Source organism: Lampris incognitus, chromosome 5 (genome assembly GCF_029633865.1).
Source record: "Lampris incognitus isolate fLamInc1 chromosome 5, fLamInc1.hap2, whole genome shotgun sequence".
Classification (NCBI taxonomy): domain Eukaryota; kingdom Metazoa; phylum Chordata; class Actinopteri; order Lampriformes; family Lampridae; genus Lampris; species Lampris incognitus.
In genome coordinates, this window is record NC_079215.1 from 49,600,165 (window position 1) to 49,671,342 (window position 71,178).

General features: G+C 44.6%; 4 protein-coding genes across 6 annotated transcripts in view; 3 read left to right on the forward strand and 1 right to left on the reverse strand.

Annotated features, from left to right (window-relative positions):
• The first annotated feature begins 26,929 nt into the window (after positions 1–26,929).
• Positions 26,930–28,159, forward strand: s1pr5b (sphingosine-1-phosphate receptor 5b). Its single transcript, XM_056280864.1, has one exon. It carries the CDS (start codon positions 26,930–26,932, stop codon positions 28,157–28,159), a length of 1,230 nt encoding a protein of 409 aa, XP_056136839.1.
• A 4,576-nt stretch (positions 28,160–32,735) lies between these two features.
• Positions 32,736–48,154, forward strand: keap1b (kelch-like ECH-associated protein 1b). 2 transcript variants are annotated; one of them, XM_056279702.1, is made up of 7 exons: positions 32,736–32,818; positions 35,626–37,241; positions 38,235–38,480; positions 40,601–41,277; positions 42,136–42,341; positions 44,526–44,702; positions 46,386–48,154. In XM_056279702.1, exons 2-7 carry the CDS (start codon positions 36,936–36,938, stop codon positions 46,649–46,651), a joined length of 1,878 nt encoding a protein of 625 aa, XP_056135677.1. In that variant the 5' UTR covers positions 32,736–32,818; positions 35,626–36,935; the 3' UTR covers positions 46,652–48,154. The 2 variants fall into 2 exon arrangements, with proteins under 2 accessions (XP_056135677.1, XP_056135676.1); XM_056279701.1 differs by lacking the exon at positions 32,736–32,818 and adding an exon at positions 32,854–32,907.
• Positions 48,155–48,655: 501 nt separating this feature from the next.
• si:zfos-323e3.4 (volume-regulated anion channel subunit LRRC8E) lies at positions 48,656–60,572 on the forward strand. Of its 2 annotated transcripts, XM_056280164.1 has the most exons (3): positions 48,656–49,002; positions 49,785–49,934; positions 57,918–60,572. In XM_056280164.1, the coding sequence occupies exons 2-3, from the start codon at positions 49,794–49,796 to the stop codon at positions 60,231–60,233; spliced, it is 2,457 nt and encodes an 818-aa protein (XP_056136139.1). In that variant the 5' UTR covers positions 48,656–49,002; positions 49,785–49,793; the 3' UTR covers positions 60,234–60,572. The 2 variants fall into 2 exon arrangements, with proteins under 2 accessions (XP_056136139.1, XP_056136140.1); XM_056280165.1 differs by lacking the exon at positions 49,785–49,934 and having other exon boundaries at positions 48,848–49,002.
• Positions 60,573–69,177: 8,605 nt separating this feature from the next.
• Positions 69,178–71,178, reverse strand: part of cdkn2d (cyclin-dependent kinase inhibitor 2D (p19, inhibits CDK4)) — a 2,052-nt gene continuing 51 nt past the window's right edge. Inside the window, exons 1-3 of the mRNA XM_056280867.1 lie at positions 71,089–71,178; positions 70,527–70,676; positions 69,178–70,155 (exon numbers count right to left, since the gene is read on the reverse strand). The exon at positions 71,089–71,178 is cut by the window's right edge and continues 51 nt beyond it. Coding sequence (XP_056136842.1) covers positions 69,802–70,155; positions 70,527–70,667 — 495 coding nt within the window. The 5' untranslated portion in view covers positions 70,668–70,676; positions 71,089–71,178 and the 3' untranslated portion in view covers positions 69,178–69,801. The remainder of the gene's footprint in view (positions 70,156–70,526; positions 70,677–71,088) is intronic.

A 71,178-nucleotide genomic window follows, 5' to 3' on the forward strand; every position in this document is an offset into this window, starting at 1 on the left:
AGCAGGCAGCTGCTATTCTATCGGTAATGGAGTGGCCAGCGCAGTCACCAGATCTGAACCCCATTGAGCTGTTGTGGGAGCAGCTTGACCGTATGGTACGCAAGAAGTGCCCATCCAACCAATCCAACTTGTGGGAGCTGCTTCTGGAAGCGTGGGGTGCAATTTCTCCAGATTACCTCAACAAATTAACAGCTAGAATGCCAAAGGTCTGCAATGCTGTAATTGCTGCAAATGGAGGATTCTTTGACGAAAGCAAAGTTTGATGTAAAAAAAATCTTATTTCAAATACAAATCATTATTTCTAACCTTGTCAATGTCTTGACTCTATTTTCTATTCATTTCACAACATATGGTGGTGAATAAGTGTGACTTTTCATGGAAAACACAAAATTGTTTGGGTGATCCCAAACTTTTGAACGGTAGTGTATGTATGTATGTATGTGTGTAGTATGTGTAGCAGCTGTCAGATGGTTGCTCACAGACTGAAGAACACCAGGCACATTTATTGTAAAGAACGTAGCATGGGGCCCAGTCAGTTCACACACAGTGGCAGGCTGTCTCTCATTCCCCATTTACAAGAGCTGCTCAACTTTTTTTTTTTTAAATATAGTATATATATGACAAAATACAACTATAAATAAAATATGTGCACACTAAAACAATGTTTGCCCTTACAGTGGTTACACATGTATTTGAAATCAGTAAAGTAAAAGCAAAAACGAAAATAATTAATAAGTAAAACTATGTCAGGCTACTCATTCAATACAGTCCTTTCGTAAAAGCACACAAGAATATAACAAATAACAATTTAACACCATAACGCGGCTAAAGAAAGTAGCATGGGGCACAGTCAATTCACTCAGTGGCAGGCTGTCTCTCATTCCCCTGCAGCGAGGCAGGAAATATGCAAATGGCTAAACTCTCCCTACAGATTTAACAGGATGCAATGGCCGTTTTTACCCACCAAACCCAATGGCAAAACTCAGAACATGTTAGCAATGATCTGTTGTCACATTTCCATACAGTTTAAGCCAGGAACATTTTACTTTTAAACACGCTAGCTTAAAGTATTACAACACGTCTTACCATTTACAAGACCTGCTCAACTTTTGCCGCAAATTCGCAGCCACGTCACTCCTGCGTCTCTTGTGTGTCACTAATTGAAGTCCCCCTTGCTACAACAGGTAAACCGGAAATACGTGTTCATTCGTTAAACATAAGGTTGGTGATATACAGACTATAACAGAAAATATTACACACAGGTTTTGAGAATGTTCACGAAGAGAAAAAAAATAAAATAAAGATAACATGAACAACATACTGACTCACCTACATATGTATGTATGTATGTATGTATGTATGTATGTATGTATGTATGTATGTATAGTTGAGGTCAAAATCATTAGCCCCCATGGAACTATGGAACATTTCCCTAAAATTCTGCCCAATGTTTGCATCATTCGTAAACCTTTACTTGGTAAAACAGTCATCAATGTTAAGGCCCCTGTTTAGTACATTTTGGAATGTAATATAAATCTTCAGGTTTGCTTTATACCAAATGTAGTGAAAATTGAGGTGGTCAAAATTATTAGCCCCCCATGTGATTTTTTGCTTTCAAAACACACCTGAGCAATCAATCAGCTTTCAAACTACACCTGGGATATCAATCAGCATTGAACTTTACTTAAGGGACTCCAATGAAAAGGGCTAGTGGCACTTGAACACTTGATTGAGAGGGACTACTCTTAAATTCTTGGTAAGAAGTAATTTCATCATGCCAAAAAGTAAAGAAATCAGTCTGGAACTCAGAAAAAAGATGGTGGATGCTCATCTTAAGGGAGAAGGCTATACTACCATTTCCAAGCATTTCACAGTGTCTAGAACAGCTGTGTGTTGCATCATTGCAAAGCACAAGGAGACAAATTCTGTTAGAAACAAACCTGGGTGTGGTCAAAAGTGCAAGATTTCAAAAACTTTGGAGAGGAAAATAGTCAGAGATGTCAACAATCCCCGGATCTCTGTCAAGATGATTGTTGCTGAACTGGCCTCTTCTGGACTTGATGTTTCAAGGAAGACTGTTGTGAGGGCTCTTCATCGTGGTGGGCTTCGAGGTCATCGTCCAAGAAAAACTCCACTGCTCACACAGCGGCACATCAGAGCCAGCCTGAAGTTTGCCGTGAACATTTGAAACATGGGCATGAGTTTTGGAAGTCTGTCCTTTGGTCTGATGAGACTAAACCTGAGCTGTTTGGGCACACGGATGTTGCTTTTGTTTGGCGAAGGAAGGGAGAGGCATTCAACCCTAAAAACACAGTTGCCACAGTTAAACATGGTGGTGGGAGCGTGATGCTGTGGGGCTGTTTTGCTGCTTCAGGCACAGGGAACCTTGTTCGGGTGCATGGGATCATGAAGAAAGAAGAGTATGTTGACATTTTGAAGGATAATGTAAAGAAATCTGCTGCCAGTCTAGCTTTAGGTCACTGCTGGGTCTTCCAGCAAGACAATGACCCGAAGCGTACATCCAAGTTGGTCCAAAACTTTTTGAAGGACACCAAAATCAAGGTCCTGAAGTGGCCCTCTCAGAGCCCAGATCTCAATCCTATTGAGAATCTGTGACGGGAGCACAAGGTTCATGTCCATGCTCAAAAACCATGCAATTCGGGTGAGCTGGAACAATTTGCCATGGAAGAATGGGCTAAGATCCCTCAAGAGACATGTGCCAACCTAGTTAGGAACCACCATAAGAGGTTGTTGTCAGTTGTGAGTCAGAAAGGTTACACTATTGACTATTAATTGTCAGGGGGCTAATAATTTTGGCCTTGTCATTTTTGTTTTTTCCTGTTTCAATTCAGCACATCAGTAAAATATCTTAAGCTTAGTGGAGATTTTGTCTTTGTTCTTTTGGAAGCAGTTAAACTATAAACACTTTTGGTTATGGTCATTTCATGGAAAAGTTAAGGGTTTTGTTTGATTTCATAAAGGGGGCTAATAATTTTGACCTTAACTGTATGTATGTATGTATGTATGTATGTATGTATGTATGTATGTATGTATGTATGTATGTATGTATGTATGTATGTATGTATGTAACTGGTCATGGATGGCTTAATTTTCACAGATATATTAATAACAAAAGTGGAAAATTGTTAAAAGTTGGACTCCAAATCTACCTGTACAATATGCTAATCTAGCCATGTGACCCGGCCAGGTAAACCGTATGTGTGGGGAACCACTGCATACTCATTCATGATAGCGTATGTAATGAGTCTTGAGGCACTTTGGCACATACATTCCGGAAAGGTAACGAAATAAATTGCAGGCAGTTTTCACAGAGAGGCACATGAAGTTTCTGCTGTTCACATAAGCAAGGCCTGAGCTTTATTTCAATGCGTTGTGACTATTCACACACCGCCACTAATACAGCTTAAAGTCCCCTGTTTCTGCTTGCTGTTGTGACAGAGATACTGGGGTGTTGGAAAATGGTGGGTGAAGAAATTTAGCTCAGTGCTACCGACTAATCTCAGAGTCTGTCCGATTTTCCTTTTTACCAAACACTAATGTACTGCTTGTAATGAAATATTCATTTTTCAAATAGCGCATTGTATGGGTGAACACAAGACTCTCCCACGCTGCACATTTTAAATGCTTTAGGTGGTGCAGAATAATCTCATCACCCCCTGAGAATTTTGTGATTGGTCCATACATGTCGACAAAAGAGTGCTGTAAATCAGAGCATCCTGACGCTGTGTGTGTGTGTGTGTGTGTGTGTGTGTGTGTGTGTGTGTGTGTGTGTGTGTGTGTGTGCGCGCTCAGAGCGGTAACATAACACCATTGCTCACACATTCACTGGTATGGAAACTCGAGAAGTAATGTTACTAGGTCTTGAGTTGCCAAATGGCCGTAACTGATTTACTGTCATGTTGGTACCAGCCCCCTACCCACACATGACCCCTTGACAGCCAAATTAAGTTAAATGAATGTTAAAGGCTGCATGCGTGGAAATGCCTTTGCACTAATGCAGGGAAGGAAACTAGAGAGACTATACAGTATATCTGTAAATACACACACACACACACACACACGTGCACATTCATGCACACAGGAGTATATCTTCATCAGTTCTGTGCTTGAAACAAATCCAGCTGGATAATAGCTGCTATCGGTAACATGGTATTAAGTTATCAAATAAAGACAGGATTTTCATTTTTCCACTAAAAATGTGACCATATCACTCCCACAGAATCCTGCTTCGCTTCTCAGAACCAAACAATAATGACAGGCTCATTGAGGCGCTATCATTTGGAGCCCTCATCGAACCTCATTACTCTTGGGGATTCAACCAAGTAAAGCAGTTTGATTAAACGGAGCCCGAAAAAGGGCTCAGATGTGGTGTAAATAAAGCTCCTTTTATGGCAATCGACGTCACCGGAGAATATCCTCGTACTTCTCTTGTGACAAATAACACAGCGGTTCTTCTCCCCAATTGCAGCCCGTGGGGCGGTGTGGTGCCACAGTTAACATCTGGAGCCAGTCACTCCATAGCAGGCCCTTGAACACCGCTCCTAATGGAGCATGTGAATGTGTTATAGGATCTGGCTTGCACAGCTGCTATTAGTTCAATTACATATTTGGCAGTGGAGTTCCAACGTGCTAACGTTTCACGCATTCTAGTTTAATCGTGTAAATTGACATTAATGTGGTCCTTAAGAGCCAAGGGAGTGGGTCACATAGGAAAACAAGTGCTCACATGTAAAAACAACAGCTCATACGAGGATGGTACCCGAGACCGAGATGAAGGGTTTAGCAGAAGGGGGGGTAGGAGGTCAGCGAGCGGGTGAGAAACACGCAAGAACAAGCACAAACTCTGGAGAATTAGGGCTGAGAGCCCCAGGTCAGAGGTAACCTACACCGCTGCCGAGCTGTTTTCCGTGTGGCTTCCCTGAGAATATTTTCATGGTTTAGTTGCTGTGTGAGTCTACGACGCTACCTGTCTCTGACCTGAGGCGGTGTTAAACACACTTGAACATAAATACACATACGCACAAACATACATAAGCAAATATTTGGGGCAAAGGCATAAGGAGAAACGCCCCCCCCCCCCGTTAACCCTGGAGCTATTTCCTGTGGAAACTTGTAGGGTCACCACCACTTTAGCCCGTACCTTTTTAAACCTGTTAGGGGTCATTAAAAAAAAAGAAAAGGAAAACACACATCTGCAATTAAGGGACGGATACAGAATTGCCAAATAAACATGGGGTCTCGGTAGAGAAAATATACAGACAGGATGGGGAGATTTAATCTGTCAGATTCACTCAAACACTGCTGCTGATGCACAATGGTGCTGAGAGATAGCCGTCAAATGAGGTCTAAATTGGCATGGCTAATTTCCTGGATCATTCCTAAACGTGATGATTCGCGTAATTGAACTGATGTAATGGATGCACAATGCTAGAGCCTGATCTAACGAGAAAACTACGGCATAAACACCGCACCACCACATATACATCATTTTAAAATATGCCGTATTTTGACGTTTAAAACTAAAAACTGAGGAAAAAGCTGAAAACCAATGTTACCTGGATAACAATTTCTCTCTTTTTTGTTGATTCTTGCACTTCAAATACTTTTTTTTTTTATTTTCTCCCCCAATTGAATTTGGCCAGTTACCCCACTCTTCCGAGCGGTCCCGGTCTCTGCTCCACCCCCTCTGCTGATCAGGGGAGGGCTGCAGACTACCACATGCCTCCTCCGATACATGTGGAGTCGCCAGCCGCTTCTTTTCACCTGACAGTGAGGAGTTTCGCCAGGGAGACGTAGAGCGTGGGAGGATCACGCTATTCCCCCCAGTCCCCCCCCCACCAGAGGAGGCGCTAGTGCAGTGACCAGAACACATACCCACATCCGGTTTCCCACCCGCCGACACGGCCAATTGTGTCTGTGGGGACGCCCGACCAAGCTGGAGGTAGCACGGGGATTCGAACCGGCGATCCCCGTGTTGGTAGGCAACGGAATAGACCGCTACACTACCCGGATGCCCCGCACACCAAAATACATTTTGCCTCAGCTGTGACAGTGGCCATTTGATTTCTGAACTTGTTGAATCGTTTCCATGCACATCCTTTTTATGGCAGCATGTCTTAATGTAAAGGTAGCACCTGAGCAGCGGTTTATGTATTTACATCTTCGTTTTGCACACAATATTCAAAACTAGTGAAAAAAGAAAAGAAAAAGGAAAACGACACACATCAGAAAACGGCGTAGATGGTCTGGAGCACATGGTTAACACTATATCTTAATGGGTGCAAACGATAAGCTGTACAGAGTGCTCACCTAGTTGTCCTTACATGATCTTGTTGAGGAGATACCTGCTGACTGATGGCTCACTGGCACACCCGTTAGGTTATAAATGAGAGGCGTTCAACATCCAAGGCACATGTAATGGAAAGTGGAGCGGTTAAGAATGACGCGTGAATCAAAACGTGAGAACGAACTTAAGAGAAAGAGGAATTTTCCTTCATGAAGCCTGTTGACTAATGAGCAGGAAAGGCATCTGGGGATCGGGGGGAAGGAAGAGGGGTTAAGTCCAGTGTGGAGTTTTATGGTATGTGAGAACTTCCAACAGTTGGTTGTGGGTGCGACAGGCTGAGTGAAAGGCAGAATTTAACAAAAGAAAAAAAAGTGAATTAAGGGTTTGGATGTGGGCACAAACACCCCATGCTGGTTGCTAGGATCTGAAAATTAGCAGGGAGACAAAAAAGAGAGCAAAGTATTTGAGAAAGGAGAGTTGCAGAGAAAGGAAGAAGGAATAGGAGATGTGGTAGTTGAGTGGGGGAGTGTGCAAAATCAGAAATGGAGAAAGCTTGAAAGAGGGTGGGTGAGAACGGATGTGCAGAGTGGTGCAAAATAAATAAACAGAAACCCGCCCCTCCAAAAAAACCTGACAGGGTAAGAGCACCCCAGCATATATGGGTGAACTTAGACACATACCACACACGCACACGCACGCACACACACACACACACACACACACACACACACACACACACACACACACAACCAAACTGAACATAACCAGATCTAAATCTAGTTCCTTACGTGTATGCAAGCCATCACACTCGTCCTCTGGCCAGCTGCCCCTTCCTCCCTCTGAATAATAAATGATGACACCCTCTTTCCAGAACACTTTATCTCTCTCTCTCTCTCTCTCTCTCTCTCTCTCTCTCTCTCTCTCTCTCTCTCTCTCTCTCTCTCTCTCTCTCTCTCTCTCTCTCTCTCTCTCTCTCTCTCTCTCTCTCTCTCTCTCTCTCTCTCTCTCTCTCTCTCTCTCTCTCTCTCTTTCTCTCGCTGAGCTGGCAAACATACAGAATATATGCATCCTGGACCTAGCAGTTGGACATCTATGAACACAGTAGATCATATTGATATAGTCAAATACAAGGCCCGGAGGAATCTATGTTGTACTAGTTGCCTTTTGCTAAAAGACACATCCAAGCTTGTACAGAGCACTGTTTTTCATCCAAGATCAGAGAGAAGTCGGTGTCCTTAATCTTGCAGGGAATCAAGATTCAGTATCGTCCATTCTGCGCATAAAGGGGAAACTCTGGTATTTCTATAACCTGAGTCATATTTTCCTGTCGTTAAGAGTCAAACTGAGCAACGGGTAGCAAATCTTTTAAACTGATTTGGAATTAAACAAGCCAGTGTCAACTGACTACTGCTCACCAAATGCATTTCCACAGGCGTGGAAATTTAGCTTGCCCGTTTGCCCGAGGCGAGCGGTTTGGAGGACAGGCGAGTACGCAAAGGCGAGCATTAGCCCGCTTGGTGAGCAATAATCAATAAGTGCATAACAGATTATGGATGAACGCCTCATAAGGGCGGCACAGTGAAAAGAGCGACACGGTATCCCAGTGGTTAGCACTGTTGCTTCACAGCAAGAAGGTCCTGGGTTCGAACCCCAGGCCATCCCAGGTCCTTTCTGTGTGGAGTCTGCACGTTCTCCCTGTTTCTGCATGGGTGTGCTCCGGTTTCCTCCCACCACCAAAAAGACATACATTTTAGGGTTAACACTCCTTGTCTGTGCCCCTGAGCAAGGCAATGGAAAGAAGAACTGGAGTTGGTCCCTGGGCGCTGCAGCTGCCCACTGCTCCTATACAATAGGATGGGGTAAATGCAGATAACAAATTTATTGTTACTACAGTTTTGTTTTAACCTACAATGACAAAATAAAGGGGCTTTCCTTCTTTCTATTTTCCTCTTGCAGTGTTTTTCCATTTGATACGATTTACATCAGAAACGGTGATAAGCACCCGTCCTGCATGTCCTCCACGCCCCCAGCCATGTCCCCCAGGACAGGAACAGCATGGGAAAGACGTTGCTTACTTTGATCACGTTGGAGGTTTGAACTGGTAATAACACATTCATGCAAAGTTTTTGCTTTTCAGCATGGGGGTTTTGGTATTCCTGTGTTTCATGCTATACACAGTGGAAACCACTGATAGTGATCAAAAGGCTCCAGATGGAGTCATTTCTATACTCGTGTTGTTTGTGAAATTACGCAGTTATTGTGATCAAAAAGTCCACTTAAAGTGATAATTTTGGGTCTTTCATATGTCGGAAATGAAGAAATGCTTATATCAACATATACATTTTTAGATTTGTGGAAAATGACATGCAAGTCACTATTTTCTGAATTTTACATCAGAATTTATATGTAGATAGTCAAATTTATCCTGTTTAAACTTGAAAAGTGCATTAAATGTTGTGGGCTAGTGAAACGTTTGTCTGGGCTAGTAAAAAATTCTGTTTCTCCAGCCCGGCAAGCGCTGTATAGGATGACATTGCAGTTTGGCGTGCAGCAGTTGTTTGATGCAGGTTTGCTCAGAACCGAATCAGTTTAAACGATTCTGTTGCTCCGTTTGACTCCTAATGGTAGGAAACAGGGCTTCGGTTTAAAAATACCGGCGTTTCCCTTTACGTCAAGATATAAAATTGCTCCTGTGGCCCCTACGTGCGGAGGAAAGCGCAGAACAAAGGACAGAGGGGGGAAGGAAGGATGAGTAGATGATGGGAGAGCATACCAGAAGATGCTGTGAGGAGTTATGAAGGATCTCTCGCTAGCCTAAACAAACTTGAAAGCAAAAGTGCCATTTCTCTTCCACCAATGTCATTTTTCTGGCTATTCCCCTGACAAAGGCACTTACGGCTCGTTTTCATCTCCCCATTAGGAGGCCGTTTTGTGTGTGAGAGAGATGCAAATTTCTGTGATGAATGTGTTATGCTGAAGTGTCTCTCCCTCTCCAACTGTCTGCTTTCTCTCGTCTCTTTCTTTGCACTTTTCTCCCCTCTCATCGGACCACTTTCTTTCGTTTGACTGTCTGCACATCCTCCATATTTCCCTCTCTCTAAATCCCTCTTGGCAGCCCACCTATTACAGAAGAGAAGGGGGAAAGGTCCCAGATGACATGTCCCAGTGGGAATGTTAGCGCTTGTGAAAACCTTTGCTAGCGTCTCCTTTTCCAGTGTTGACCTCAAACGTGAAAATGCCTTTGCCCCCTCTCGTTCCCTCTCCCTTGTTGCCATGAAACATAAAAATCCTTGCAGATCGAGAATACAGGGTCTTTGGTGTTGCGGCGGCGTAGTAAAATCGTTTATAGTGGCTCGCGAGGACACTGGCTCCCCTTGCCCCAAACATTCGATAGCTAAAACGTGGCCACGAGAGGGCCCACGGGGATTCGTCTGGGGCCAACATGGTGCCCAGTCGCTTGTATAGCTGGGCTTCTGTAAACACCAAGGCCTATTAGTCACTGGGAAAAGCAAAATACCCCCCTCCTGTAAAGCACCCAAACAAAATACCAAAATAAGATGTTGTAACTGAAATTACGGCAGAGGAAACACTGACCCCTGATCCCCTTGTCCCAGAAGGCTGATTGCAACTGACAGAGATCTATGCAGAACTGCAACGCTAACTGAGAGACTAAATCCCTTTATGGCTGGATTTTTTCATTTTAATGCATGCAGGGTAGACAAACCTCGAGACACGGGCTGATTTGACAACCCTGATTGCGTTCACATCGGCTGACAAATGAGCAACTGTCAGATTTGGTTAAATGGGACACAAAACCCTAACGTAAACTGAATCCCTAAACAGATGTTGGACACGGTCAAATTAAAGCTGCTTAAGCTAAACTCAAGTCTTGTTTGGCAGCAGTTGGGAAAAAGGAGAGACTGGCTGATTTTCCACTGGCGAAGGTTTAACTGGGACCACTGTGGCTCTGGGGACTTCATCTGTCCCCTCCGGCTGTCTTCTGAGTCGATTTGGGAGCTACAAAAACCATGAGGACAGAGAGAAGGGCTGTCTGAAAAGTGAGTCAAAAATGGCCTTGGGAGAATGCATCTGTGTGTGTGTGTGTGTGTGTGTGTGTGTGTGTGTGTGTGTGTGTGTGTGTGTGTGTGTGTGTGTGTGTGTGTGTGTGTGTGTGTGTGTGTGTGTGTGTGTGTAGCTGGGTGTATTTGTCTATGCATGTAAATGTGCTGGCCCGTGTCATTATCCCTCGGTGTTTCGGTTTCTCAAGTGACAGGGAGGAAACCCAATGGTCCACGCCATGTTAAGGCTGTTTGCACAGAGGAGCATATTAGCAGAGGAGGAGACCAGCTGGTTTATATCTGTGTGTGCTCTGCCGAAGTACTCATAATATCCCTTTTACTGAAACCTGTGATGGACCTCCACTGCAGCACACAGAAACAGGACCCAGCTGCTACAGTGTGTGCTCCGCTTGTGACCCGAACTCTTAATTGCTGCAGCAATGGAGCAGGCAGTGAGGAAATGTGGGTTTTAGGAGGGCAGGGCGGGGTAGCGGTGGAGGGGGGGGGGGGTTATTGACGAATAACTGATGTAGAGCATAACCCTTGGAACGTGAGGAAGACATTAAGTTTCTGTATCCAAATTTCACCAAACCGCGCTTAATATGTACCAGACGTTAAGTGATATCATCGCAGCAACGGCAACTAACGGGCTTCCTGAAACTCTCAAGTGTCACTCAAATGAACAAAAAAGAATATAAGGGGGATTATAAGCTCTTACATATATAACATTAACAACCCTTTGTAAAGATAAATAAATAAATAGATTGTGCAGTTTGCTAATGTTTTCCTTTAACAACCCTGTACATGCAGTTATTTCCTTATAAGTCATTTGAATAACGACGCTTATGTTTATTGTGTAATTTACCTCGCATTTGCGTCACCTCAGGTGTTTACTTGAACCTGGCTGCAAGGCCAGGGTGCAGGATGTGGCTGATACTATTGTCATTGTAACCCTGCATAGGTAGCCCTGCTTGTGCTTACTCAAACAATCAGCTCACAGCACTTAATTATGCAAGGTGTGCAGCATCTGACATAATTCATTGCTGATCGGTTGAATAACTACAAACGGGTACCTAGTCAGGGTTGCAACGAACATCTGCAGGCTAGGGGTTCCTTGAGGACTGGGTTGGGAAACGTTGGTGTAACGTGTCCCTGCTTGGGTAAAACCCCGCTTTAAAACGTACCTACACTAAATGGAGGCGTGGCCCTTAATGATTTATGGAGAACGACGCATATCAGTCAGACTATCAGCTGCAGGGATTCCAAGTCGGTTGCCACAAATCTAGAAGAAAGTTTAATTCGATGCTGAATCTTCAGTCTTTGATGCTGGCAAGCAATGTTTAGAAATAGCCCCCCCCCTCCCTTCTTCTCCCCCCCCATTTGAATTTGGCGAATTACCCCACTCTTCCGAGCCGTCCTGGTCGCTGCTCCACCCCCTCTACCTGCAGATTACCACGTGCCTCCTCCGATACATGTGGAGTCGCCAGCCGCTTCTTTTCACCTGACAGTGAGGGGTTTCACCAGGGGGCCGTAGCGCGTGGGAGGATGACGCTATCCCCCCCCCAGTTCCCCCTCCCGAACAGGCGCCCCGACCGACCAGAGCAGGCGCTAGTGCAGCGACCAGGACACATACCCACATCCGGCTTCCCCACCTGCAGACACGGCCCGACCAAGCCGGAGGTAACACGGGGAATCGAACCGGCGATCCCCGTGTTGGTAGGCAACGGAATAGACCGCCACGCCACGCAGAAATAACCCTCTTGCTTAGGTCGTCAGGATTTACATGTTACAAAATATTCCGACGTCGAACAGCTCCTCACACACTTGCAGTGCCGTTTTGGTCTCGAAGGACCGAAAAGGGGGACTAAATAAATAAGTAAATCGACCCACTAACTCAGCAGACTACTCCCGCCCCGAGCGGCCGGAGTGACTTTTTTTGCGGCTTCGCTGGATGAGCGAAGCGTTGCGATATCTCGCGGTGCCTGAACGTTTCAGTCATCTGTTTTAACCGCGCTCTATATTCCCGCCCTTTGATGCTGGCGCAACAAGAGAGGCGCGCTGACGACAGCTGGCGGCGCGGCCGCTGCTGCAACCTCCTCCGCTGCGCTAATGACGAGATTACGTCTGCAAGACCGCCAAACGCAGCCGCTGCGTGCGCACTAATCCCGGGTTTCGTCACCTAGTTTGGTCAAAAGAAGGAGCTATTCCGAGATTCGAGAAGCTAATTTTGTTTTTAAGTTAGATGTGCATTTCTTCTTCTTCTTCTTCTTCTTCTTCTTCGTCTTCTTCTTCTTCTTCTTCTTCTTCTTTTTGTCAAGGACGTGGCATATTTAAAGAAATGCACTTGATGGGGTGGAAGAGGTTAAAATAAGGGAAACCCTGTTTTAATTTCAAATCGCCTCCTGTCACGCTAACCTCTTTATTCTCCGCTTGACTGGGCTGGTACGATGCCCATTTCGCCCGAGTCCTTATCCGGCTCATAGATCTATCTAACATTTTATGAAAGAAGGCACAGAGAAAGAGAGGGAGAGATTCGGTGGGGGGGGGGGGGGGGGGCGTGGAAATGAAGGAGTGGGAGTAAAAGAGGAAAGGAGGGAAACAGAGGAAAGCAGTAAAAGGGTTTTCAGGCCCGTGCTTGTCTCCTGCTACTCAGTGGTGGATCTAGAGATTTTTTCCTGGGGTGGTAAAGGGGTGGCATGAGGTTCAAGGAGGGGGGGCAACGGACATTATTCTAAACGTATTACTATGCACAACTCGGATTTCATCGAATGTATTTTGTTCTCTACTGTTTGAGATGAGTTTGGTGCGGGTCTCATTGACCTTCACCATGCATGTACATAAAATATACTTTAAAAACATATTATCTCATTTATATATGGGGTGGCAACAGGGGTGGCAAGACTGTGTCCCAGAGGTGGCAGCTGCCACCCCGTAGATCCGCGCCTGCTGCTACTCTCCTCGCCCTCACCTTATCGGTGCCTTAGCTGCACGTTTTGCTAATTAGCCCTGAATGCAAAGTGGGGCTGACACTGGATGATCTGGCATTCATTTTCATTCTTACTGGTTTCTGCCTCTCCCACGTTCTCCTTGCTTCAAGAAAAGAGACGGAATTCTGTGGGCCGAGAAGAAAGAGAGCAACATGATCCTCGGCTGAGTGTTCCAGAGGATCAGCACGACTGCCGTGTGGTTGTAATGTCATAGTCCGACCATCTCCTCTGATTACCAGCACGTCTCCAGAGAGGTCCATGAGGGCACAGTAGTTGGTGAATGTGTGTGTGCACATGTGTAAGTGTTTATGTGCAGGCGCATGTGTGTCTGTGTGTATACATGCAGGATCTCCTCTATAACTGCAAGATCCAAACATCCCCAGAAAAGACGGGTAAACCCAAATAAATGGTCAGCTTTCACAACATCTTCTCATTAAGACAATATTTTTAGGGTGCTGGAGTGTTTGAGATTAGAGTAAGCTAAAGGTTTGGATGAAGGTTAAGATAAGGTGGGCTCTACACTGGTGAAGATTTAAGTTTTAAATTTGAGAAGTGGGAGCGTGCCAACTAAAATTCACTTCAAATCAACTGGATGCGTGTGCTAGTGGGTACTTGTGCATGCATGTGCGTTTGTGTGTGTCATTCATTAACCCATCCACACAGTCACACACACACACGCACACACGCACATATCTTCAGACAACAGGCATCGTGTCTGTGATGTGTGTTGAGTCTGGCACGGGAGGAATGAACTGATTATCCCGGCATCCATCTTTCGGATTGACTGCGACATTTTTTTCTGGAGCAGAGCTGAGCTGGGGGGTGGGGGGGGTGGAGAATGTGGTGTGCCTTGTGGAGGACAAGTTGTATGATGTGTTACAGCCCCACGGAGCCAAGAGGGGTGTCAGTAACACACAGTTACCCCTACAAAGCTCTCAGTCTGGATCTCATTAGGTCTGTAGTCTGCCAGCGCTGGACTGAACACATCCTGAAGCCACACTTACCCAACAAAGCCCCAGTGCTGAGACACAGCCAGACTCTGGAGAAATAGACCACATCACCAAGAGGCTGCTCACTGACCCTAATCACCCTTACAGTAAAGTATGGAAACCGCTAGATGAGGACTGTGGATGGATTCAGATGTCTACCGACAAACTGCACATGTGGTGGAAAAGGCAGACAGATAGGAAAAAGATCTAGATAAAAAACAGTTGGACACAAACGCACGTACAGCACGGAAGAACAAATTCACACATACTGTAAGAGCAGGTACACACACATGCACGCACACACACACACACAGAGTAAACCCTGGTTAACTTTGGTGTGTTATCTGCTCTCATCGGGGGTTAATTGGACCAATAGGGGGACCATTTCCTCTGAGAATGAAGCTTAATTGTGATGGGTCATTACTTGTGGACTCTTCTCTCCCGAGAAACCTCACTACCAATGTCAAAGGAAGACCAGATCCACAACACTCCTCTTCCACCATCCCCGCTTTCTCTCCAAGGCCATCTTTTTTCTCCATTCTGTCCTTTTTCTCCATTCTGGCCCATTTAGGCTTCCATTCACACTAAGCCACGCTTTGGCTTTGGTGCTGAAAACAGATTTTTTTTTCAAAACAAAAAAAAACGTTTTCCAGACTGGATAAATTTGAAAATGCCAGTAGCGTAGATGGGGAATGATTGCCCTACGTTAATAGCGTTTCAATATGGACGGCAAACTTTTCCTAAACAATGTAAATGCTGGTGTGGATAGAAAACTCTTGACCTGTTTTTTTGACATGAAAATGCCATTTTCCGGGGCGTTCGGGTAATGTAGCGGTCTATTCCGTTGCCTACGAATACAGGGATCGCCGGTTCAAATCCCCATGTTACCTGCGGCATGGTCAGGCGTCCCTACAGACACAATTGGCCGTGTCTGCGGGTGGGAAGCCGGATGTGGGTATGTGTCCTGGTCGCTGTACTAGCGCCTTCTCTGGTCAGTTGGGGCGCCTGTTCAGGGGGGAGGGGGAACTGGGGGGAATAGCGTGGTCCTCTCACACGCTACATCCCCCTGGTGAAACTCTTCACTGTCAGGTGAAAAGCGGCTGGCGACTCCACATGTATTAGAGGAGGCAAGTGGTAGTCTGCAGCCCTCCTCGGATCAGCAGAGGGAGTGGAGCAGCGACCAGGACGGCTCGGAAGAGTGGGGTAATTGGCCAGATACAACTGGAGAGAAAAAGAAGGGAAAAAAAAGAAAAAGAAAATGCCATCTTCCAGTTATCTGGATTAGCGTTGACATGGGCTAAGATAAGTTCTCAGCTCATCCCCTCGGCTGAGGCCTCCATGAATGACCATGTAAGCAGTTCAAGGATCCATATAAATCACCACTGAATGGCCCCCAAACCCCGGTAAGTAGGCTGGAAAACCCAAACAAACAATGTTACAATGAGCATTCAGACCGCTCTTAGATCTCGTAGCGTTTCGCCGAACCCAATGAGTGATCGGATACTGGGAAGTAAACGTCATGCATCTGTGAGACTATGGAAACCTTGGGGAGAAAAGCTTAAAGAGAGAGCGCCGAGTTAAGACGCAGAGAGTGGCCCTCTGCTTTAAACAGTATGTGTATGCGTTGTGAGTGAGACAGAGAGATAGAGCGAGCAAGTGAAACAGAAGAGCGGGACAGAGAAACTTTAAATGCTACCAGTGAGGAATGTTGCCTTATCAGCCCAGGCCTGGCTGGTCTGATGTCAGGGACTTATCAGAGAAGCCAGATCAAAAACTGTGTGCTGAGAAAGACTGCAGGGGAGCAGGCAGTAACATACGAGACTCAACTGTTGAGGTGATGAGAAACAAACTGAAGGGAAACACCACTTTAACAACGTTTTAAGGGTCAATATGCAATTTCTACTTCTTAGTAGTGATTCAAAAAGAAACAAAACAAGAACACAGTATCATCACAGTATCATCACGGTTGCAACTCTTTACAAAGTTTGTTACCACTTTACAATAAGACTACGCTTATAAAGGATTAATGGTTTATAATTGGGTTATTGATTAGCTTGTAAACACTATAAATCATTAATAAGCAATTGTAAACAAGCTATAACAGTTTTCATACGTCGATGCAGGATCACTATTTGGCACGATCAAGTTACTGCTGCACTTTTTATCTATTCAACAAAAACAAATATCTGATGAAGATGACAGGTATAAATGCTGGCTGATGCAGAAGACAGAGTAAACTAAGTAACCAATGAGATCTGTGGCTCAACAGTACAGATAAATGTGGGCTCACTATTTGGCAAGCAACAGATCACTGTTGCCTTTTTATCTAATGTGTTTTAACAGCTTATTAATCATTTATAAAGTGTTCAAACCTAATTAATAAACTAATTATAAACACTTCATAAGGGTAGTCTTATTGTAAAGGGGTACCCAAAATGGTGTATGCGCTGTTAAACATGAGGCGAATGGTGCTCTCAAACAGGGAAGTGTTTACCGTGTCAACACAAAGAATCCATATGAGCAATTTGTTCACTATTTGCTATTCATGACTTAGGAAATGAAAATTTTCAGTCAGCTCCAAGCTGTGACGTGATTCTTACATATTTTAAGGATGAACATCCATGGTAGTCCGTTTTGTGGTGGCTGTTAAGTACAATTATACTGTAGTTTTAGTTGTGTTGTACAGTTTTCTTTCGTAATTTAATAAGATATCTTAGGCAAATGTTTATATTCTCAATTACCTTATTTGTTCCTCTCTCATTGTACTTTAGCATCACCCATTTGAAAGTGAAGGATTGGCCCGCCCTGGAACAAAGTTCTCACAACTTGACCTCCTGAACGCCATGCATATCATGTACTCGACTTCCCATGTGGAAACCACAAACTCACGAGTTACATTTGAGGACGACATAAATGTCAGTTTGTGAGTGAGTGAGGTGTCAGGTTCATGAGGTGCATCTAAAGAAAAGCCTACGGCATAACTAGATAATCATATATCCTGAAGGTTCAGGCGTAATCTCATTCTTGTTATGGTCCAAGACCTGAGCTGCAGATATTCCCCTATCTCTCTCCATCCTATAATTCGTATTAAACAAAGCAAACATGCCAACTAATGAATTGTAAAAATCAAATGAAGGTTTGAGACGTTCCAGACAAAGTTGTGAAATAAAAATTATGGATTGTGTCCATGAGAGGTATGGGACAGTTCACGGGCAGAACGGTGCCATCAGAGTTATGTGTTCTCAATTCTCCAGCCGGAGGTGGTCCTGAGTTCACAAAGTTTCCCCTAGAACAGGGGTGGGCAAACTTTTTGGCTCAAGGGCCACACTGGGTTTTAGAAATTGAAAGAAGGGCCACTAATACTAGTTGATGAGGGGGGGGAATTAACTAGCATAAATTACATGAATGTGAAATCTGTTTCCCAAAAAGTAATGAAAATAAACTCACCCCCGAGTGCTTGATTTAATGGGAACAGTGTTGCTGGTCACCTTTTTTTTGCGAGCGCATCAAAGTCCGGTGTGAATTTTGTTGTGGCAATTCGCAGGGCAGAGCTCAAGTGTTCATCAGTAAGCTGGGCTCTGTGACGTGCTTTGTTGATGTTCGTCACACTGAACGTTTGTTCACACACATAGGTAGAGCCAAATAACACCAGCTTCTTCTGTGCCATCTCTCGGATGTTTGGAAACTTGGTCTCGTTCAGTGAGGCATATAACTCATCCAGTTTGACAGAGTTGAATTTCTCATTCAAGACAGAGTCACACTGGAGATCAATCAGCTCCAATTGCAGTTCCTGTGGTGCTGTCTCATAGTTGAGTGACAGGGGACATGACACCAGCTGCTGTGACTTCATAATCTTTTCAAAACCAGAGAATCGACGACGGAATTCTCCGTGCAGGTCGTTCAGTGATTTGTTGTATTTCTTTGCATGCTGAGCGCCTCTTCCAGCGTCGCTAGTGTCAGGAAATGAGCGAATGATTTGTTCATTACCTGCCTTGAGAACAAAGTTAACTTGGCTTTGAAGGCTTTCACGTTCAAGTACAGTTCATGCAGCAATACATCCTTCCCTTGTAGCTTCACGTTCAGCTCGTTCATGTGTTCCAAAATGTCCACAGCGAATGCAAAATCGCAAAGCCAGCCTGCGTCGTTCAGCTCAGGAAACTCGTCGGCTTTCCCCATTGACTCCAGAAACGAGCCGATCTCCCATCTGAGCTGCCACACTCGCTGCCACACTTTCCCCAAACTTAGCCAACGGACACTGGAGTGGCAAAGTAAGCCATGGTGGTCAGCACCAGTTTCTTCAAGGAATTTAATGAATTGACGATGGCTAAGTCCCCTCGCCCGTGTGAAGTCCATAAGTGTTACAACTGGCTTCACTACGTGATCAAGCTGCAATAGTTTTGCACAGGGCTTCCTGGTGGATAATACTGTAGCGAATTCGGGGGGCAACCACAGGAACTGCCGCGGCCGGGACGCGAACCCGTATCGCAGGAGACATCACTAACCGCTAGACTAAAGGGTCAGACCCGCCAGCCAGCGGCCAGCGTGTCTTCTTATCCATGCACGTTACAATACAATGTAGGAAAATTACCTCCGACTCAGGTCCTCTTCTTTCACCTTGTCCTGGATTCTTTTCAGCAGTCCGACGTCTTTTCCTGTTAAATTTGGCGATCCATCTGTGCTGACATTTGCCAGTTTACACCAAGGTAGCTTCAGCCTCTCAGTGCAACCAGACAGCCTGTCGTATAAATCTGATCCTCTCGTTGTGCCTTTCATGGACTCCATGGATAAAAACTGCTCCGTGATTTCAAAATTGTCATTAATTCCTCTGACAAAAATTAAGAGGTGCGCAGTGTCCTTATGTCACTGCTTTCATCCAGTGCTAACGAATAAAACTTAAAGGACTCTGCTTTCTCGATTAACCCACAAGCCACGTCTTCGTCGGTCAGTTCTTTTCGGCGAGTCACTCTTAAGCGCAACAAGCTTATGTTTTCAAGTTTGCTTTTGCTCTCTGGACACAGAAGACTTGCTGTCTCCACCATGCATTGCTTCAAATACTCTCCGTCAGAGAAAGGCTTGCTCTCTTTCGCTAATGTATATGCCAGTAGATAACTTGCCTTTGTGCTGGACTCCTGAATTGTAGACTGTCGGGTAAAAATACTTTGCCGAGACTGTAAATTGGCTACTAACCTCGAAGCTGTACTCGCCCTTTTCTTGGGATGACAGATTGCTAGGTAGTTAGCATGCTTGGTGGAAAAGTGGCGGCTGATATTGTATTCCTTGAATACCGCAACGTTTTCTTGACAAATCAGACATATGGCCTTTGATCGGACTTCAGTGGAAAAACATTTTTTGCCGCCCACTCTTTCTTAAAAACCCGGCACTCGCTGGTCTGTTCATTTAGTGAAAGTAGGCGATTGCTACATGCGTGAAGGTCAAGGCAGGTCAGGTGAGGAGATGAGTGACCCTTGGCCTCTACATTAGAAAAGGCCGGTTGTATTTGCAGCGCGCCATCTAGTGGAACCAACCGTAACGTATTGCTGGGGTAAAAAAAAAAAGTCATTTAAATTAATTATAGTATTAATTTAAATGCCTGACGGGCCGGATTAAACAGCCCAACGGGCCGTATGTGGCCCGTGGGCCGTAGGTTGCCCACCCCTGCTCGACAGTCTTAACGCAGCTATTAGGGGCATTGAAAATATTAACACAAGAAGTAAAACTCGGAGCCGTCAGTACTGCCAACCAATAATAATCCATTCATCCCCTATTATTATTATTATTATTATTATTATTATTCTTTCAGCCAGTTGCACTTGATTCAACTCCTTTGGATAACCATGACCTGGATGAATAAGAATATTCACAGACATTCTTTCGGCTTGTTCCCATCTCAGGGGTTGCCACAGCGGATTTGACAGTTTCCATCGGTACCCTGTTGAGGGCACAGCACCGATGGCGGTCGTTGTTAACCTGGGCCTTGTATGGTCTTGTCAATCCGCATAATGATTTGGCAAAAGTTTACGTCGGATGCCCATCCTAACACAACCACTAACCCTATGGACGGGGCCACAGGTAAAAGCGCTGGATGCCATCCCAGTATTCATGGACTTGCGCCCATGCCTGTCGCCATAAACACATACCTAGCTTAGAAAACAACGCTGAGAATTTCCCTTGTTAAAATGGATTAAAACTTCAAAGAAACTTGAGCAACTGATGAGGGCTCCTCTCTGAATACTGCTGCTGCTGTAACTGCGCCGTTAGCAGCTAGCTGCAGTGCAAGTGACTCCTAGGTTGTCGGTACTAGCCTGCCCCGTCAGATGCCAACTACCGGGGCAGCAGTGACACTTGGCACCCGCAAGGCAAATGATTGGCTCACTGTGAACGATAAGACGCTTGGAAGCCGGAGTTGCAGAGAAGTTACATCTGTGGACAATTACTGAAATGATCGATGAATGGGGTGAGTTAAATACTATTGTCAAATAAACTGCTGGCCAATACTGCTTATTTGTACTCGGAATGAGTGGTTTATTGACTCAACGACGTTCATCCCCTATTAACGGTTCTTAATTGTGGCAAAGCAGGGCTGTTAAGGTCAACACACTACATCCACACCCAAGAGGAGTGGGCTCATCTGAAACCAGCCAGTATCACAGCCTGTGTGTGGCCAAAAACATACAGTTATAAGAGTGGGAAGCCTGTCTTGGGTAGATATCCAGTTTTTAATTGTACAGTGAGGAACATGTGAGGGGTTAAAAAAAATACCAGAAGACTATGGGAACAGAGCAGAAAACTGGAGATAAATCTGTGGCAAGAGGAGACAAAAGTGCGCTTTGGTCAGAAAAGCGAGGCATAGCATACCCACCAAGGCGGCAAGATCCACCATCCTACAGTTTAAACCCAAGCTAGAATTGTCTAGCATGAGTTGTTGTTAGATGAGCCTGTGGGATGAGCCGCTATGGCTACGCCATGAAGGCACAGCCTGAAAAACTTATGCAGATTGTTCTACTATGCCCCAAATTTGGGAACGCCATGCTTGTGTTAGGCGCCGCAATGAATGTTGTGGGTTGTTTTTCTTTTTTCTTTTTTTTTCTTTTTTTCCCCCAAGCTTTTTGAGGTGCTGAATTAAAGACCATGGGTGAACTCAAATGCCACTTCCAGGGTCCTTTCATCCAAAACTGTTGCATTACCATATCACCAAACAAAGAGAGGAACCAAGAACAGTGTAAAAACAGATGAGCGGCGAGAAGAGACAGAGAGAGAAAGAAAAACAGACAAGAAAGAAAGAAGGAAAGGACAAGAGATGAACTAAAAGACAGCTTTCCTCTGTGGAGCATTGAGTCCTGTCTATGTGTCTGTCTGTTAGATCACTTATCCCCAATGTCAAACACCCTTCCCTCTCTGGATCTTTGATGTGAGGGCCTCAACATTAACCCTGACAGGATATTGCTCTTTAATGACCTTCTGATAGCCCCGACCCCCCTCACCCACCCCCCGCCTCTATACAACGGCAGAGACATCAGGCAACACTCACTCGTGCGTCTCTCTTACCCACAGAAAAGACCAAGACCAGACAACTCTTACTTACCGATTCACCAAATGCTTCGCTAACCTCATACACACACAATATAATGCCGAGAACAACGAATATCGTTGCACGCTTGTGAACTTCCAGTGACACATGCAAGGGCCTGCACGCGTTCTGCGATGGCATCCAAGAACGAGGAGTCGGTGTTTTCATTTCAGGCGTCAGCTTGGGAAGGTCTATTATTTACACTCATTTGAATGCAAAGCCCTCGAAGGTTGGCTCAAGTTATCTTGGCTGTTCGTTCTGTTGATGCACCGATGTGTGGCAGCAAGTCAACAGTCCCAGGTTAGCTGACATTATCAGGGACTGGAACCGTAGGCACTTGACCCCAGCTCACACAAAGTCAGGAGGGAAGACAAGAGTATAAGCCAGTGTGTGTGGGTTTGTAATGTAGGGAGAGACTGAGAGAACAAAGGAGGTATACACACACACACACACACACACACACACACACACACACACACACACACACACACACACACACACACACACACACACACACACACACACACACACACACACACAGAAACCCTAGCTTTATCCCCCAGCACGATCAGAATACCATCTAACACAGCGGTAGTCAGGTAACACAGAGAGATGTTGAGATGTTGAGGCAGGCAGGCAGGCAGGCAGGCAGGGTGAGGGAAGCCTTTGTCTGTGTTTGGATTTGTCTGTTTAAACAGTTAGACACGGTAGTGTTGTATGTCATGGAGCAGACGGATGAGAGCAGGATTTTCAAACTGTCAAAACACAGTCAGCTGGCAAGCTCACCTTAATGGCCGGTTGTCCATTAACATGTCACTGTCTTCTCTCTCACTACCACCAGTACTACTACTACTACTACTACTACTACTAATAATAATAGTAATAATAAGCAAAATGATTATTTTGCTGTTGTTTCCATTTGTCTTGATTAGACAGAACACGTTTTTATTTGACAGTTTAGATTGATAGGTACTGCTGTAAATGTGCCGGAGTCAGCCAAAAACCATCTAATTCATGCCTATTATCCCTGGCCAGATAAGATAAATTGCAGTCTTGAAAAACAAATTCAGGTCATAAAAATATGCAGATACATGCAGAGGGATACAACAGGCTGCACATTTAGCATAAGAAAACAGGAGAGCAACTCAGTACATAAGAAAAAAAAAAGAAAAGAAAAAAAGTAAGTCAAAACAGTGCCAAAGGGATAACGGCAAAATAGATATAGTATGAATATGCATTAGCTGTTTTACACCGTTCTGGCTGGGGATCTTGAATTGGCATGGAAAGGATGAGATTGCCCATACGTGTGTGTGTGTGTGTGTGTGTGTGTGTGTGTGTGTGTGTGTGTGTGTGTGTGTGTGTGTGTGTGTGTGTGTGTGTGTGTGTGTGTGTGTGTGTGTGTCAGTACTTTTAAACATGACATAACATAAAGGCACATTGTGCCATATAATGATAAGTGCAACTCAGCCAGGACACCTATCGAGGATCTGATGCTGACATGTCACTCTCCCCCCCTCCCCTGCTTTGTTTTGTTCTGGAGAACCTAGACCCTGCAGCTGAAGCATGCCAGAGCACGCTGTCCTCTGACTGCAAAACGCTCATAAATCGGGATGCCAATGTTACTGCATAAACCATGTGAACAACCCCATGCTCCCATATCCACTCAGCTACATCGGCTGCAACATCGGAGGACATAGATGTGATCATCTTCAGCAATAAATCAAATGTCAGGAGACAGTTAATCTCCAGACCTGGCTGATCTTTTTTTTTTTTCTCATTTGGCTTGGGGAGCTGTGGGAATCATTACTGAGCTGTTTTCCTTTCAAAAACACTTCTTCCAACAACACACCAACAAAGTTTTATTACAATCTTAACCTTCTGGAATGGTTTGTTATATGGTGTTTATGTGACGGACACCTGAAGGTTGCTGGCCGTGAAATAATTCACTTGCTCATTATTTGTTGAGAAACATGTCTTTGTAATGGTGTCATTCAATTTTATATATTTCCCTTGGTGCATTTAATCTTGCTGACAGCTTGTTTTCACAAGTTGGGAAGAGGTCCAGTGATGTGAGATTGCACAATTGTTGTGACGCTGGTAGTGTATTTGAAATGTGGATTAGGTACATATGTCTCGTTTAAGGTCTCAGACGAGAACGTTCCCAAAAAGGCAGTCTATGTAAGACAGCCTCACAGCTTTATTCATCCGTCATCGAGTTCTTATCATCCCAAAAAATGAAGGTGAGGCATCCGGGTGGTGCGGCGGTCTATTTCGTTGCCTACCAACACGGGGATCTCCGATTTGAATCCCTGTGTTACCTCGGCCTTGATTGTGCATCCCTACAGACACAATTGACCGTGTCTGCGGGTGGGAAGCCGGATGTGGGTATGTGTCCTGGCCGCTGCACTAGCGCCTCCTCTGGTCGATTGGGGCGCCTGTTCAGGGGGGAGGGGGAACTGGGGGGAATAGTGTGATCTTCCCACGCACTACGTCCCCCTGGTGAAACTCCTCACTGTCAGGTGAAAAGAAGCAGCTGGCGACTCCACATGTATCGGAGGAGGCATGTGGTAGTCTGCAGCCCTCCCCGGATCGGCAGAGGGGGTGGGGCAGCGACCGGGACGGCTCGGAAGAGTGGGGTAATTGGCCAAGTACAACTGGGGAGACAAAGCGGGGAACCGGAACACCCCCCCCCCCAAAAAAAAGGAAAGTGAATTCAGACTCTGTAATGTAAAGAGGTCTCGGGGGGTCGGCGGTGAGGGGTACGGACTTGCTAACCTTAATGGGGTTTCCATAGAGTCATGCACGTCATCCGTAAACTAGTTCTTTGGTGATTATGCACTGGATGTGTTGGTGCATGTGTTAGTGGGCTACTGTGTGCATGTGTTTGATCATCTGTAAGGAGAGAGAGGAAAAAGAGAGGTAGAGTGAGAAGGGGGGGCGGGGAGCGAGCAGGAGAAAGCCGGTGAAAGCTAAGACCAGCCCCTTCACAACAACATGTTTCAGCTAAAGTCCTGCCTCGCTCTCTGCCTCGTCAGTTGGCCTCCGGCTCAGTCTGTGCTCGTGCGTTGGATACCCTTCACCGCAAAGCAGATGCCTCGCTGGATAAAGTCTAGGCCACAGCGATTGCAGAGGTAAGGCAGTTTTTCACATGTTGTGTTGACTTTGCACTGTTAGTTTCTAACACTTCACCCTGATCTGGTTCTGTGCCTTGTGGCATATATATATATATATATATATATATATATATATATATATATATATATATATATATATATATATAACATAGTGTGTTGTAAGTTGGGAAGGTGATTCATTTGCAATGAACGTTTGCTGTTTAAGGGATGTTCAGTGTTTGTGTTTTATCTTCTATTTACAAAAAAAAAATGTATTAATTGGTTAAAAGTATATAAGTATTTTAACTCCAGTTTTTATATCCGGTAAGAGAAGAAAAGGTTTCATTATTTCTGAAGACATCATGACACTATAAAATGAGCGCTGTACTGTATGGTTCAAGACGATGAAAAATATAAAGCATCCTTTCCATCTATCAGTGCCATTGTACTTTTAATATAAAGATTTGCATTTACAGTTCCCAAAAAATAAAAACAGGACCTTAGCTTTTAACAGGGATTTCTCCAGTATCACACATATTTGAATACTCCATTATACATTCGGCTGACTATCCATCCTTACGCGATGGTGCAGATCCAATCAGTGCTTCTGAGCATGCCGATCTCTGCAAACCTGCACGATTCCAGTTCATATACTGAATACTTGGCAGCGGAGTAAATGAGATGAAGTCTCCAGACCATTCAATAAAAGCTAACATATGACTCCGGGAGCCAGAAATAAATTCTTCTCGTGCCAGACTCTGGAGAACGCAACCGTAATCACTCTTAATGGCTTTGAACACAATATTGGCGATGAGAGCTATAGCCACAGCTATTCGGTTCCATGGCTTTGGCGTCTCTTACTGTAAATGTCATGGAGTACAGAGGCACTGTTTTGGTCTTTAAGACTGGAGGCTGACACATATCCATATGTGTGAGGAACTTAAACCAGGCTTTGTCTCCATTCAGGAGAGCAGGGTGTTGATGCCTGCCTCGTGGGTCAAATTTACAACCATGTTATGATGGGGGTTGTTTAACAACCCGAGTCTAATTGATGTAGAGCAAAATAAGCATGGTGAGAGTTAGATGGCTTGGTGAAAAATATATTCCCCTGTCCCACGGTGTATTCCCTTGCCATTGTATTCTGCAAAGACAAAGGCCAACAATACAAATCATGAGTGCTTGAAAGTTTTTTTTTAATTGAATTAAGCTTTTAAATCAGCAGCATGTATATTCTTAAATGACGTGACCCCCTACGGTCCATTTGTGAACCAACAATGCTTTTATTAGGGAAGGAGATAATCTTCAAAGTAGTTTTTTTTTTTAATATCATATCCTGACTCAGTTACAGCTTTTCGGTTTTGTGAGACAGCGGTGTGTCTCTTTTCGATATTGCTGTTACTTGCAGCCCTGGCTCGTTTTATTGTTTCCACTAATTGATGTTGGCCGGATGCCTAGAATATCATTGTAAATAACCTAGCCACACAAACTTCTTTGAGATGCGCAAATTGCTCACCTTATCACTTCGCACTGCTCTTTATCATGTTATCAGTGTATTGTGTGTGAACTTTACATCTGCGTCTGCAAACTCAGAACACTAGTTTATAAAAGTCAATATGAGGGCAATTTCCTCAACGTTATCTGCAACTTATCACTCTTTTCTTTTTTTACTTTCTGTAGTGGCTGGACCTTCTGATCCTAGGAAGCAGAGCTCAAGACTACCCTCTTCTGGTGAAAAATAAACTTAATATCAATCCCTGTTCATCTCAGGAACTTAGAAGACAAACAATTTTGGCCATCGTCTTCATTATTTGAATGAATATAATACTTCAAAGCCTCGCAGATGAAAACACAACCAAAATAATGACTTCATAGCCAAAGACCTGAATGAAACACAACAAAACGCTAAGCATGGAGGCTTCTCATTCTGCCTACGTTGGCACCGAGCCCACCACAGCCATACCCACCGCCTCCCCAACGTCTTCATCGCCCAGCTACCTGCAGTTCTTCTGGGAGTACCAGGACAATGCTGTCATCGTCGAGCATTACAACTTTACTGGCAAGCTGCAGGGCGACCGCTACCGCGAGGGGCTCAAACCCGAGGGCATTGCCTTCCTGGTGGTGTGTCTTCTCATTGTTCTGGAGAACGCGGTTGTTCTCCTCGCCATCTGGAGAAACAAGAAATTCCACCTGCCCATGTATTACTTATTGGGAAACCTGACTCTGTCAGATCTGCTCGCTGGGATCACATACATGGCCAACATCATCATGTCAGGCCCCAACACTTTAAAACTGACACCTTTGCTATGGTTCATCAGAGAGGGAGGCGTCTTCATCACACTGGCCGCCTCTGTCATCAGCTTGCTGGCCATCGCCATCGAACGTCATGTTACCATGGTGACCATGAGGCCGTACCATGGAGCAAAGCGGGGACGGATGTTAGCACTGATTGGTGCAAGTTGGGCCCTGGCAGGGTTTTTGGGAGTCCTGCCAATTCTGGGATGGAACTGCATCCACAGACTGGACCAGTGTTCAACAGTCCTCCCACTATATGCTAAGAGTTACATCCTTTTCTGCGTTTCCGTGTTTAGCGCGGTACTGCTAGCCATAGTGGTCCTTTATGCTCGGGTTTTTCGCATTGTCCGTACCAATACACAACGTCAGAGACTGGGGCTGTCTGGTAGCTTGAGGAAGGGCTTGGCACGGAAGTCACAGAAGTATATAGCCTTGCTCAAGACAGTCACTATTGTCCTGGGTGTCTTCATTGCTTGTTGGCTGCCACTCTTCCTTCTCCTCCTCCTGGATTTCTTCTGCCCCAACCGCAGCTGCCGTCTACTATACAAGGCAGACTACTTCCTGGGTGTCGCCATGGTGAACTCGCTGCTCAACCCCATCATCTACACTCTCACCAGCAAGGACATGAGGAGGGCCATCCTCAGGCTGCTGTGTCGGCCATGTCTAATGACCAGTGATGGCCAGGTGAAGAAGATTGGGGTTCCCTTCCTGGAGTGCAGTTTCAGTAAGACAGAGGTAGCCTCCCAAAAGTTAGATGGGGGGCAGGAGACAACTATCTCATCTGGGAATGTCATCACCACCCCTTCCCCTATTAAGGCACTCTACCCCAAGCTCTTCAAATCCTGAGGACTCCATGAGACACTCAGGTTGTGTGATGAATTCAACGAAGTGAATAAGCTCCTATGTGACGCAAAATTAAAAGATGCTCACCACATCTTCTGTCGAAAGGAAGCACTTCTAGCACCCTCAGATTTGGAGTATTACCTACAGAAAGATAGACGGTGTGTGAAATGTTATATCAGCATCCAGTATAGCTGCGGCTAACCACAGCGAAGGACTTTATTACAGAAATAAATGTAAAACTCAAATGTGAACCGAACGTGCTTCTTACACGCAAGTGTAGAACCCCGCCATAATGGATTTGCACTAAGTAAAGCATTTAGCATTGCAGCCTTGGACTGAACTTAACTGTGGTGGTTTAAGTTACTGTTAAAACACCAGACACTCGGATTTTTAAGTCCAAAGACTGACTCTGACTGTACCTAATATAAATGCAACATTTCAACTCAAACTTGCTGAGTTGGTAAATAAATGTGCCTCCTTTTTTTTCCCTTTGCTTTTTTTTTTTGTCTGGGAGTGCCCACAACGTGGACATCCAAACTATTGCTGTGGACATCTGGAATTTGCTGGCTCAAGGCCCATGATGTACCTGGCTGGTTACTATAATATGTGTTATGCCACTACACGGTGAACCTGTGCATCCAAAGTCGGGAGAATTAGAAGGAGACAAAGAGGACGAGAAAGCCAGAGGTTACAGCTGCTCTCTATTTACACAAAACACAGGAACTTATGTATGGTTAAAACAATACTGTGGCATGCTGTAGAACACGGGAGGGAGGGAAGTTGAAAATTAAAATCCCCAACTTTTTTGGAACAACAAATGGTTAACAGAGCTGATCCGATGCCAGGAGGAAAGCTGGCACAGTCAGTGAGTGTGTTAAATGTCATTTGGATCAAAACCACTGAGACATAAACAACAGAGATTGCCTCTTTTGTCATAACATGCTGATTTTCTTGTTACGAGTGATTGGTGCAAAAAAGAACCAGATGCAATGTTCAGGATTCCAGGTTAGGATTTCGCGAGGACGAATTGGAATACCTCTTCCAGAGATTTATATTTTGACAGTCAAATAAAGTTACATGAATGATTAATCATCATCCAGCTGCACCAAAGACTTGTAAGAACAAGAACCTGCCTTCTCTAATTAAAATATAAGCCTAAGCCAAGTCAGGGCAAATTCATCAGTACACTGCAATTATCCCTACACGTGTTTTGTCAGGTTAAGAAAAAAAAAACGAAGTTCCAGGATATGCCACTGAATATTGTTTTTCTACAAACGAAACAACACTTATTTCATATCTATCATTTCATTTCAAAGGTGTTTTTTCTTCTTCTTTGTACTGTTCCTCTGTGCCTAGGTTAGGGAATAATGTGGTGTGCTGTTTCGTTTTGTAAATCACATTTAACATTGTATGCATCTCTGAAAACTTTCATATCATCTGGTTGTAAATAACGTGTATTTTGTATAAAAAAACCCCAAACTTATCTAACTTCACCTTTGATTTCATCCTTGCAATAAAACCCTTTCTTTTGTTTTGAAAGAACTTTTCACTTTGTATGTTTGTGTGTAAAGGCACACTTGTGGATGCAAGGTTATACGTGTTGTCCTGTACGTGCGTGCACAAATTGGTGTTTCTGTGGGTATTTCCCTTTGTGTCGGGCAAACGTTTTCGGTGCGGGTTGAATGAACCGTTCTCGTAGAACCACAGGAAGTCAGCCCCTCAGCCTGACATCTGGTAATAGCATTGGCCTAGATACTGTAGTCGCTTTCTCTTAAAAGTTTTGCATGTCCCAGGGCTAATTTTGCACCAAGCAAAATGCTTTTCTTTGAAAGACTGACCCGTCCAACCCATCCTTCCTACACGTTCCATCAGCCAGGGAAGAGTGGCCGCCACAACTGCGACCTGCTGTGGATACCTGTCGTGTATGAAATACAGTAAGACCGCTGCAGACAGACCACATGTAACTTGCTTCAACTTCACTCCTGTAACTCTGTGGGCCTGCTGGAGAGAGCAGCCCAGCCCAGTAGGTGGTTCATTCGGCTGTAGGAGTCCGCTCAACTGCCTATGCTCTAGTTTTTTTTTTTGCTAGCCCGGTTTTGTCTCGTGGCTTAGAGGAAAATTGCCACTCTCCTTTTCTTAAGAAACGCTGCACATGTGTTTGTTTGAGTTGTATGCATATTGTGAACACTTCCGTGCACAGAGCTGTGCCTGCTTTTTGACAACTGGCAAAAGGTCATGAAATCCTTCCTGTTTCCCAGCTTCCTTTGAAAGACTCAATCATTCGACAGAGGAGACAGGGGAATTGCTAGTGGGTTGAATTCACCCTTTATGGTGATAAAAGTTTAGCCTCCCTGCTGTTGATCCTATTCATAGCCGATATACAAGGGCGGCCATGGCAGGATATGTATGCTCTTTAGTAAGACTCATCTTCTTGCTACGCTGTTGCTTATTCCACATAGAAATGACTTTTACAGTATTTTGAAATCTTTGCAGCACTTATGCTGTCTGTGGGAGATGGATTTGGCATTTACTTCAACTGCATGCACAGATAACAAGATGTCATTGATTCAAAGCTAAAAAAAATATCCATCCATCATCCAAACCGCTTGTCCCAATCGGGGTCACGGGATACTGGAGCCTATTCCAGCAGTCATTGGGCGGCAGGCAGGGACACACCCTGTACAGGCTGCCAGGCCATCACAGAGCCAACACATTCACACCTAGGCACAATTTAATATAGCCGATTCACCTGACCTACATGTCTTTGGACTGTGGGAGGAAACCGGAGCACCTGGAGGAAACCCACGCAGACACGGGAAACATGCAAACTCCACACAGAGGAAGACCTGGGATGACCCCCAAGGTTGAACAACCCCAGAGTTCATTGTGCAAAAAGTAAAAAAAATCAGGATGGAACCAACAGTGATTTTAACTGCTTTGGAAACATGTAAAATGAGCCATTGGGTCAATGTCAGAGTTCAGTTTTAATTCAGTGTTGCTTACACTGATGCTTGTCTATTCATTCAAGCAATACATCATTCGATACAATCCCAGTTTGCCAACTCTGTAACATTTACAGGACACTTCTTTTGGCTTGTTCCCTGTTTTTCAGGGATCGCCACATTTTATAGTTTCCATCTGTGAGAGCACAGTGCCAATGGCGGTCGTTGTTAACCTGGGCCTTGACTGATCCGGCACGGAGCCTTGACTGAGCCAGTATGGTGTTGTCAATCCGCATAAATTTGGCAAAATTTTACGTCGGATGCCCTTCCGGACAACTGCTAACCCTATGGACGGGGGCACAGGTAAAGTGCTGGATGCCATCCCAGTATTCATGGACTTACACCCATGCCTGTCACCAGATTTACAGGAAACTGATCTCGTAAAATTGATCTCAGACCAGTACATGGGTGCAGCTTCAAAGTGCACCTTCATGCTCAGGATAGAAACCTACATTGTTTAATACAAGCTGTCCAACAGCTGGATGATGAGGCGGAGAGAGACAGAGTGAAGCCTGTCTACTAGGAATGTCCATCCAGTGCCCCAAAGCCTGATCAAACTGCACACACAGTAAGAAGGCAGAGAGATCTCTGCTCAGGAGGGAAATCTAGTATGTGAAGGTTGATTTAAGGCTCCCCGTAGCAGTCATAGCTTACTCGTGACACTTGAAAGCTTCACTGCTGGTTTGATTTAAGTAGAGAAAATGGAACTTCAATCTCAAAAGAAAAAGTTTAATTAGCTGTGAACTCTACCTTACAGGGTCTGTTTGAGTCGACGCAGCTTATATGCCAATACTTAAAACATACTTGGGAGTTGGCAGTGAATTTGTAAATGATCAAATTTGATTTGTCATCAAACTAAAAGTGATACCTTCTGGATTGGGGGATACAACCATGGATACAACTCATTGGGATATAATTTATCTCAGTTGTCTTACAGTGCCACCCTGTGGCTTTAAGCTTGAGAGGACAGTCTACGGGCCTGTATTCTGTATTACGTATTTTCCCAGTGGGGGAGGGGGGGTTATTGGTGTGTCAGCACTCAGCACCTGCCCAGAGGCGGCAGACTCCAGCAGGCTGACGTACTGTGAGAGAGTAATCCCTCCAGATGAACAGAGAGTTTACATTTGACTACCTAAGCATGCAAGGTGAGCTGCACCATGATTCTGGGGCTTTCGAGCGATGAGGGGAAATCCACATCATAAGCAGGACTGTTCTTAACAACACAGGCTTTGAAAAGAATGTGACCCCCCCCCCCGTATCATTGTTTGGATGAACTCTAAAGACCTGTGCACCCCCCCCCCCCAGTAATATCCATTAGTTCTGGGTTTATTTCCCATGCATAACTTAGTCGGTTTAGTTCCACTTTTTATGAGCATCCTTCGTGAATTAATCTAACGCAAGTCTGATCCACTTAGGCCTTGTTAACATGTTCGCCACGTCGGTCAGGCTGATGCGAGTGACATTAATTCCACATTTTCAGGCGATTTTCCAAGAAGTGGCTTTTCTCTATCCTCGGTCTGAGATTCCCTTCACAGCAAAAGCCTCGTCCCTCCCGGCACCTTTCCGCCGTCCGGGCGTGTCAACGGCGGACGAGTCGTGCGCTCTTCGTGGCAGACTCTTACTTTGAAAGCGTCAGCGGCTCGTGCAATGCTTAGTCATGGTGAGTACAGCCTTCCCCCGCTCCTATGTGGCAGACGGTGGCACACATACTGGCAAACCACAATGGAAGAATTGAATTAGACTAGCTACGTGAGTTTCTTTTTTTTCCCTCCTTCTAAATAATATCAATACACAAAAAGTGATTTTTCCCCCCCGTGAATTAAATGTTGGGACATTTTACAGCGAAGGTGTGTTTTGAAACTGAATTGCGACCCCGCGTTTGTTTTTTCGCGGATCGAGTATAAGCCATTACGCCGCCGTGTGAAAATGAGTGGGTTATCTTGACAAGTCGGCTCGCTTTCCCCAAACGCTTTTGACGGCTAGCTCAGCGCTAACTTCGTCGCGGGTCACGGAAATAACGACTGCACGTTCGTCGGCCGTCACAAGATTTTGATCGGGCTGTCCGAAATAGTTGTATCGTTCTCACCCCAATCGGCTTTGTAAACAAATCCACATTTTTCTTGAAGATACCCCCCCCCCTCCGATAGTCAGGTAGCGAGATAGCGCGGAAAAAAAAGCATACACCATCTTAGATTTATAGAAAGGATTGATCTTCACATGTTTTTGGTGCGAACCGTTTCCATATAGCGTATAATCCCCCCCCCCCCCGAGTCCGGCGCTGGATAGGTTAGAGAGTTCAGAATAAGTCAAGCGATACATATGTAACAAAAATGCTCTTCGGTAAACGTTCGTGGAACGTCAATGTTGCCGTTTTGTGTGTGGCTTCTGTCGCTGCTTTCATGACGTCTCTTTGTCACTTCGCACGTATCTGCTATGTGGCCTGGGCTGCTGTTTATTAAAGCCACTTTAACCTATCATCTGTCATTGCATTGCATATACTGTGGGCCTGTGGAAGTTTAGCTGCAAGGGAGCCAACTCGACTAGTCATTTTCAGCGATGTGTCCGGTTCGTACGGTAGACTAGAGAGTTAAATGTGAAAGCATTTCCCCCGATACAGGATGTCAATGTTACACCTCAAGGCTGCAACAAATGCCTATATTGCCGGAAATAATGGAGAATAATAAATTGCAAAACAACTGAGACGTTTTCATGTTGGATGGGAGCGCCCGGAATCAGTGTTGGGCAACATTTCCTCCCGTACAACTATTTACCATGAAAACTTGGAGGGAAAAGCACGCCGATGAACAGAAAGGAGGGGGGGAGCCCCGTGATCCTATGGAGGGAGGCTTTATATGCTATACGGTTTTGGGGGCTGACTGCAGTTGTGAAAAGTTCTGTCACAGACATTGTTTGTTAAGCGGTTGATATCCTTGGGAAAGTCCCAGACATCAGTAATCTTTGGTTTCAGTTTATTTTAACGAGTTTAAGTGTAGGACATAATGACCTACTTAGCCGCCTGCTGTCATATGGGAACTGACGAGGCTGTATAGCCTGGCAGAAGCACTGTTTTCCCTTAACACGGCTTCAGATAATGTGCACAACTTATTGGCCTGTGTTATATAAGTGGGCATCTGCAGCAGCGTGGTTGCTGAGTAATTCTGACTGTCCCGCTCTGTGAGCACCAGATAGATGGCCAGAGAAGTGTCTGTTCTGCTTTTGTCTTTTTTTTTTTATCGCAGATTTACACTCTTGAAAGAAGTGACCATTGACCATTCTATTTCCTCCAACACGTGTTAGAGGAAATAAAATGATTTCTTCTTTTGGTATTCCAACAGGTTGTGTTGTAATGTTGCGCAAATGTTCTTTTCCAAGGACCCGAATTCAGATTTTCCTAGCTTGCCTGATCTTCCGTTGCAATGTCCTAAAACATTACCAAAAGTGTGTGTGTGTGTTTGTGTGTGTGTGTGTGCACGCGCACACACACACACACACACACACAAGTCTGTGTAAACAAGTTGTCATAATATGCTTTGTTAGATCTCACATATACGCGTTCCCAACTCGCTCTACTACCCACCCCAGCTGGACTGGTCACAGGACAGGCTGAAAAACACTGTCATACTGGCCAGCTGTACTGAGGCCTAATTTAAGTCACTCTGTTTTTCTCTTGGAGTGGGCATCACCCCCACCACCCCTGCTATCTGTTACACTCTGCATTTATGTCGTGTCTGTGTCTGTGGAGATTCTCAAGAAGTCATTTGAAGCCTTTCTGCAAAGAGATCCTACAGTCATGGGATCCCCTATACACTGGTGTAAATTTAAAAGGCATTCGATTGGGAAACCTACCTGTTTCTTGATCTTTTTAACCATGTAGAGGGTTGCGGGGCCCAGAGGGGAGCCTTGCTTTCTTTCTATATTCATTTCATCTTCACCAAACAAACATCATAGATTTATTTGAGATTTTGTTTGTACCAAGATTTGACTGTGGTTTGTTGATCTCCCATTTTTGGTATTGGAATCTTAATCGTCAGAGACATATAATTTTGATTTAAAGAGAGATGAATCATGATACAATGAAAGCATGTTCATCATGATTGGGAATAAACTTTGAACCTGGTTTACTGTAGTGTATGGAAGAACAAACCATTGGTGGGGACAACTTTATGGTCTAGAATGCAGTGACTGTGGACAAAAAGCCGCTACAGACAATTTTTAGCTAAATCACTGTTCTGTGTAGAATGATTTAAATATAATATATATAATATAGCTACCAACAGCAGAAGCCTGTATAAAAACTATATAGCTCATTATGTGCTACTTTAAACTTGGATTGTGTAAGAAAACAGCAGTTCTTTAAAATTCGATATACCCAATGATAGCTGTGTATGAGATTGAAAGTGGACCTCATTTAAAATCATAAACTACTTTTTCTAAGTCTCTTTCTCTTTGTTTCTTCTCTATTTCCAGTTGTCAGCTGAGCCAACAGGTTCCCAGTACACACAGCGGTGCAAACAAATTCCTGAGCGGTACGACCTCGAGGAAGGCCTCTCCGGAGGAAGCCACTGAACACCCTGTCATCCCCCAGGGCTCCAAGTTACATTCGTGACACTTTTGGCATCCAGCCCTCTTTTTCTTTTTTCCCTGACAGAGGTGACAACGCCTCCCTCTGCCCTGTTTGCTGTGTACATCTCTGCAGCCCCCAGCCAAAGTATCTCCCTCAGAGGGGAGCTTAAATGATGTCCTACATTAAAATGTCATTGTAAATCCGCCCAGCCTCCCCCCCCTCTCATCCCTGCTATGAGAAATTGCTATGAAAGTCTACCTGTTGGGTTTTGTTCACAGGTTTAAACTTTCAAAGACTTCAACTATTTTATGATTTTTTTCCCCATTTTTTTTTTTTTTTAGAATGTTGTGTTGCTTGACACGGGCTGAACAGAAATTTGAGGAGCAAGGTGTGAACCTCAAAAAAGATGGTCCATTAGACTAGCAATGGGTGTTACAATAGATTTATGTTTGGTTAGATTGTGCTAGGCTATGTTTTCGTAAGTCAGTGTTTACATCCTCCTCGGAAATAAAGCTGTTGCAATGGCCAACATATACAGATTAACTGAAACAATGGGCAAATGATTTCTTTGATTGCTGTAGTACTAGTAAAACGCTCTCTCAGTCTCACCCTTACATGGTCAAGTAAATGAATAAAAGGACAAAGGTATTGCTCACAAATACCAGAGAAATCCAGATCTTCCAGTATCAATGATACACGTCATTATAGTTAATTCACACCATGCCACAGTACAAACAGCCATGACTAGCCTTTGGCATAGAAATGTGTTGTAGCTGCTTAATGATCACTGTGACTGGACTCAAGTTAAGTCAAGTCGATTTTATTTGTATAGCCCAATATCACAAATTGGCCTCAAGGGGCTTTACAGCAACACAACATCCTGTCCTTAGATCCTCATATCGGATAAGGAACAACTCCCTAAAAAAACCCAACTCAACTCAAGGACTCAAGGACTAAACAGAGTCGGAGAATCCTCTTTGCGACAGAGATTATTCTTTAACTTTGACAAAGAAGCAAAAACCAGACACCGGATAAGCCCTGAACCTGCAGTTGAACCCTTGGTTCCAACTAAGGTCCTCTATTTCAAAAGTATCCCTTATTTCACCAGTAGCCCCCACACCAACCCGCAGTGGGAGCAAGCATGCCCCTTCACACTGCCCGTTGCTCTTGAGTAGGGGGACGAGGAGGAGGGGGAGGAGGAGACAGCAGGGAAATGACAGAGTGTATGACAGAATGTAAGGCGCTGGTGACGCCATCCACGCGCAATGGCCACCGTGTTTTCAGCTACACGCTTGAGAGCCACACGGCTGCCGCCTTCGCCATCATGAATGAGCTGCGTCTGGAGCGGCAGTTGTGCGATGTGACACTGCGTGTGCGGTACAATGACCTGGAGGCTGTCGACTTTGTGGCCCACAAGGTGGTGCTGGCCTCATCGTCCCCAGTTTTCAGGGCAATGTTCACCAATGGTCTGAAGGAGTGCGGTATGGAGGTCGTGCCCATTGAAGGGATCCACCCCAGGGTGAGTCAGATATATTTTATTAGCTGGGAAATTTCTGCTATAGACCAAAAATGTCACTTGGAATACTTGTACTAACACCTGTAGTGTCTTAGGGGCATTGAGTGACAGGGAAGACTTCCCATCCCTTTCAGTTTTTTTTTTAAGGATCTCAGGAACATTCACAGATGTTAAGAGGTAGCTTAATCTAGCTATTCCTGTTAACAATATTCCTATTGTTTACTGTGGCATTATTTGCATAACATTGCAGTTGAAATGCTTTTCAAACTAATGTTCCACATAAAATCTGGATCGGATCATGTGATTGGTCTGCTGATTGGTAAAGAAAGCAGAAAAACTATTCAAGGATAAGATTAAAAAAAGTTTGAATGTCATAATTTTAGTTAATGTGACCTCACTAATTAGGTGTTTCTGAATGGTAGTGTTCACTTTCTAAGCAAGTTAATGTTTTGCCAGACAGAAACGCAGTTATCATTTTACGTGAACTTTAGAGATGGAGTCTGTGTCAGAGAGACACCCAGACATTGTCAGAACATGACAGATTGTGTGATTACAACACATCCACTGATAAGATGGTTGGTGTCACAGCTGAGGTGCATATTGCTCTCTTCATTTGTGAACCAGCTTGTTATGATGTCTGGCTAATCGAATAGCTGAAGCAAGCAGACTCAGTTTAACCACTTGTGTTGCTATTGTTCCCATTGTATTCTTATGCATTTACTCTCCCTTAATGGCTCAGCATACACTCATGCTTCTCTGACCCATATCTTTCTCTTCCTCCATTTCTGTGCCATTTCTTCATTTTCTCCTCTTTGCTTCTCTGTCTTGATTGTTTCACTCGACCCCTCCACATTCCCCTTCCATATCCTGTCCCTCTGCTCCACTATCTGATCACTGACAATTCCATACCCCCCCCCCCCATGTTTCTTCATCAATCCCTTTTATACACTCACTATGCAACTATCTCCCACTCCCTTGCCCTGCGTACCCTCTCAGGTTATGGACAGACTGATAGAGTTTGCCTACACAGCCAGCATCTCTGTGGGGGAGAAGTGTGTGATCCATGTGATGAACGGTGCGGTCATGTACCAGATTGACAGTGTGGTCAAGGCCTGCTGTGACTTCCTGGTCCAGCAGCTGGACCCCAGCAACGCCATCGGCATCGCCAACTTTGCTGAACAGATAGGCTGCACTGAGCTCCACCAGAGGGCCCGGGAATACATTTACATGAATTTCAGCCAGGTATTGTGAGATGCAATATTGAAAAATCCAATACAGAATCAGGGATCAGTTACCGTATATGTGGTGTTTATTAAAGTGGTATCGAAGGCAATAGTTACTTAAAGCGGCAGTAGACAACTTTTTTTGCTTTAACTTGTTATTATGACGTACATGTTAATTGCACAGTGTAATGGCTATAGAATAATGACACCATTGGCATTTAGATTGGTTCCCTATAATCCTCGCTTTCACTCTGCAAGTCTCTGCCACTGGGTACCATCTCGCAGGAAAATGAAGGCTCAATTTACAGCACAAAGGAAGTGTGTCAACCATTGCACAACCAAAATATGATTACCATCTCGCGGAAAAATGGAGGCTCGATTTATGGCACAAAGGAAGTGCGTCAATCACTGCGCAACCAAATAGGAAGAGGATAGCAATTTTGTTTTCCCCAGTAGTGGAAATGGCGTACCATGGAACAACCGAAGTGACAGTGGAAACTACCTGGCAAGAGAAAATAACCCTGTTGATGGAGGAGGCAAAGAAGGTGAAGAGGGGGAGCGATAGAAATAGAGGTACAACAAGAGCCTGTCCATAGCTCCATAGCTCGAGCCTGTCCATAGCTCGCTCGATGGAGCAAGCTATGGTGTTGTATCGAATTCTGTTTCCCCATCGAGATCGGTTTCCCCCAAGCCAGACTAAAGCATTCGCATGGAAACAGATTTGCTATTGGTTACGATTAGGTTAAGGTAAGCATTATGTTAAGCTTAGGGTTAGGTTGAGGTTAGGTTAAAGTTAATCAAGTGTCTGGATGTTGTGTCGAACTCTGGCTAGGGGGAAACAGAGTTTGAGACAACACCCAGGTACAGGGATGATCCAGAAATGGCCGGTGTGGGTGCAGGTCTTTGTTCCAACCAAGCAGTTACACACCTGATTCTATTAGTCAACCAATAGTCTTTGCTAAGTACCTTGATTTGTTGACTCAGGTGTGTAGCTGCTTGGTTGGAAAAAAGACCTGCACTCACACCGACCCTTTCTGGATCATGTTGCCCATCCCTGACCCAGGACTTGAGAGGGTTCCAAACAGACATTCAGTTGGCATTCTTTCTACTGGATCAGTAAGTAACACAACTTGTGTACTTATTAATACTACCAGATGTTTTACTCCGCCTTTATCATAGCACTGAGATCAGGGTTTTTAGTTCAATTTGGGATTCTTACAGTTGTTTCTTGCTTTGGACAGTACCCAGGCTGCTAATATAATAAGTGGAAAGGCGATCTGGTTGTCTTTGCGACAGTGGCGCAAACAATAAAAAACACCTGGAAACACGGGGGGGGGGGTTGAAAAGTTGTCTACAGCCGCTTTAAAGCAGTGTTAACCTTGTAATGCTGTTGCACGTGGAATTAAGAGTTTCCTATTGTAGCCGGCTAATTGTTTCTCGACAGATGAGATAAATGAGATATTTCATTAAGTTTTGATGATGCCTTTGTTTTGCTTTCCCCTGCTTTCATATTCAGTAGTTAAACAACTGTCAGCATTTTTTTCCGAGCTGTAAATAGACAGAAAAAAATGAACTGATTTCACTTAACCTCAGGACATCTAGATCCTCATTTACAACTGTACATTTTAAACATGTACTGTTCATCCAGTCTACATATCATATGCATTTACACAACTTATGTTTATGTTTCATTGCGTTGGCAATCATGCATTATAAAGATTCAAATCTTCTGCATGATGCCAGCTCATAAATGGATTAAGCATTTGACTTGTTTTAGTTAATGTTGCTCTCAGTTGTTCAGGTCAAGGGGTGTTGTGGTACAGACAAACAGTTTTCAATTGTTCTATTGCGGTCTCTGTAGGCCAGCCTTTGTACTTCAAACCTGAGAGTTGGTGCCCTGCATCTTCCAAGTGTGTGTGCTACATGAGTCATAGCATGTAAGGATGTATCAGTGGCCCAATTTACCTTGGGGACTTTGTTCTAGACATGTACCAAATGTCTTTCTTAAATTCCCAAGGTAACTTTGTTCTTTCCACTTGTTTATTTACACACCTAAATAAGTACTGCTCAAGGGCCCAGCACGTCTGTTAAAAATGTCATTAAATATTTTCATCTACTCCTTTGTCCTCCTGTTTACAGGTAGCAACCCAGGAGGAGTTTTTCAATCTGTCCCACTGCCAGCTAGTTACCCTCATCAGCCGTGATGAGCTCAATGTGCGCTGCGAGTCTGAGGTCTTCCAGGCATGCGTGGCGTGGGTGCGCTATGACCGAGAGAACCGGCGACCTTACGTCCAGGCTTTACTCCAGGCTGTCCGCTGCCATTCCCTTACACCTAACTTCCTGCAGGCTCAGCTACAGTCTCTAGACTGGGATCCCCAGTGTAAAGACTACCTGGCCCAGATCTTCCAGGACCTCACCCTCCACAAGCCCACCAAAGTCAACTCCTGTCGTACCCCCAAGGTGCCGCAGCTCATTTACACAGCAGGGGGTTACTTCCGTCAGTCTCTCAGCTACCTGGAGGCGTACAACCCCTGTACGGGAGCCTGGCTAAGGCTAGCCGACCTCCAGGTACCCCGGAGTGGTCTGGCAGCCTGTGTGATCAGCGGGCTTTTCTATGCTGTCGGTGGAAGAAACAACGCACCTGATGGAAACATGGACTCGAATACATTGGACTGCTACAACCCCATGAACAACTGCTGGCTGCCCTGCGCGCCAATGAGTGTGCCCAGGAACCGCATTGGAGTCGGCGTTATCGATGGGATGATCTATGCAGTGGGCGGGTCACATGGTTGTATTCATCACAATAGTGTGGAAATGTAAGTGGATGGGTGATTCGATTGGCAGTGATCACAGCTATTTTAAATGGATTTGCATTTGGTTTTGTGTCATGTGGCTATTCTCAAAGATGGGATGAGTTTTAAATATTTTGATTATTATGATTTTTAATTTTTCTGGGTTTCGGCTTAGTAGCACGATCAGGATCTGACTGAAAGCAGTGGAAGTCTTAATTAAGACAATCTTATTGTATTCGTTCATGTTAAAGGGATTTTCGTCACATTCTCAGGAAATAAGTCGATTATATTTGGAAAATGGTGTTCATACAGCTGCTATTGTATACTTTTAAAGAATAAGAAACTGTCTTTTTAAAAATCGCTTTCCAGGTAGCTGTAATGGAAAAGTGTATATTTTTAGTGAAGCATTTTTTTTGCACTTTAGAACACCGCAACTTTTTCGAACATAAATTGGTACTTCTTCATTCAAGTCAAATGTTATTGCCTGCCAATACATCTCACCAACAAATGTCTCATGTATTAATCCTGCTCCACAGGCATGATTCAAAATTCCCAGACAGGCCCAGTAACAAATTATGAATTCGAAAATGGATGCATGCCTTACGTATCAAGTATATATCCAAGTATCATATTTATGAGTCACTGCTGATAATTCACCTGTGTGAGTGTCTCGGTCCTGTTCCTCAACTGTGCTGTAGACATGAAGCAGTGACGAATGACAAATATTAACAGGGCAAACAAAAGACTGTTGAAAGGCCAAATGCCTAAACTGGTGGAATGTCCACCTCAAATTTCACAATAAAAATTGAATGTGTTAGTTCAGCTGAGCGCGGGTAGCGAAACTGGATGACAACTGATTTGTGTTCATGTCCTGCTCCTTAGGTATGACCCGGAGAGGGATCAGTGGCAGCTTGTAGCCCCCATGTTGACGCGGCGAATCGGTGTGGGGGTGGCTGTCATCAACCGGCTGCTGTACGCAGTTGGGGGTTTCGACGGGACCCACCGGCTCAGCTCGTCCGAGTGCTACAACCCAGACAAGGATGAGTGGAAAACCATGGCAGCCATGAACACCGTTCGTTCTGGAGCTGGTGAGAAAGAAATGGAACAATGTGGTCACATCAAAAGTTTCCATCTACAGAGAGTCAGCTTTTGTGGAATTAAAAAAAAAAAATCTTTCAGAATGACAATAATACAATGGGCTTGGAACAGAATTTGTGAATTATGAAAATGAGAGGGCTCATAAATGGCTTCTTTATGTTCTTTGTTCAAAATAAAGTGGCTGTGGCAAGTGAAGGAGTTCAAGTATCTCGGAGTCTTGTTCACGAGTGAGGGTAGGATGGAGCGGGAGATGGACAGGCGGATTGGTGCAGCATCAGCAGTAATGCGGATGTTGTGACTGTTGTGGTGAAGAGGGAGCTGAGCCGGAAGGCAAAGCTCTCAATTTACCAGTCGATCTTCGTTCCAACCCTCACCTATGGTCATGAGCTTTGGGTAGTGACCGAAAGGGTGAGATCGCGGCTGCAAGCGGTTGAAATGAGTTTCCTCCGTAGGGTGTCTGGGCTCAGCCTTAGAGATAGGGTGAAGAGCTCGGACATCCGGAGAGAGCTCGGAGTAGAGCCGCTGCTCCTTCGCATCGAAAGGAGCCAGTTGGGGTGGTTCGGGCATCTGATTAGGATGCCCCCTGGGGGCCTTCCTCTGGAGGTTTACCAGGCACAGCCAGCTGGGAGGAGACCCCGGGGTAGACCCAGAACTTGCTGGATGGACTTCCATGTCCAGTCTGGCCTGGAAACGCCTTGGGATCACCCAGGAGGAGTTGGAGGGCATTGCTGGGGAGAGGGACGTCTGGGGAAGCAGCTGATGATGGGATGAGGTGTGGAAGGATTTTTATCCATTCCTTGACTCTTATTGGTGTAGGAGAGTTGGGCTGTTTTCTTTAACATTCAGGAGAATGAGCAAAGGGGCTTTATTGGTCACATATGTGACATAATATCAGATGACGTATATCAGTTTCACTTTATCGTTTCATTTGTCCCTTTATCACAGTAAAAACACTTGATTTACTAAATGACTTAATCTAAATTAAGTGCTTGTAAGTATAGGCTTTTAATGCTGTGGTTCCCAAAAATTTTCAGTCCCCCTCCCCCATCTCATTGGAAAAGGTTTCATTTTTTTATTATCTCAATGAGAAAATCCAAGTCATTCCAAAATTATGCGAACAACTTGAAATAGTGTTGTTGGATAGCTGGATTTGAGCATAGTTTACACCATATCTGGGGAAACAGGAGGTATTGGCTCCTCCGCTTAAATGTGTGGGTTCTACATTTAATGGAAGGTGAAGTGATATGAAGCCATTTGGGGTTTGTTTGTCTCCAGTGGTTGAAGTGGGCCAGTACTCAACAGTGTGCCGTGAGGGCACCTCTACATTTTGCTCTTGCGGGAACCTGAACTTTTTCTTGACTGCTTTCACTTTTCACAGGCTTCAGATACGCACTGTGGTAATTCCCCATTCAGCTTCTCTCGTTGACACACTCTCCCCCTCAAGAGTAATTGTGTTCTGTTGTAGTCCAAGCTTTGGCTTTTACATTTGATGGTTTCCATCTGGGAACTTGCATTGTTTGTTTTTTGGTTCCCATCGTAACGTTATTCCATTACATTTTTGTTCCACTCCAATTGTTTATACTTATTGTCATCCCTCATCCTCCGCTGCAATACCCCCGACACAATTTGGGAATGATTAATATAATGAATCTAATATAATGTTGTTTATTAGGCCCACTGTGAAAGGTAACTATACTTTGTTGAAACTGGTTGTAGTCTGTTTAGCTGTTTACGACTTCTGACAAGTTTGACCGGCCCTTTGTGGTTCTTCCTAACAGAACGAGTTCCTGTATTATAAATGTGCTTCGGTTAAGTTTTTTTTTTCTTTTTTCCATTACTCACTCGCTGTAATGGTCATCACTGAAGTGCAGCAGTCCTCTAATAGCATCTCTGTTGTCAGTGCATGTCAGGGCATTTATTTTTATAGATAAACTGTAGTTCCACAAAGCATTCATTGTGTAAGCTCCCCACTCCATTCATCTCTTCAAGAACATCCTTTTAAATAATGGGCCAGTGTGACTAACTTAAAAAAAAAGCTTTTAAGATACATCAATAGAAGTTGTATACATCCTGTGTTTTACCATGTATCGGTATTTACTAAGATTTTGTTCTCTAAATACTGCTAAATAGCCTTTAGGTAAAGTCACATTTGACCACGCCTACCTCTCTTGCAGGTGTTTGTGCTCTGGGGAACCGAATCTTTGTGATGGGCGGCTATGATGGCACCAACCAGCTGAACACAGTGGAGCGCTACGACGTGGAGACGGACACCTGGAGCTTTGCTGCCTCCATGAGGCATCGGCGTAGTGCTCTGGGAGTCACCACACACCACGGCCGTATCTACGTTCTGGGTAGGTGGCTGAGAAATGAGTCGGAGAATGAAATGAGATTTACAATTATGAATCCACTAAAGCCTTAACACTGGCAAAGTGTACCCACCCACTCCCCCAGTTTTCATGTGACTTACGCCAGTTTCCTGTTTAAAAAAACAAACAAAACAAAAAGAGCCACCATATGTTTTAACCTGTACCAGTCTTTGCAGTTCCTTTAAAGAGATACTTTCATGCTGTTTCTGAGCACATTTTTAACACGGGTGGTTTGAATTACAGCCGAAAGGTAGGTGTGGTTTTATGATTTCATAGCTATTGGCTACTGAAATTAAGGGTGGTTGTGCTGGTGTGGCTGGGTGGACTAAACACTGGGGCTAAACCACTTGTGCTTGCCGTAGAAAAATGAGAAATTCACTGGTGACAGCCCCCTTCCTGCTCTGTCGTCACTTTACCAAAAAAAAAAAAGAAAAGGCGAGCGACGAGACCACCGACAGCAGCTTTGAGGTTGAGGATGTGGAAGTGGAAGACGATTCCTCTTTCACAGTGGAAGTTGACTACTCGCCTCACGAATATGTTACTCAGCCAATACAGCTGTATTCCTTCGAACCAATAGGGTGCATCTCCGCTTTTATGGCGTCCTGCTATGGACACGCCCTCTATGCTAATGGTAATTCATGATGCGGCAAGTTACCACATTTTCACCAACCGGAAAGCGGTTACTTGATTGCCGATATCTTTCACCTGGCAATAAATGTGATTTTAGGGCTACCATTTGTCTCATCGATCACATCCACACTCCTTACATCGATTAACAACAGGAAAAGTCAGATTTTGATGCAAGTATCTCTTTAAGAAAATGGGTAACAATGATTGTGAAGTTAAACAGCCCTGTAATTTAATCTGCATTTGTTTATATTCAGTAGTCCACAACTGTAAAAGTGCAGTGTAATAAAAGATCCATATAACAGAGCCATGACACAGTTGCAGCTGTGTAATATAGACAAATGTTGGTACCAAGACTACCCTTATAAAGGATTTATAAATCGTTTAGTATTAGGTTATTAATTCAGTTGTAAACACTTTATAAATCATAAATAACCAAGTTATAACAGTTTTCATACATCAATACTGTCTTACTATTTTGCAAGATCAAGTTGCTGCTGCACTTTTTATCTCTATCCTGTTAAATCTCAGCTCTTACTGGTTGTTGGCTAAATAACCAATGAGATCTGAGGCTCAACAATACTGGTAAATGTGGGCTTATTATTTGGTAAGCAACAGGTCACTGTTTCCCTTTTTATCTAATGCGTTATAACAGCTTATTAATGATTTATAAAGTGTTCACAGCCTAATTAATAAACTAATTATAAGCCATACATAAACCCTTTATAGTCCTGTGATGGCCTGGCGGCATGTCCAGGGTGTCTCCCTGCCTGCTGCCCAGTGACTGCTGGGAAAGGCGCCAGCATCCGTGCGACCCTGACAGCAGGATAAGCAGTTTGAATAATGGATGGATGGATGGAAGGGTAGTCTTAATGTAAAGTGGTACCCAGATGTTTTCATGACTCGACTAACGTTGTCTGATCCATGTCTAAGTGTCCTTACAAAATACTGTTAACCAAGGCTTACTTTTACTCATTATTTGTTTGTTTGTTTTTTCAAAGTAATCACTTTATTGATATGATGAAATATCTTTCTTTACAGGAGGTTATGATGGCAATACCTTTCTTGACAGTGTGGAGTGTTACGACCCTGAAACAGACACCTGGTCCGAGGTGACTCGAATGACGTCAGGCCGGAGTGGCGTGGGTGTGGCGGTCACCATGGAGCCGTGCCAGAAGGAGCTGTCCCAGTGTCAGAAGTCGGAGAGGGAAAGCAGTGCTGTGTTACCGACACATCACTCAGGTCCCTCTGGTTTTGACTCACGCCACGTCCAGCAACACAGCGGGTCCTACAGTAAGGACACCTGAGCACCAACTGCCACCATCTCAGTTTCTGCTTGGGGCTCTCCCTTCAGTCTTCCAGTAAATAAAGATTGCTCATGTTGATTAACTAGAAACAGACATGCTGAAGCACCCCTCACATGGGGCAGCCTTTCTTCCTCCTCCAACTGAGTAGGATGTTAAAAAGAGAATTTATTTGCGGTCAGTGAAATGAGATCTTTTTAATCTGATGTCTGTGACTGGACCAAAGTCTCCAAGATTCAAAGAATGGCTGCCTACAAAGAGGGGTTGCTTATTGGCCCAGGGATACTCGAAGAGGAGCAATAGGCTCTTTTTTTCTACTCTTTAAGACCAGCCTTTTTGGCAAAGAAAGACTTGTAAGGGGGAGGGGTGGTATTTCAAATAGATCCTATTTCAAATAGATCCTATTTGAAATAGAGGCAATTGTAGCATTGTCAGTATATAAGATATCAAAAGAGCGAAGTGCCATTTCCGCGCCTATAGGTATGATTGTCGTCACTATCTTTCCACGAGGTGCCAGACCTCAGGCTCAAAGCGGTGGCACTGTTATTTTGTGTCTCTCAATTATTTGACCCAGACAGGGAAGCCAAAGTTGAAAATCCAAAACTAATCTCAGAAAACTGGGAGCTGATTGTTTAAAACATGATAAAAAAAAACAACCCTCACACTCATTGCTACTTGTAGCTTAACTACACCTAAACGCATCGCAAAGATTCAAGCAAATAGGTGAGTGTCGCCTCTCGTAACTTGGAGAGGCGACTGTTAATGTGGGTCAGTTATTTGAATTATATGAAGTGCCAAGAGAGTGAAGGAACTTTTTTTTTGGTCGTTATTATTAGAAATGAATACTGTAGCATTTTGAAACTTGGATTCAATGTGTTTTTCTAAAAAAAAGGAGAATAGATCAAGTATGAAAATAATTAAACATCTCCCCTGTAGTTGACAATTTAGTTTTCTCGTTCACCAGACCTCAGAAAAAAGTGACCATGTTTGTGCATCCACATTCGAATATTGTGATGGAAGAAAATTTATCTGCTTAAAGAAATGCATTTGTACAGCAATTTAAGCTACAAAGATTTTTTAAGTAATTTTTTTTTTTGTATATTGATATTATGAGAAGTCTTGTAATGAAATTAAGAGCTGTTTTTTTTTTATTTATTGGTTTTGGTCTGTTTTTTTTTTTTCACCTAAACTGACAACTTTGTATTGAATTGGACTGGTGTTGTGTTTCTGACTAACTAGCATGCGTCTTAACTAAAATGAATGCCCGTGAATGCTAAATTTGAACATTTAAGTTTGCTTCAGTTTGAAAGGGACGTTCTTCCTGTCAGTCAGTAGTTGGAATGAATAATAGTATATTTAAGGTCTGCTTTGTAAATTTTTTCAGCAAACAGTACCCTGTACAAAATGCGTTGTAAAGTAAAAGTATATGTTTATTGTACCATGGTGTTCATGTGTTTTGTTTCCCTTTTTATTTATAAAGGGTGGCATCACGCATTTTATGCTCATTTTTAAAACACACTAACAAACTTTTCCTCCATGCAACTTTAGATTTTTTTCAACAACGAATCAAAGTCTTATTGTGTGATTTTTGCAAATATAGTTGGACTTACTGGTCGTGAGCACCAATGACCACTAGATGGCGCCAAAGACGACTTTCAAATTAACAAAGGACTAATCGTCATCAATAACGCAAATTTCATTGTAAGACACTGATTTACACAACTTTGGCGTTTCTGTCCATTCAAAACGTGCCCTTCTAAAAGCCCGGCCCATACGCCTTCGACCTCGGCATAATTCACATTGATACAATGGACCGGCCTCATCTCGTTCCCTCGATGAATCTGGCAGGTGTGTGTGATTGAGCCTGTTGTGAGCCGACCCGTTAAAAAAAAAAACCCCAGCATAGCTACGGAGGTCGCTTTTATTCATTTATTTGTTTTGTTTTTTTCGTTTTTTTTTTTTTTTTAATTTAAGAGTTGGTGGTCAACATCTTCTGGCCGGGGCCGAGAGGCGCCAAGAACGTTCAAGAGAGCAACGTAAAAACAGCCGCTCTCGCTTTAAATGGCTCCGGGCCTCACCTGCGTGTTAACTCCGGGACTCGCCGGTGCTGGTTGGACGACGATGAGCCGGTGGGCAGACGGAGAACACGAGATAAAAAAAAAAAAGAAAACCGTGTCAAACTCCACTGACTCCCGGTTCAACGTGTCCGATCAGTGGCCACTACTAGTCAGTGGAGAGCGTCCCCACCTCCCCTCGGTACTGCAGGGCGAAGCTGTGCAGAGGGAGCGGAGACACCTACAGAGGAGCGTCCCGGAGCAGCTCCCCGCAGGACACCTGTGGAAAGTCGGGCGGAGGTAAGATAAACACAACTTCTGAAAAAGACGCCTGTGTGTATTTGTGTGTAGGTTGTGTGTGTGTGTGTGAGAGATTTTGTTTTTTTTTGTTACTCCAGCTTTTACGTGGTCACTGAATAAAGCTAGTACCATCCTGCCAGGAGGAAAGTCGCAGATGGTTCGCTCCTGTAAGGGCTCTGGTGTCGCTGTTATAACGTAGATTTGAAGTATCTGGTTTTTGTCTCCCTCAGGCACTTTCGGATATTTAAATGAGACACATAAATGCTCACAAAGTAGCTATTCGTGGATAAATGTCTCTGACTGAGCAGTCGTAGTCGGTGTCTTTTTTAGAGCAACGTGTTTTCTTTTTCCTTTGTTATCACAGCTGTCATTGTCAAAGAAAAAGAAATGACCGAGAATATGCTATTGTGGTGGTCTTTCCTTTTTATTAGATTATATTATATTAGTAATACTGGTTAAATATTGCCAAAGCTACTCTCAGGAACAGCCTTCTCTGTTTTTTTTGTTTTTTTGTTCTCAGACACTGTTGTCAAACTAGTTTATCCACTTCCCGGGCCTGTATAGTGCAAGGCAGACCATTCATTCTACTGAGGAAGTCCCACAAACAATGCCAGCCTTCAGTTGGTTACAGTGAAATCAGATCTTTATTAGCAAAGTATTGCAACTATTTCCCCAGAAAACTAATTGACCTTTTTGACAAGGTGTAAACACAGCACTCACAGTTTGGAAAGCCTTGCTCCTCCTCAAAGTCCCTCTCTCCTTTTTCTCTGTGTCCGGGACAGTCAGCCAGGATGATCCCAGTGGGCGAATTCCGGAACTTTGCCTCGGAACCAAATCCGAAGTTTCGGGTTCTAAAGCCATGGTGGGATGTTTTCTCAGAGTACCTGTGCATCGCTATGCTCATGATCGGGGTCTTTGGGTGCACTCTACAGGTGAGGGGGAGGAGGGGGGCTCCACAAACCAGCCACTTTACTATCTATGATCGTGACCTTTTAATTCTTCAGATTGTAGGTTATATGGGAAGAAATGTCCAGTTACATTTATCATTCCTGACCTCCTTGAGTGGGGTGCTGCATTTTGCATCTCTGTGCTTGCATAAAAACTATTGTGGCTTGCCAGGAGAACAACAATAATTGGATCATGAAGGCCTTTGAGATACGGTCATGCAAATACAGTGCTGCATACCCAACTGTTTTTATAAGATAAGATTATAATGTCTGACCTTGAGGTTAAGCAAAAACAGAGGCAGTGTAACCGAGGTTTCATTATCTGTCATCTTTCTGTGAATTCTGTTGGCTAACATTCTACTTAACAAGTGTCTCACCACTCAGTTTGCAGGAATGTGTCTTAAACTAGGGAACTGAATATATCTGTGAACATGTGACGTTGATACATTGGAACTTTCATAACACCCCCCCCACTATTATTTTGTTAGAGAATGAGTAAAGCATATATACAGCATGCATATATGCTAAAGTTGCATATATTAATGTACTCTTCTTCATTCAACCAATAAGCAACATGTTCTTTTCAAACGACTCGGCCATTATCATGACAAATGTTTTACTGATGTGTTTCAAACCTTGCACACATGCTTTCATTTCATATGAATGTTAAGTAATATATTATTCATATATTTCTCATAACGTTTTTACTTGGTATACTTCGGATTTTACAGTACTAGCGGTGTTGTGTTTAATGTCCCTTTTCCCCCCATTTCAATTTTAGACATCTTTCCCAGGCTATATACTATTATCAACTGCTGCAATGAGTCAGTTTCACCATAAGATCACTAAACTTTCATCTAATTTTATCTATACATACTACAAAGAAAATGAACAGTTTATATTCCATTGGTAAAACTCCGATAGTTGAACGAGAGCTGCTGAGTGGTTCGAAAGCAGGAGAAAAACCAAGGCACATTTGTGATTAAACCATTTAACCTAATTAACTACTAACTAAACCTACCCACAGGCCAGTATGTGCCAACTGATGATATGCTTTGTTAATATAAAATAAAAGGAGACCATTCCCTAATTCCCTTGGCAAACCATGCTAAAATGTATAATCCATTAACTGCAATAGGGAAGACTCTTAAGTCCAAGTTCAACTTTATTGCCATGTGTATTAGAATACAAGGAAATTCTTGTGCTCTGGCTCTCTCTACCTTAAAACAAAGGACACAAGGACACACCATCCCCAAAAAACAACAACAACACTACAGACCTACAAAGACTATGTACACATGAATTCATACATTATATGCACAAAATACAGTACACAACAACACAACAACGTAATATGGGTGTGTTAGCTGTTCAGCAACCTGACTGCCTGTGGAAACAAACTATTACTGAGACGGGTGGTGTGTGATTTGATGCTCCGGTAATGTTTTTTAGATGGAAGGAGCGAGAACAGAACCTGAGCAGTTGGCTGGTGTCCTTAATGATGTTTTGGGCTTTCCTTTTGCAGCAAGTGGTGTAAATATTATGAAGTTGTGGTAGTTCCATGCCAACGATTTTTGCTGCTGTCTTCACAGTCCTTTGCAGCGGTCTGCAGTCCTGAGCAGTCAGGTTGCCAAACCACACTATGCTGCAGCCTGTCAAGACAATGATACTGCGATAAAAGTTCACAAGAATTTTGGTACTTACACCAAAATTCTTGAGACACCGCAGAAAATACAGTCTCTGCTGTGCCTTGCTTTGGTTGCAATTAATGTTGAGAGACCATGCAAGGCTGTCTGTGATGTGTAAACCAAGAAATCCAAAACTGTCCATAATTTCGACAGATTACCCATTGATGGAAATAGGAATGCAATTCCCCAACAATGATTTCGTTGGTCTTATTGATATTAAGAGAGGTTGTTATCATGGCACCATATGATTAAATATTCCACTTCCCTCCTATAGGCCCTATCATCGCTGTCACTTATTAGTCCAACCACTGTGGCGTCATCTGCAAATTTAATGATGCTGATATTGTCATATTTGGCAACACAGTCGTGTATAAACAGACTGTACAATAGGGGACTGAGACAGCAGCCATGAGGTGCACCGGTCCTAAGAACTAACGTGGTTGAGTATGTTTTACCTATTCTCACAGTCTGGAGCCTGCCTGTCAGGAAATCAAATAGCCAATTACAGATGGAGTTGCCCAGACCAAGACCTAATCATAATAATGCATTTTATTTATATAGCGCTTTTCATGCTACTCAAAGACGCTTTATATAAATTAGAATAAACTAAAAGCAACACACCAAAAACATAAATCACAGATGAAAGAAAGTCTGAAGAGGTGAGTCCTGATTAATGACTTGAATGTGGGCAGATCGGAGCAGTGTCTGATGTGCTTGGGGAAGGAGTTGCAAGAGGAGGGGCAGCGGGTCGAGTGCTCGGTCCTTAGTCTGCCCTGCCTCAGATTAGGGGTGGATAAGAGGGCGGGGGTGCAGGAGAAGGCAATGGAGAAGAGGTGTGTCTTGAGACGGGGTTGGAAGAGTGGGAGGGATTCTGAGTCTCTAATGATTTGGGGGAGTGAGTTCCAGAGCCTGGGAGCTGCCCTGGAGAAGGCTCGGTCACCAAAGCTGCAGAGGTTGGACCTGGGGGTGGAGAGAAGGGAGACTGAGGTGGATCTGAGGAACTGAGAGGGTTGGTGGGAGGAGAGGAGGTCGGTGAGGTATGGGGGGAGCCAGTTAGTGAAGGGCTTTATAAGTGAGAACCAGGATTTTGTAACTGATCCGGTGGGAAATGGGTAGCCAGTGGAGGTCTTTTAGGACTGGGGTGATGTGGTGCCAGGACCTCTGAGTTTCAACACCAGTTTGGATGGTACAATTGTATTCAAAGCAGAGTTGTAATCAAATAAACAACATTATGACATAAGTATTTTTCTTTTCAAGGTGTACTAAGGCAGTATGCAGAGCAAGCGAGATAGCGTCATCTACAGATCTATTGGAACAGTAGGCAAACTGTAATGGGTCAAAGGTAACAGTAATGTTGCATTTTATATATATTCCAGGCACTTCATAATAACAGAGGTCAAAGCAACAGGTCAGTAATTATTAAAGCAAGAGACAGGTATTTTCTTAGGTACTGGCATGATGGTGTTTTCTTAAAACACAGTGTAACCACACAGTGACAGGGACCGGTTAAACATTTCAATAAAAACCTGAGATAGCTGAGTGTAACATACCTTTAGGACACAGGAAGGGTTACCGTCTGCGCAGGCAGCTTTACGAGCCTCAACCCTTGGAAAAGTTTTACTAACATCAACCTCTATCACCTGCAGATCGACTTCATCAGGTGGGCACTGGGCTGCTGTCACTGGGTCCAAGTTGTGAGCTTCACAGCGGGCATTGAGGTTGTTAAGCTCATCCAGGAGATAGGCAGAAGTGTTGATAGCCACGCTGGGTTTAGATTTATAGTCCGTAAACGCCTGCAGCCCTCTCCACATGTGCCGCAAGTCACAGCCACTTTAGTCCCAGTTTGTTTCTATATTGTCTTTTACCGGCTTTGATGGCTCTCCTTAATTCATACCTGGATTTGTTTGCAACATTCCTTTTCCCCCGATTTAAAAGCAGTGGTACGCTCCCTCAACCTTAGGCGAATGTTGCTGATAATCCAGGGCTTCTGGTTGGGATAAGAGTGAATAGGCCGTACTGGGATACAGTAAATACAGAAAATCCTCACTGTCAGGTGAAAAGAAGCAGCTGGTGAATCCACATGTATCAGAGGAGGCATGCGGTAGTCTGCAGCCCTCCCCGGATCAGCAGAGGGGGTGGAGCAGCGACCAGGACAGCTCGGAAAATAGGGTAATTTGCTGAGTACAATTGGGGAGTAAAAGGGGCGAAAATCCAAAAAAGGAAATGGCCTCTGGGTGCAAGTTCTTCTGCCTGCTAATGGCTCCATAGAGTTCCTCCAGCGCCGCTGTGGCTTTAGCTTGCGACAGTATGTAGACAGCAGTTAACATGCAGGGGAATTCCCTTGGGAGGTATAATGGTCTGCACCTTATTGTTAGTTGTTCCAGCACAGGTGAACAGGACTGAGAGACTATTTCCACCATGAGAGCACAATGAATTGTTAATAAAGAAGCAAATACAACCTCCCTTTACCTTGCCAGTAATCGTCATGGAATGGTTCATGCGGTGCACAGAACAACCCTCCAGTTGTACAGCCCTTTCAGGTGTGTTAGGGCCCAGCCAAGTCTCCGTAAAGCAGAACACAACAGTTCTTCATGTCCCTTTGAGAGCTTATTCAGCAATGAAGTTCGCCCAGCATGTCCACTATGCTGGGAATCGGGGGCTGGGTAGGACGCCGTTGTAGCCTCACCAAGGCGCCACCTCATTTACCTCAACTACGGCAGTGCTGTCTGCAGCCATTACTCCATGGTAATACCTATTTGGTTTAGGTAATCTCTCTCGGGTAGTCCTGTGGCTTCCAGCTGTTGGGAATGTCTAATCTTATGTCCAGTAAAATCTGGTGATCGTAGGTAATTGTGTAAGACGTGTTTTATGCAACAAAGGTGACATATAACATGAAAACAAACTAGAAACAAAAAAAGAAGGTGAGAGCAGCTCGTATCGAGTCGCAATAGTACGGCGCCATCAACAATATCTTTTTTGGACTTTGTTTTTTTTCTAATTGAAAAGCAGTATCATAATAATAATGATAACAATTGTTATCATGTAATTATTAGTATAATATGATTATTATATATATGTAGTAGTAATAATAATAATAATGATATTATGACATGAAAGTAACAAGGCACTAAAGTATTATAAAGTTCACTGCTATTAAAGAACACACTGACATAAACTTACATCTCAGTGTTGCTTTTATTGGCAGCTGTTGTCGACCATAGCCACACCTCACAGATCGACATTATTATTTGTCCCACACACAGGTTGTCTATTCCTGCACATAATCCCGTACCACTAACATTTGACCTGGCAACAGTGCACCCCCCCCCCCCGGAACTGCAAAACATCACCCCCAACTGTGCACAACTAATACTGATACACCATGGTGAACTTGCGCACGCTACACTACGCCCCTTTATTAAAGTCCTCGAGCCAGAGGACAAAGTTTCTGTACCTCAGCGGAGTTCTACATTGCCTCCTTAGTTGACTCTTAGGCGTTGTGTCCCTTGGTCGGTCCTCCCCTGGCTCTGGTTGGAGTTGCCCCGCCCCCCAAGGAGGTGAGCTGAGCACTGGGGAAGCAGACTGGGTCCCACTTATTGTGTCGTCAGGGCTGGCTGCTGCAACCCCCCCCCCTCTACAGACATCACGGCAGGAAACATGGGTGTGCCCCCCCCCAGTCACCTGAGGTGTTCAGAGCCCCTGTATGATGCCAGCTGGTCATGGTACAGCACCACTTTGCGGCCCCGCAGAGGCAGCTGTACCCGATAGACAGCCTCTCCTAGCTGCTCCAAGACTTAGCAGGGCCCCACCCAGTGGCTGTCCAGTTTAAGACACCTGCCCTTCTTCCGGGTCAGGGTGTAGACCCAAACTAGCTCCCTAGCTGCAATGTGTTGCCCCCTGGCACAGAGGTCATAATTCCTTTTCTGCTGCACCCCTGCACTCTGCATTTACTTCCAGGCATATGCATGTGCAGTGTCCAAGCCATCCTGAAGCTGCCTGGTGTAGTTCGGGCCTGCAGGGGCAGATGGTACATCTGGGGTTCATCCGAAGGCCAGCACCACAGGGTTCCTTATTTCCCTACTCAACATGAAGAGAGCCGGTGTGCATGAAGTTGAGTCCTGGACTGTAGAGCAGCATACCATGAGGACAAGGGGTAAGTGCATATCCCAGTCAAGCTGATGGGTGGATGTTAGAATGGATAACTGTTCAGCTAGGGTGTGGTTGAACCACTCCACTAACCCATCACTCTGGGGGTGGAGGGGTCTTGTGCGAGTCTTAGTGATTCCCAGCCGCTCATGCATGGTGGAGAAAACCCTGGACTCAAAATTTCTCCGCTGGTCACTATGGATGGACTCCGGGACCTCAAGCCTGCTAAACAACCCCTCAATCAAGGTATTAATGACCCCCTGGTCTGTCAGTGCATAGGCTTCTGGCCATTTAGTGAAGTAGTCCACAACAGTGAGTATGAAGCGGTTCCTTTGAGTTGTGCGTGGGAATGGCCTCACAATGTCAGTACCTACCTGCTACATGGGCTCCCCTACCAGAAATTGCTGTAGTTCAGCCCTTGACTGGCCCTGTGGCCCTTTGCAAGCTGTGCAGAGGTTGCGGCGCCTGCAAAAGTCCTCAACGTCCCCCCTCAGTCATCCCAAGTAGAAGGCTTGACGCAGTTGGTGGAGCGTCTTCATCACCCTAAAGTGACCCGAGCCTGCAGAGCCATGCATGGTTTTGAGAACCGCCTCCTGCATCCCCCTGGGCATACCACTTGCCACCTCTTCTCCCCAGTTGCTGGCTCCACCCAGGCTCACTGGAGGATCACATCTAGCAGCCGCAGAGTCTTGAACTTGTCCCGCAGCCCTTTGGTCCATGGAGAGAGAGCTGCCACCTCCTCCCATGGCAGTCGCTGCTGTGCACCCACCCACAGCATCACAGGCTGCAGGTCCTGGTCCTGTCGTTGCTCTGTGGACCAGTCCGTAACAACCACCACCTGCAGCTTTCTATCACCAGCACTGCCATCCTGCACACTTCTCTGTCCCACTCGTCCACCCCCAGGACCAGCTCATGTTCCCTGGCTTACTGCAGTCACAATACCGGCAGCCCTCTGAGCTGCATGGCTGACAAAACGGCATGTCTGTGTTGCCATACCATTCTCCTGTATGTTGGGTTACGATGAACTCGTAGCACTGCAACTCCCCCAACCAATGAGCCAACTGCCCCTCTGGCTCCTTGAATGTCATCAGCCACTACAAAGAGGCTTGATCATTGTGTATGGTGAAAGGCCGGCCACATAGGTACTACTTAGTGTCAGATGGCAAAGACTACTGCCAGCAGCTCCCTGTGAATGACACAATACCATCGTTCAGCTTTGCTCAAAGCTTTGCTGTAATAGGCCACAACTTTCTCTGTGTCTGGCCACACCTATGACAGGACCGCGCTTACCCCCTCCCCACTCACATCCATATCTAGGACAAAGGGTAAATGGGGGTCAGGGGGCTCCAGGATGGGTGCGCTTGTCAGGGCCTGCTGCAGTGTGCGAAAAGCCATTTCTCAGTCCTGACCATAGGAATTGCTGGTCTTTCTGCAGTAACTTGTACAAGAGGGATGCGATGCACAAAACCCCCCGCATAAACTTCCTGTAGTAGGAGGCCAACTCAAGAAAACTCCATCTCAGAGCAGTAAAGATAGCCTATGCTAACGAGGCAACTGTCCAGTCAACAGCTAGTGTCGGTCCTCCTTTCACAGAATGTCCATATAGTTCAATATTAAGTTTACTTCTGTCACTGTTGAAGCATTCACCGGTATTAAGGAACACACTGACGTAAACTTAGAATTCAGCGTTGCTTTTATTTGCAGCTGTTGTCGGCCACAGCCATGCCTTAAAGATCGCCATTATTATTTTTCCCACACACACAGGTCATCTCTTCTTGCACATAGTTCCGTCCCACTAACAATTGACCCGGTAACAGTGCACCACCCCCCAGAACTGCAAAACATCACCCCCAGCTGTGCACAACTAATTCTCATACTCAATGGTGAACTTATACACGCTACAGTATTTATTGGTGAAAAGCTCTTTTCTTTTACTTGAGTATCTACATATATAACTCTTGACTTGTGTCAAAATTTAGCTACAGTAGCAGGAATTATCTTCTTGTGTTAGTATGCAAATCAAAACACATTATCATTTATTCATTTTACTATGCACTTATTCTTTCCCTCTTTGTTTTAATTTACAAGTATACCTACCTTTCTTCATTCATTCATCACTTTATTCATTCCATAGCTAACACAGGACAAGATTTCCTGTCTCCCAAGCCACTTCACCAGCCCAACCCCAGAAGCCATTGACTGCAGCCACATCCGGGACTACGGGGAGAACGAGACATGGGAGCACTCCCTTATAAAGCCTGTGAGCCCCATCATACGGGAGGTGTTTGGTCGTAAGAACAACCTTGACATCCATCAGTATGTGTTTGTCAACCACTACTGCTATGAGAGGGCTGTTCATTGGTATGGAAAGTACTTTCCGTATCTGGTTGTCATACATACTATGATCTTCATGGTAGCCAGCAGCTTTTGGTTCAAATTCCCTGGAACCTCTTCTAAAATAGAGCTCTTTGTCACCATCCTTGGGAAGTGTTTTGATTCACCCTGGACCACTCGGGCCCTGAGTGAGGTTTCTGAGGAAAGAGGTGAGGAGAAATTAGTTATTATGAGGAAGAGCACCATGACAAAATCTACCCCGGATGCACCAGAAGTGGAGGAGGAGACTATGGGACTTCTGCGATCCTCCTCTGTCAAGTCTAATCCAGATAAGAAGAATCCAGAGCCTCAACCAGCTGCCTCAGTCCTGGATAAAAAGGAAGGAGAGCAGGCCAAAGCTCTGTTTGAGAAGGTGAAGAAGTTCAGAACTCATGTGGAGGAGGCAGACATCTTGTATGTTATGTATGTGTTACAGACCTCCCTCAAAGTCTTCAAGTTCCTGTTAATCACTATATACAGTGCTGCACTGGTTCCCAACATTCAGATTGTTGTACGTTGTCTTGTTCCTCCTGAACTGACTGGTTTTGATATCTATTGCTGTAATCACAACAAGGCCCATCTTTTCTCCAAATTAGCCTACTGCTACATCTGTTTTGTGGGAGTGTATGGACTTTTATGCATCTACACCCTTTATTGGTTGTTCCATCGACCTCTTAAGGAGTACTCCTTTGAACATGTAAGACTGGAGACAGGTATCAACGACATTCCAGATGTGAAGAATGACTTTGCATTTCTCCTCCACCTCAGTGACCAATATGATGCTCTTTACTCTAAACGCTTTGCCTTCTTCCTCTCTGAGGTCAGCGAGAGCCGTCTCCGCCAGGTCAACCTCAACCATGAATGGACTGCCAAAAAGCTGCGCACCAGACTCGCAAAGAATGCCAGTGACCGTCTAGAGCTCCACTTGTTTATGTTACCTGGGCTCCCAGACACAGTTTTCGAGATTCCAGAGGTGGAGTCACTCAAACTGGAACTCCTCACAAATGTCACCATCTCGGGGAATGTGGCACAGCTTGGTTCACTCCAGGAACTTGTACTGATCCACTGTCCTGCCAAGCTCCAGCTAGCTGCCCTGATCCAACTCAGGGAGCATCTCAAGGTCCTGCGTTTGGTGTTTGAGAGTTTAGAACAGGTACCTCTGTGGATGTACAACCTGCACAACCTGGAAGAGTTACATCTAAGTGGCCCTTTGAACAATGATGTCTCCCGGAGCACAACTCTGGATTCCCTCAGAGAGCTGAAAGTTTTGAGCATCCTTACCCTCCGCAGCAACCTCACTAAGATACCACCAAGTATAGGGGATGTCGCTGTGCAGCTCCAGCGGTTGTGCATATATAATGAAGGTTGTAAGCTCCAAGCCTTTAGCATCCTCAAGAAACTAACCAACCTGGTCTCCCTGGAGCTGGTGGGGTGTGAGCTGGAGCGTATCCCTAGCGCTGTCTTCAGCTTGTCTAACCTTCAGGAACTAGACCTCAAGGAGAATAAGCTGAACACTGTGGAGGAGATTCTAAGCTTACAGCATTGTCAGCGGCTGGTGACGCTTCGCCTTTGGCACAACAACATCACCTACATCCCCGAGCACATCAGCAAGCTGCGCTCCCTGGAAACTCTGGATATCAGCTGGAACAAAATCAGAAATCTCCCCTCAAGGATGTTCTATTGCACCAAACTAAGACACCTGGATGTCTCCCATAACCAGCTTACCTCCCTCCCTACTGAGGTGGGCATCCTGCAGAGTCTCCAGTTCTTCTCTGCTGCCTTCAACTCTTTGGAGACACTGCCAGAAGAGCTCTTCTCCTGCAAAAGGTTAAAGATCTTGGCCCTTGGAAACAACCGTCTGACCTCCCTGAGTCCCAGGGTGGCCAACCTGGCTCAGCTAGTCCGACTAGAGCTCAAAGGGAACCGTCTAGAATCTCTACCTCTTGAAATAGGACACTGTCCCTTACTTAACCTCATGGGGGTGATTGTAGAGGATAGCCTGGTGAATCAGCTGACGTCAGATGTAAGAAACAGAATGTCTGATTTAGATGAGTCAGAAGTTATCAATGAATTGTAAAGGTTTTTTTTTTTGTAGGGTTGTCTTCAGTGTTGCATTGATGACAGAATATGTCGAGTATCAAATTATACCAAAAGGTGGATATTTTTTTAATGTGGTATAAAACAAAAGGGAAACCATAACCTAAGTATGGCAGGATAAATTGTGAATTAACTCTGAAGAATTTTGATCTAAACTTTTCAATGAAGAGCTTCTTTTTTACACTCATGGACAACGTAGTATCATGTAACTCAAGGTCAAATATAATAGATGAATGACCAACTTTTTTTTTTTAGGAGAAAACATTTTAAACTTCGATACAAATGTGCTTTTATAAATGTTTTTTAATATAAATGATGTCCTACAAATACTGTCTTACGTCCTTTTTAATCGAACTGGATTGTTATGCTAGTAATTTTTCTGGCAGAGGCAAGGGCTTAAGGGGGTTTGGGGAGGGGGGGTCATACTGGTACATTGATACATCATGGTAAATGCTAAATGAAGCAAGTCTTTTACACTTAACACACACGACACTGCATTCCAAACTTACCTTTCATACGTCACAGGCCAAAATGTTAATTCATGCTGCTATTAGTTTCAGTGTAAGTTTTGTGGATTTTTGTATGACTTGAAAGGAGAAGGTTACTATCCTGTAACCTGTTCAACAAGTTTATGTGGCATGAGTGTGACTGTTTGCTCAAAGGCTTGTATTGTTACCTTTCAGAGATGTGACAAGTGAAAGGAGGTAAAGCTGTACGATAGCGGTGACCGAAGCATTCATCTTATACACCATCCATCCATCCATTATCCGAACCACTTATCCTGCTCTTAGGGTTGCTGGAGCCTATCCCAGCCGTCACTGGGCGGCAGGTGGGGAGACACCCTGGATAGGCCGCTAGGCCATATCTCTCTCACACACACACACACACACACACACACACACACACACACACACACACACACACACACACACACACGCACACACACACAGGCAATTTAGCATGGCTGATTCACCTGACCTACATGTCTTTGGACTGTGGGAGGAAACCGGAGCACCCGGAGGAAACCCACGCAGACACAGGGAGAACATGCAAACTCCACACAGAGGACGACCCGGGACGACGACCCCCCCAAGGTTGGATTACCCCGGGGCTCGAACCCAGAACCCTCTTGCTGTGAGGCGACCGCACTAACCACTGTGCAACCGTGCCCATCTTATACATATTAATTTGAATTAAAATAAAGTTGGAATTTAACAAGCAAATATAAAATTCAGAGCATATGAGCGTCCGGGTGGCATGGCGGTCTATTCCGTTGCCTACCAACACGGGGATCGCTGGTTCGAATCCCCATGTTATCTCCGCTCCGGCTTGGTTGGGCGTCCATACAGACACAATTGCCTGTGTCTGCGGGTGGGAAGCTGGATGTGGGTGTGTCCTGAACACTGCACTAGCGCCTCCTCTGGTCGGTCGAGGTGCCTGTTCGGGGGGGGGGGGGGATAGCGTAATCCTCCAACGCGCTACGTCTCCGTGGTGAAACTCCTCACTGTCAGGTGGAAAGAAGCAGCTGGCAACTCCACATGTATCGGAGGAGGCATGTGGTAGTCTGCAGCCCTCCCCGGCTCAGCAGAGGGGGTGGAGCAGGGACCAGGATGGCTCGGAAGAGTGGGGGTAATTGGCCAAGTACAATCGGGTTTAAAAAAAAAAAAGAAAAAATCAGAGTATATAACAGACTGAGAAATACAGCTGGATGTACTTTATTATTCCCCGAAGGGTAAACTGGGTTGGTGACCTATGCACAGAATCAGAAATCTCAAGGGACATAAACAACACAATACATACAAGAAGGCATCATCAATCATCATTGCTTAAGAATCAACAAACTAATAAAAAGGACTGCGATATCGATGTCAATACAATTAAAAGTAATAGATATAATACAACTCACAGCCAATAGGTGCCATAAGAAACAGGCCCAGGTAGGTTTCGGTTAAGCCATGGTCACCAAAGTTCAGATATCTCCTTCAAAGAGGCCAATATTAAAACCTTTTTTCTTTGAAAAAAAGATTTTTTTTTTGGCAAGTATTAATGACAAGGAGTTTACTGTTGCTGCTATTGGGTGATGTATTGTTCGGCAATACCACAATTGATCATACTTCAAAGCTCGCAATGGAAAGCTTACTCAGAACTTTTTTATTTTGTTTCGCAATTTGTTTTTTATGGACTCATCAGCTTAACCCACTATTTCCAGTGAACTAACGGAAAGGCAGGAACTGATGTCCACAGAATATGATCAAAGGATCTGATTGTAGTCGGAAAAGTAACTAAAAATTGATCGTTAGGTGTGGAGCTCCTTTCTTGTGAATGGAAATCTTCACGCATTCATTAAATCACATCTTACAATGTTACAATTTTATTTAGCAGATGCTTTTATCCAAAGTGACGTACATCTGAGAGTTTATACAACACAAGCAAGGATCTAGTCAGGAGACACCAACGCAAGGAAGGGCCCAAAAAACAAATAAAAAACTAGGTTCAAATCCAACAGGTAGGACATAGGTGCACAGGCAATGCATAGAGTGCATAGAAGCCATTTAAATTTTTAAAAAAAAAAACCCATCAGGTGTGGAGGTGATGGGACAAAGAGCTGGGTCTCTAGCTTCTTAACCATAGAGAAGGACTCAGCGGATTGAATGGCGTTTGGTAACTTGTTCCACCACCGGGGAACTGCAGAAGAGAAGCGTCTGGCTAGTGACACAATCTTCATACAACTGTGGGAATTACACACAGTGTTTGATTAAAAAATATGTACTATATATATATATCAAAATGATTTTAACTACTACAGAGCTAATTCTGTTGCCAGCTTAAGTATTCTGCTTAGTACCTTCTTGCCCTCTACAAGTCAATCTCTGTCTCCCATGTCTCTTCCTCTCATTCACACACACAAACATCTTCTCTCTATCTCGCTCGTTCTCTCACGCATGCACATGCACATGCACACTTTCTTTCGCTTTTCATGTCATCTCCCTTTTTTCCAACCTGTTTCTTTCTCTTTCCCATACCAGCAAGCACACAAGCACAACTGTATTCTGCAGCCCGTATTACTTGTATTTCAGCTGAAACAGCCCAGTCATGTCCGGGCATGCATCTCCATAACAGAGGATCATATCTGCCAAACCAGGGACATACCCCAGTAACACCCAAACACTCACCAGCCTTCCCATGCTGCCTCATACCTTTAAGGCAAAATGGTAACCTTATCCTTTCTCTCCTGCTGGAACATAATATGCCACTTGAAAATTGTTTGAAAGAGAGAGCGAGAAAGAGGGAGCGAGAGAATTTAATCCTGGTGGTAACTGCCAAGGCTGCACAACAGAAATTGCATGCAAAACTTTATTGAGCTCTGGTAATAATTTCCCTTCCTCTCACTGATGCCGCTTTCACACATCTCACCAATATGGCACAAGCAGATTATGTCCGTGTAGGGGATGCTAAACAATAGCATGATTAGGATGTGTTTCGTGACGGTTTCAAAATGAGAATGAGCCAGGGCGGAGCCGCCGTTCAGTTTATATGACCCCGAGTGGATGACCTCCAGTCAAGCTCTGTCATTCCAGAGGAGATTAATTCAGTTTGCGGCGGTATGCCGTCTTAAATCTGTGATGCTGCAGTTGCTGCCAAATACTATGCATCCATGTCATCTTTGTGGAGAGTACCAAGGCCTCTGGTTATGCTCATGCAATATTTACACTTGCCTGACTTAGTAGGAAATTTAGAGTCAGAAACTCCCCCCACATGCCACTTCCTTTGATTCCAATGTCTAAAAGGTTGAAAAAGAGCTTTATAGAGCTTCCATTATGTCAAAAACTCGTAAATCAATGCAAATCGGGCTCTTCCCCCTGTGGGACTTCTCTAAACTTCTAATCATGCGTGGCGAGGGAGGCGGAGACTAACACCAGTGGTATGAGCTGTGATGGGTGTGTTGCACAGTCCATCGCCCTGTCATATTCTCTGAAACAGGAACAAAAACTGTCCAAAGGACCGGAGTCATGCCTGAGTATCTCTCAGTGAGCGAGTATTCCCATTACACATTGCTTCAGCTCTGCACACGTAGTATTGTGTGTGTGAATGCAAATTAATAAGGAAGAATTCCCACACTTGAGTCACTTGGTTTCTTTTCTCGTCAGCTTTCCCTTTTCCTAAGAATGCTTTAGCAAAATACACTCTAGTGGATGTGTTGACTCTTTATCTGGTTTATTTCATGGGGAAGATGGATTGCAACAGTGTTTACCCGGGGAACATTTTCAGACCTGGCCAAGCCTCAGTTGTAGGCCCGTGCCTGCTGCTATTCTTTCACTGAAATGCTTGCACTTTTTTTTCTCACTATTTTACTCAAAGTGTTTGTGCTGAACAATCCACCTAAATGCATAAATGACTCAAAACTAAATACACTGCTCAAAAAAATAAAGGGAACACCTAAAAACACAATATAGACCTCGATGAATGAAATATTTCAGCTGAAAATCTTTATTTATTAGACAGAGGAATGTGTTTAGAGCAAAATAACCTAAGAATGATCAATGGAAATCAAAATCATTAGCCCATTAAGGTCTGGATTCAGAATCATACTCAAAATCAAAGTGGAAAATGAGAACATAGGCTGATCCAACTTCTGTGGAAATTCTTCAAGACGATTCAAAATTAGGCTCAGTAGTGTGTGTGGCCTCCACGTGCCTGTATGCACTCCCTACAACGTCTGGGCATGCTCCTGATGAGACGACGGATGGTCTCCTGAGGGATCTCCTCCCAGACCTGGATCAGGGCATCGGTCAACTCCTGGACAGTCTGTGGTGCGACATCGCGTTGGCGGATGGTACGAGACATGATGTCCCAGAGCTGCTTGATTGGATTCAGGTCTGGGGAACGTGCAGGCCAGTCCATAGCATCAATGCCCTCGACATACAGGAACTGCTGACACACTCTGGCCACATGAGGACGAGCATTGTCATGCATGAGCAGGAACCCAGGGCCCACTGCACCAGCATATGGTCTGACAATGGGTCTGAGGATCTCATCCCGGTACCTAATGGCAGTCATGGTACCTCTGGCTAGCACGTAGAGGTCTGTGCGGCCCTCCAAGGATATGCCTCCCCAGACCATCACTGACCCACCGCCAAACCGGTCATGCTGGAGGATGTTGCAGGCAGCAGAGCGTTCTCCACAGTCTCCAGACTCTCTCATGTCTGTCACATGTGTTCAGTGTGAACCTGCTCTCATCTGTGAAGAGCACAGGGCGCCAATGGCGAATCTACCAACCAAGATGTTCTCTGGCAAAGGTCAATCGGGCTGCACGGTGTTGGGCTGTGAGCACAGGCCCCAATTGTGGACGTCGGGCCCTCATACCATCCTCATGCATTCTGTTTCTCACTGTTTGAGCAGAAACCTGCACATTAGTGGCCTGTTGAAGGTCGTTTTGTAGGGCTCCGGCAGTGCTCCTCCTGTTCCTCCTTACACAAAGGACCAGATAGCGGTCCTGCTGCGGGGTTGTTGTCCTCCTGCGGCCCCCTCCACGTCTTCTGGTGTACTGGCCTGTCTCCTGGTACCTCCTCCATGCTCTGGACACTGTGCTGGGAGACACATCAAATCTTCTTGCCACAGCACGCATTGATGTGCCATCCTGGATGAGCTGCACTACCTGAGCAACTTCTGTAGGTTGCAGATACCGCCTCATGCCACCTCTAGTGGTGAGGGCACTAGCAAAATGAAAAACTAACCAAAGATCGGCCAGAAAAGATGAGGACAGGCAAATGGTCTGTGGCCACCACCTGCAAATCCATTCCTTTTATAGGGGTTGTCTTGCAAATTGTCTAATTTCCACCTGGTGTTGCTTATGTGTTCCCTTTATTTTTTTGAGCAGTGTAGTCAAGTCAAATCAAGTCAAGTCAATTTTATTTGCATAGTCCAGTATCACAAATTACAAATTTGCCCCTGGGAGCTAAAATATTAAAACAAGGCCACTGGCAAGAGGGAAGTTGGGCTCAAATACCTTGTTGGGCATGGAAAAACTGGTTAGGGAGAGTGAATGAACAAGTAATTTCCTCCTCCGAAAGCTACTGCTGAGGTATCGCTGAACAATGCACCTCAACGTGTCTGTGAATGTCATCATTCATCCAGGTCATAGTTATCCAAAGGAACTGAATCAAGTGCAACTGGACTTGGTTATAATGCACCTCAACCCTAATTGCTCTGTCAGAGGTGTCTATCCAGTAACCGTCAAAGAGCGCTGTCACACTGGGCGGCTCCTAGGTGAGGGTGGTGAGACTATATTAAGGCCAAACAATGGAAACTTAAACTGTCTATATCAAAAAAGGTTAAATCAGTTCATCTGGATTCAACTTTCTTTGATTTTCTTACCTGGATTATTGAGCATGCATAAAGACAAATGGTCTATAAGTGCACTTTACTGGAGGCACCATGTGTCTGAATTAAAAAAACAAAACAAACAAAAACTACAGCAAGAATTTGGGATTCTTGCTCTCTGTTAAGTTGAATGGAGCCACAGGAAACACGTCTTTCTCACACTTAGTACTGATACCTTGCCAAATCTGGACTGACCGGGATTTCACTACTACCTAAAACGACCACGGGCGGTCAAAATGACCACCGGTTTTTAAACTCTATAGTCTGTCAAGCTAAATACACAATTGCGATATTAATGCATTACATGCGTTAGTATGTCTGTTATGAAACTAACTGACACAAAAATGACAATTTTAACAACTATAATACTATTTTAAAACAATTTAAACCCCAGAGACATGGTCGAACCTGAATAGCAAAATTGAAAAAGTAAAAATATTACCTGAAAAACTTAAACAGAAAACACACATTGCTAATCTAACAGACGTAACAAGGCCTGTAAAACGTGAAATGTAAAAAAACGAACTGAAAATAAATATCAAAACCGTCCCAAGCAACGACCAGAACACAAAAACTACAAGAACGACCGCGGCCCGCGGTTTTTAAACTCTATATTCCGTCAAGATAAATACCCAGTTGAGATACTAATGCATTGCATATGCTAGTGTGTATGTTATGAAACTAACTGACACCAAAATTAACATTTTAACTACTTTTAATACTATTTTTCAAACAATTCAAAATGGCCGCCGTCCAACGCCTGTAAACACTGCAGCGCGTCGGCGGTTGCCATGGTGCGTCTGTAACGGCGTCTGTAACCGAGACATGCTGGCAACAATCAAAAATAAAGGGCGCCCGGGTAGCGTAGCGGTCTATTCCGTTGCCTACCGACGCGGGGTCGCCAGGTCGAATCCACGTGTTACCTCCGGCTTGGTCGGGCGTCCCTACAGACACAATTGGCCGTATCTGCGGGTGGGAAGTCGGATGTGGGTATGTGTCCTGGTCGCTGCACTGGCGCCTCCTCTGGTCGGTCGGGGCGCCCCCAGATCGGCGGAGAGGAGGTGGAGCAGCGAACGGGACGGCTCAAGAGGAGCTGGGTAATTGGCCGGATACAAATTGGGGAGAAAATTGGAAAAAAGGGGGAAAAAATAATAACTGTAAACTACTAATAAGACACGGTAGACCCTAGCTAACGGGTTTGACCCTTTAGCCGAGCGGTTAGCGATGTCGCCTTGTGGTGCAGTACACCTCGTCTCGAATCCCGCACCGGGCAATAAAATAACCGGTTACATTGGTGGCAGCGGTGGGATCCGGAAGTGCGCAGATCCTCAGAAGTCTCCTCGGAGCGCGGAATGACAAAGCGCAAGGGCGCGCTTCCGGGGAGGGTGACGACTGTAAACTACTAATAAGACACGTTAGCCTCTAGCTAACCGATTTGACGCTTTAGCCGAGCGGTTAGCGACGTCGCCTTGTGGTGCAGTACACCCCGCTTCGAATCCCGCACCGGCCAAGGTAATAATCGGTTACATAAAAAAAAATAATAATTAAAAATAAAATTTAGATTATTACTCTGCACTGGAAAACGCTAGTTTTGGTTTTTCTAGGACAGAGCAATGAAATTACGAGACAGTCATGTTGATCGTCCATGTTCGTTTTAGGTAGATCTGATCGTAACTTCCTTTTGTGTGCGCTTGATCTAAAACTAATCTTAATGCTAACACGTGCCATTTTAGGAGAGTTCGGGGAGCGGCGGGTCTATTTCTTTTAGTGTGACGGCGTATAAAACCCACTGAATAGTAGATTGGGAGATCAGTAGTTGAAACGTGAGTAGTGCTCGCTCACATCTCTGTCCGGGTTAAACGTTGCAAGTGGCACACAAGCGAACAAAATGCCCATTGTGCCGCTGCAGAAACCTGAGCAGGAAGGTGACCAAACTCTACCTCTCTTTGTCAAAAGCTTTAGCCAAACAGCACCCTCGTTCATCGCTGTGTGTGTGTGTGTGTGTGTGTTTAAATCCAGCTATCTATCTGACCTTAACACGTGTTTTCTCGGTGCAATGCATTCTTTGGAGGAGTCATTATAAACGCCCTTGGTGAATCACCTTGTGGGGGTGGGGGGGGGTGTCCGGGAATTTGTGGACCCAAGGACACTCAAAACTCCGGCTTGCGACTGTATCCTAAAGTATAATGCACGTAGTAGCAAGGTCTTCTTTAAATAGAGCTATTGGAATTTCCTTGTTGATTAAATTGAAGCGAGACGAAAACCTCCGGCAGGCTGAAATTGTTTTACAAGGCTGTCATGGCTCAATGTAAACACACCGAGCCGTTTCGTACTGAGCGGGGACCTCTTGTGGTTGCAAAATCACAAAACAAATTCATTTCATATCTTCACTGGCTGAACGTGTGAATAAATAAGATTTAGACACTCTCTTTATAGGGGGGGGGGGTTGCTACATGCTACTGCTACATACGGGTAATTTTTTTATTGTAGCCATCGATAATAAATTATCGAACCAAAGAAATCTAGTTGAACACTTTATTTTGTACTCTTGACCACCAAAGGAAAAACGAATACTAATATTTCTGTCTTTAAAGTATTTGTATAAATAACATTTCAATTCATATTATACGTAACTATTTACAAAGTCATGAATATTTATAGTACCATTTCAAATAATAAATAGAGGAGTACAATTAATAATCCACGTACCCCTAATTAAGAGAAACACAAGACTATGCAAAAATCAATACGGGTGCACCATGCAAAGTTTGATAAAAAAAAAACATTTAAAAACCACGAATATCAATAGTTAAAATCCTTACACAATGAAAAAACAACAATGTAATAGTTACATAACACTGAGGACGAGGGAAATCTACCTACAAGTGTGCACTTCAAATTCAGAGGGAAAAAAAGTACATATAAGGTGCCTAAATTGCACTGTGCAAAAGAGGTGCATGCATATCGACCTATCCACTGAAATTAAGCTGCCAAGACAGTATGTTCACTGCAAAACATCAACCATGAACGACTATTAACGGGGGGGGGGGGCAGAAAGAAGATAAAAACCTTTTTTCACAGCAATGAATTCAAGTCACTAGGTAGTTAAAGATGAGTGTCATACAGGTTGCCCGGAGGAGGTAAACCCCACAACCTAGAGCTCTGGCTTAACTGTGAAGATGAGCGAACACCAAGTCTATCATGTCCGGCACACACGAGGCTCGGGCGACGTCGACCGCCGTGTGGCCGCTGGTGTTGGCGTGCTTGAGGTTGGACCTGGGCGCCAGGAACTCCACCAAGTCCCGGTGGCCTTCCCGGATGGCAATGTGGATAGGCAGGGTGCCGTTCTGGTCCGGGATGTTCACGGATGCGCCGTACTCCACCAGAACCTGCAGGGTGTCCAGGAATCCGGCTCGAGCTGCGTCATGCACTGGTGCTATACCCTGTCTATCCTGGACGTTTGGGTCCGCTCCATGTTCCAGTAGTAAACTGGCTATCTTGGAGTTCCCCATCATCATCACCTATAAAGTGTGTGTGTGGGGGAGGGGAGGGGGGAGGGGGAGAGGTGAAAATACAATTCTGAATGCAGTAACGATAGGTACATCGATGTAGGATTTAGATTATTTTTTTTATTTTTTTTAACACAGAGGATAAAGACAATGACGTGAACATGTCTGCCCGGCGTTATAACCTATTAACAAAGGGCGAATTATCAACAGAAAGCTGGTTGTTAGTCACTGTTGATTATCCCATACAGGAGATGGAATGGATCGATGACTTGGCAACCACCTCCGTGGACGACGACGCTCGTGTTTCTACTCAAAGGACATTTTGATTGAAGCCCGTATTACGATAGCTTGTTTATTTATGATAATGTGGATCAGACCATCACCTGCAAGGCAGTCCTGCCGAATTCGTTTAGTGTATCAGGATGCACTCTGCATTCCTCCAGAATCCTCTGCACCTCGCTCATTTTCCCTTTGGCAGCAGCCGAACTCAAAGCTTTGCCCGCATCGATTTGACTGAGGACCATTGTAGATGGCTGCGGGTTTAGTGAGAAAACGTATCGTTAATAGCAGTGTTTCTCTACAACGGTTAACAAGCCAACGTGATCGTGTATTGCTATACGGCAAAAAAAAAACCCAAAACAAAACAAGTTTAACCATATGAGGGAATGTGTGTTTAAAACATCAAATAGCGCCAACGATTAATATTCTCAGCTGGTCGCCGTCGCCGATTAGGTTAGCTGACACCATGCCAGCAGCCGCCGCTGGCTAGCTTTCATGTCGAGGGTTTTTACCAGGACTTTTAAAAGGGCGAACGGTCCCCGTCTGGCTAAACGAATCGTTCGTCTGGGAGGGACGCGTCAACATTGAAAATTAGCTGCCCGGCTAACTGATGCTAACGTTAAAAGGCGAACAACCATAGGGTGATCGTAAGGCTTCATCACATACCTTTATTTTCGATCCGGGATATCCCCCCCTTTTTTCTCTTTCAACGTTTACAGCCCGAGTAGAATTCAAATAATAACAAGATGATAAATC

Excerpts from the sequence above, each read along its gene's own strand:
- s1pr5b (XM_056280864.1), top strand. The coding sequence starts at position 26,930 with ATGGAGGCTTCTCATTCTGCCTACGTTGGCACCGAGCCCACCACAGCC.
- keap1b (XM_056279702.1), top strand. The coding sequence starts at position 36,936 with ATGACAGAGTGTATGACAGAATGTAAGGCGCTGGTGACGCCATCCACG. Across the intron at positions 38,481-40,600 it reads TTTACATGAATTTCAGCCAG|GTAGCAACCCAGGAGGAGTT; the intron begins GTATTGTGAGAT and ends TCCTGTTTACAG. Across the intron at positions 42,342-44,525 it reads CACCGTTCGTTCTGGAGCTG|GTGTTTGTGCTCTGGGGAAC; the intron begins GTGAGAAAGAAA and ends CCTCTCTTGCAG.
- si:zfos-323e3.4 (XM_056280164.1), top strand. The coding sequence starts at position 49,794 with ATGATCCCAGTGGGCGAATTCCGGAACTTTGCCTCGGAACCAAATCCG. Across the intron at positions 49,935-57,917 it reads TCTTTGGGTGCACTCTACAG|CTAACACAGGACAAGATTTC; the intron begins GTGAGGGGGAGG and ends TTCATTCCATAG.